The sequence below is a fragment of the Callospermophilus lateralis genome, chromosome 15 (genome assembly GCF_048772815.1).
Source record: "Callospermophilus lateralis isolate mCalLat2 chromosome 15, mCalLat2.hap1, whole genome shotgun sequence".
Taxonomy (NCBI): domain Eukaryota; kingdom Metazoa; phylum Chordata; class Mammalia; order Rodentia; family Sciuridae; genus Callospermophilus; species Callospermophilus lateralis.
The window spans coordinates 62495740-62567828 of NC_135319.1; the positions used below are offsets into that span (position 1 = coordinate 62495740).

The window sequence follows — 72089 nt, forward strand, 5'->3', positions numbered from 1 at the left end:
ACACACACACACATACACACACATACACACACAAATGAATATTTATTTATGATCATGAAACAATGTCAAATGTAATCAAATGTGGAAATAAGAAAACAGAGAGATTGGGAAATTCACATCGGAAAGCCTGATATTTTATGAGATTTGAAATGATTGTAGATTTAAAATCAAGAGGCAAGAGGCTGAAAGACTGACCATTTCATTTAGGAGATTTAGAATTGAAAAAGCATTTTTGTCAGATTCTCAGCAATACAATAAAAATATGGAGTTGAGAGCCCATCAAATAGGAAAAACAAACTAAATACCTTGGTCTCAGTTGATGCCTAAAGGTCACCATGAAAGTCTATATCCAAAGATAAAGATAGGCATGAAGTTGAAGACAAGCCTTAAGGCCAGAGTCCTGGACTGAATAATTATATTCACTAATTGCCGCAGTCAGGCTGGGCACAAAATCATGAGCCACTCACAGCTTTGTAGATTCAAACAGCAATTCTTTATTCCCGAACTCACACTGGCACTCTAAAAACACGTTCTGGGGCAATCCATGTTCTCTTCTGAGGAAATCCACGTTCACTGCCAAGTTCCACGTTCTGGATCCCAAATACTCTCTGAATCCCGAGAGAACTCAATGGGAACTCCAGGAGCGGGCACGCCTGAGGCAGCAGGATACTCCCTATTCCCAGCAGGGTACACCTTAAACCTGGAACCTCCCTAAACCCAAGGAGAGCCCTAAACCCTGATCCGCACTAAACCCGGATCCGCCCTGGTCCTTGAGCAAGGTCACCTTACATGCAATGTCATTGCAAAATTTCCAAGGCAAGTCCATTTCCACGAGTCCTATCTCTAAGCAACATGGGGTACGCTGGCAAGGAAATTGTCATACCTACTTGGCTAATGGCTCTCAGCAACTAATTACATTTATCTACCCTTAAACATGTTTCCTGAACACGTACTTCTGGCTGGAGAAAGATAAAGTCATCCTGAACCTCGGATTATCATTACACCAATTTAAAGTACAATGTGTAGCAATAATTGAAGAACATCTGACAAACATGTAACCATTTCAATAAATGTCAAAAACACCCTTTAGGTAATATTCAAAACTTAGTTAAATTAAATACTTTCAATAAACTAAGAAAAAGAGGGATCTCCATATTCCAAAAGAGGATAATTTCAAAATCTTACAAAATATATTTTTATTCACAGTGAAATATTGAACTCTTTCCCCATAAAATTGGGATAAATAAGGTTATCCACTCTATTACTTCTATTTACTAGTATACTGGAGAATGTCAGTAAAAAAATTATAAAGACTCCTGAAAATTCCCTTCAACATGAAACAATGAGAGCACAATGAATTGAACTTTTTTTCAGACTTCTGGAAATTAGCCAAAGTTTTCAGAAATATTTCAAGTGTTTATTTAACAAAAGTGCATATATCTTAGTGAGAATAATGATATTGTCTTGTTCTCTTGTTGTCTTGTTCCCTCCCTACATCTGCACATGTAGTGGAGCACTGAAAAGAGATAGCCCACGGTGAAAGCAGAGGTCTGACACTGGAGGCAGCAGCATGGAGTTGGAGCTCCCTCAAGGTTCTGTTCCAGAATCTTGTCATAATTTGACTCATCTTGTGGATCTCTGGAAGATTCCACATGTAGAGCTATTTATATATTCCCAGAACTTTGAGCTTTCCTAGTACCAAAGCCATATGTGGAAGACAATTGGAGGCAATTTTTGAGCATTGTGGATGACTGAAATCATGAATAACAGTTGAAGAAATGAATAGGCTAACTAAGAAGCTTAAAAGAAAAAGATGATGAATGAACTTGTTTTAGTCAGCATTTTCACTTCTGTGACTCAAAGAACTGAAAAGAGTAAAGTTAGAAGTGGAAAATTTTATTTGAAGGCTCATTATTTCAGAGGTATCAGTCAATAGATAGCCAGTCCATTCCTTGAGTCTCAATGAAAAGTTGAACACCATGGCAGAAGAGTATGGTGGAGGGAAGCAGCTCACATGATTAGCAGGAAGCAAAGAGAAATATCTACTTGCCAGATGCAAATATATACCCCAAAGGCAAACTCCAATGCCCTACCTCCTCCAGCCATAGCTACCTGCCTTCAGTTACAACTAAGTTAATCCATCAGGTGATTAATTCACTAGTTACAACTATTATAACTTAAACATTTTAACCTTTAAACCTATTTGCATTGACCTACACATGAGCCATTGGGGGACACCTCACATACAAACCATAACAGAGCTGTTCATAAATGACATCAAGTATGTCTGACATACTCCTGGGGCATTAGAAAACCATGAATGTTCAGGATAGATCTAAGAAGGTCCTAAGTTTTTACCTTGTTCCAACTTCAGATCTCTGTATAACGTAGATCAAAAAATAAAAAATTAAGCAGAACTTACCATATGATCTAGAACTCCATTTAAGGGTATTTACCTAAAACAATTGAGAGCATGCACTGGAATAGATAGATATTTGTACATCCATGTTTACACAAAATAACTGAAGGTAAGAAAACTCCAAAATATGCATCAATGGAAGAATGGATACACAAAATGTGGCCAATACAGTCAATAGAATATTTCCCATCCTTAAGTAATAATGACACATTTTACCAAATGGTTGAAGCTTGAACACAATCAGACCAATAAGATCATATTTTTGTGAGATACCTGGGGTAGTCAAATTCATGGACTGAAAGTAAAATGGTAGTTTTCAGGGAAAAATGAAATAGGAGATGTTGTTTAATTGGTATAGACTTTTAGTTTAGGAGGATAAAAAAAATCTCTGGAGATGATTGTTGGTGCTAGTTGCACAATAATGCAAAAATACATGTCACTCAATTTACATGTTATGCATATTTACCACAGCAAATAATATATGGTTGTATGTATGTTTGTGTGTGTGTGTGTGTGTGTGTGTGTGTGTGAGAGAGAGAGAGAGAGAGAGAGAGAGAGAGAGAACTTATTTGACACATGCATGGGAGAAGAAAATGTCAATGAAGATAAAGGTAGAATTGGAGTGATGTAACCACAAGCCAAAGAGTTCTGTCAATCACCAGAAAAAAAGGAGAGGAAAAGAATAGATTATCCATAGGAGAGAGTACAACCCTTCCCACATCTGGATTTTGGCCAAGTAAAGTGTATTTCAGACTCCTGGACTCTAGAATAGTGTGAGAATAATTTGTTTTTCTATTTTAAAACTATAAATAAAAAATTAAAAAGGACAATATGTTCTAAGAAGGAAAAATCTTAGAGTTATCACCATCCTTTATAAATAAAGGAAAAAATTATGAGATTCTAGTTTGGATATGCAGGGTATAATGAAGACCGATAATAAAAATGTGGTTATTTCTAAATTAATCTTTATTAAAAATGTTAAGGCTTGTTAGGGCCTTCGATACATAGGAAAATTATTTATTTTCCTTGCATTTTAATTGAAATACATAAATATAAAAATCAGCCCAAATTCAAGATGGTGGATTAGAGGAAGGCTACATTTCCACTTGTTCTCAACACTCAAGCAGAGGAATGTAGCCTTCCTCTAATCCACCATCTTGATGCAAGGGGAGCTGCTGCAGAGTTTTAAGAGGAGGAATCCAGCAGTTGGGGCTTAAGTCTAATAAGGCCTCAGGGGTTTTGTTGGGTGGTATCTGCTCTGGAGAGATTCGACCAACACACCCTGAGGACCTAGCAAATGCTGAGTCCTACTGAGAGTCTGGATGTCAGGGGGCTCCCAAGAATTCTGCTCACACAGCAGAGGAGCCAGTCCACACACTCTGCTACCCACAAACGCGAACTTGTCAGGGTTAGTCCTTTAGGACTAGCTTTTAAAACATCCTCTGAGATTTTCCCTTTGACCATCTTCTTGGACCTTCTGTTTTTGTATCCATCTTGTCTTTTGTTTTCTTTTGCTCTCATTTGGAAGAATATCTCTCCCCCTCTCAAAAAGTGCATGAGAAATATAATGGTTAATTTTAGATATCCAATTTACTGATATATCTTTATTAATAAGTTGAAAATTGGCTGAACTTAGGTTTCTAGATTTTTAAATAGTTTCTCTTAAAATCCTCAAGGCAGCCAGGTATAGTGCTGCATGCCTGTAATCCCAACAACCTCCAGTACCTTAAAAAAAAATCACTAAGGCCTATCTCTAAAAAATTCTAGTATACTGTGATGTTTTTGAGAAATTGCAATATTTCCTGAATCTTGATCCTTGGTGTGAAATTGGGTTTTTTTTTTCCTTTGAAATCTGAAAATTTCTTTGCATTTTTTATTTATTTTTATTTTTTAAAGAGAGAGAGAGAGAGAGAGAATATTTTAATATTTATTTTTTTTAGTTTTCGGCAGATACAACATCGTTATTTTTTTATTTTTATTTTTTAATGTGGTGCTGAGGATTGAACCCAGTGCCTGCATTCGCACATGCCAGATGAGCGCATTACTGCTTGAGCCACATCCCCAGCCCCTGCACTTTTTATTTTTAAAGTACCTTTCCATTAAATATTAACAAATATTAACTGTATATCAATTACCTGCCAATAAAGACATAAAACTAAAAGATTGTAGGTGTGATGATGTCAAGGGTCATGACATGGATAGATTCTACTGTATTATGTAGGTGTGTCCAACGCAATCATCAAGGTTTTTGTTTGTTGCAGGGGGTTAGTTACCAGAGACTGTACTCAAATGTGCTTAACCACTGAACCACATCCCCAGCACTTTTTATGTTTTATTTGATACAGGATCTCTCTAAGATGCTTGGGTACTCTCTAAATTTCTGAGGCTGGCTGAACTTGCAATCATTCCCCATCAGACTCCCCAGCCAATAGGATCACAGGAGTGTACCACCACACCTAGGTTCAGCAAGGTTTGTATAAAAAAAATGAGAGGATATAAGGAGAGAGCAGATGTGATGACTGATATTCAATTGATGTGACAAAGAACTCAGAAGCCAATGGATGCTGGCAGAATGTACAGGAGGAAAACAAATAGGGTAATGGATCTCCCCTAGCACCTTCAAAAGGAACCATCTCAGCTGACAGAATCATCTTAGCCCAGAGGAGATGGCATTGGATTTTTGAATCTCAGAACTATAAGATAGTTAATGCATGTTTCTCACTCATTATATTTGTGGTAATTTATTAAGGCAGAAATGGTGCCTAACACAAATACTATTTATCTCATATGTTTATGAGAAAGAGTAATTTTAAAAAAGAGCAAATGGCAAAAGCAGGGTAGGGGAAATAGAAGTTGAATGATGGGGAAGGTGGTGGTGAAGGGAAAATTATAAATTTTGGTAAGATACTAAGAGTAGCATCATTGAGAATTATCAGATATAAGGCTATCTCTTGTTCTGTCAATACCTGATTAATATATTTTCTTTTGCCAATAAAGAGTGTTAAAAATGGATACAATGTAATTTTTGATTGCACTTTTTAGTTTTAATCTAGTTCGATATTTTTTTTGTTGTTGTTGACAAGTACTGATCACATGTTCTATTGAGGTGTATTGTGAAACTGTGATACATGCATACCTGGTAGCGTGATTAAATCAGGATTATTAACATGATCATCATCTCAACTACTTGTCCTTTATTAGTGGGCAGGATATTTAATATCTCCCCTTTAGGAATTTTGAAGTATGCAACGTTATTGTGAACATAGTCACCATGTTCTGCACCAGATCATTAGAACTCATTCCTCCTCTCTGCCTAAAACATTGCACCTTTAACTAACTTCTCCTCTTTACCCATCCGTTCACACTGTCGCCCCTTCCCAAGTTGTGGTAACCATTACTTATCACTACTCTAAGAGTTTGATTTCTTTATATTACACACAAAAGTGAAACCATGTGCCTTTATCTTCCTATGCCTGACTTATTTTGCTTTACATAATTTCCCAAAGGTTTCCCTTGGTTTAATAGTGATATATCACAGTAATAATACACAAGAGTATTGAAATACAGAGTGGCTCATTTAAGTCTTACAATAAGTAAGTGAATAGGAAGCATGCCCTTGTGACAACTGAGGAAACTCTCTCCAATGGGAGTTGGATAGTCACTGGATTTCAAAGAAATAGAATGGTGAGAAGCAGGTCAGAGAAGACATGCCTGACAGAGAAGGAGATGGAGCATGCCCCAAAGAGAAGATTCCAGATGAGAGCACAGCAGCAGCCAGATTGTTCTTCATCAGACAGGAATGAAGCAGATTTGGTATGCAGGTGGAACAGAGACAAATCCATTGAAAACTGGGGTGGTATCAATATCTTTTGGGTCAACCACAGATTTCAGGTGAAAGTTCTGTAAAATGGTGGTCAGGATTAAGAACAGTTCCATGCGGGCCAGACCTTCTCCTGCACAAATCCGTTTTCCTGAAAATAACCAAGATAGAAAGGGTTAATACTCCTTGAACAGTATATTTTTGACTGGCACAAGAAAAATTCAGAGTCATTATTGGATGGATGGATGGATGGATGGATGGGTGGAAGGATGGATGGATGGATGGATGGGAAAAGAGTAAATATGGGGCTGGGACTGTAGTGGAGTGGTCGAGCATTTGCCTAGCACATGTGAAGCACAGTTTGATCCTCAGCACCACATAAAAATATATTAATAAAATAAAGTTATTGTGTCTATTTACAAATAAAAAATTAAAAAGACTAAGTATAGAGAATGGCTGATTAGACAGAAGAATGAACACATCTGTTATCTACCAAATAATTTATCATCACTCTTCATTCAATCAATATTTATTGAGCATCAGCTCTATGGCAAGAACTGTATTAACCATGCGGATATTAAAAGTGCACTTTTGACAGTTCATGCTTCTATCAATCTTTTCCCAGAAACACAAGCTGATTATGTTCCCTGTTTCACTCTGATGTTCCATGGTCTTTCCTCCCTTTCATCTCATCTGAATATTCTTATCAGCCTTAAACATACAATGCAATTTCATGCTGTATCTCATGCTGTTCCTTTTTGACTAGGATGCACTTCATACATCTCTTAGATTCTAGATCAACTGCTCTTTTTCTTTTGCACTTTTTGTGATTCCTCCAGGTTGTAGATTCTCATCTTCTTTGGCTTTACTCAGCAATGAAGCCTAGATTATTTGAATCATTATTCTGTTTTTCTAGCATTCTGAAATAAGAGTTCCATTAAGGCAGGGCTCAATCTTTGTCATATTAGTATCTACACTGCCAGACCTAAAAGCAAGCTGAAGAGCCAAAGAATGAATTTAGGCAATGATATGCCAGGAACTCAGTAGTACACTCATAAGGTGTGAAAGGCACCATATCCAAAGGAGGAACTAGATGCAGGGAGATCAAGTGGCTCTGGTGTCCTTAAAGAATAATCAGCACATGATCAGGAATGAAACTCGCAGTGTTCACGCACTGGGTAAAATCAGGCTACAACATCATTACTGGGTTGGACTAGGGGCTTTGGGAAAATTGACATAGTTCATAGAATAATAATCCCAAGGTTTGCTGACCCTCCTTTACCAGTCACAAAATTCTGGCATCCTTCTTCAAGAGCAAATATCCTAGAACTATGATTCATTGTCTCCCTGAAAATGCTGTGTCTCTCTTCAGTCTATTTTCTTTGCCTCTTACAAGGCAGCTCTAATGTCCTTTCTTTTATTTGAATGTCACTCAATCTATTTTATGCCTCACTGTGTGCTATGAGTAAACAGGAAAGAGGCATTTTCTCCCTCTGCCATCATGAACAACCAATCCTTTTTTGCTCTCTCCCACAGGATTAGTCATATTGTATTACAATAATCTATTTATTCATATGCTTGGCTAACTGGAGTATGGGACCCTTTTGGTGGCCCATGGCATGCTGTGGATACTTATCATACCCAGAGCTCAGGGGGAAAATGAGAGGCACCACATGAAAGATACTCACCAAAGTTGTGGAGTTAGGTACTTTTTACAGGGCAAATGAGGATAGTGGAGATGAATTTAATCTTCTAAGAAGAGTTCTGGGAGTGCAGTGTTGTATTTTTGAGGCATGATTCAATCTACCCTCATTGTTGCTTTTTTACTTTGGAAGATCTAGTCAATTTTCTCAAAGTCCCAGTAGTCCAACCCAGTAACGATGTTGTAGCTTGATCTTGCACAGTGCATGGCAGTAGGAGTTTTATTCCTGATCAAAGAACATTTCTACCAGCCCTCAAAATAAGCATTGCATGAGTTTAACTGATCCCATGAAAATGTTTTTTCCCCTTGAAGCAACAATGCAAATACATTTCTATTACCTATTGAGAAAGGTATGAAGTAGTCACTCTTCTTGAATTTGCCTCTCTCATCCAGGAAATGGCCAGGGTCAAACTTCTCTGGGTTGGGGAATTCTTTGTTGTCATGCAGCACAGATGTCAGTGATGTTATTATGGTTGTGCCCTGCAATAAACAGACACAGATAAACCAAGTTTTAAAGAAGTCACGGAGCTAGAGGAAATGTTAGACTTTAATTAATCCAAATGTTATGATAAGAAACCCTTGTCCAAAGAAGACCACTGATATTTCTAGTTGGCATCAAGTAATAAAATGCATGAGTTTAAGGACAGTGCCTATGACTTTGCTAAATTGTCCCCAATGGCATTTGAAGTAGGGAGTACTTGAGCACCAAACCTTTTGTTCTCCTTATCATCAAACTTGGATGCTGGTGTCTGCTCCTACTCAATACTCTATTTTATCACTTTAGTTTTCACACATATTGTGTAAGATTCTGCTTTAAAATAGGTCACTTCTGGCTCTTGAAATATCCAGGATATTTTTTCTAAGATGATTCTGAGATAATAAAAAGTATGGCAAAAAACAACTAAATGTTTGACATGGTCACAATACTTGGTTCTCCTTAGAAATGTGGGGGTGTCCTTTTTTCACATAAATCCTAGGTTTCCACCCCCCAATGCAAAAGCAATGCTAAATTTAAAGTAAGCATCATTTTCAACAATTTGGTGAAGATCATCAATTAAGGCTCAAGTTTTTTAAGTATTCCATTTTTGTTTTAATGAGTATGTGAGGATGTTTATTTTCCCCCATTTTTGGTACATTACAATTACACATATAGTGGGATTTTTAATTTTACATTTAGACTTGCACATGATTTAACAGTATAATTTGGTCAGTATCCTTCCCTAGTACTTCTCCTTTTCCTCCCCTCTAAACTCCCCCTTGGTTCCTTTTGTCTTCTCCACTGATTTTTACCAATTGTAATGAGATCTCCTATAGATTTTTTTCCTATTCATTTTTTCTAACTTCTACAGATAGCAGGAGACCATGTCCCTTGACTTTCTGAGTTTCATATTTTGCTTAACATAATGCTCTCAGCTTCTGTGTGTTTTCCTGAAAATGATATAATTACATTTTTATGTATAAATAAAACTCTACTGTGCATATGGATCACATATTTTTTATTCATTCATCTGTTGATGGATATTCAAGCTGGATCTTATGTTGACTATTGTGGATTATGCTGCTACATAAATGGTGCATGTATCACTTTAGTATGCTAACTTTAAGTCTTTAGAAAAAACTGCCGAGGAGGGGTGTACCAGGTCATGTGGTGGTTCCTGAAGATACAAATGTTTCCTGAGGATATAAAGACAGATATGTCTTCAAAAAATTGTATTAGAAGAACTGGGAACTTTTCATAGAGAAACAGATAGGTTGGGCATGGTGGCATATGCTCATAGCCCCCGCTGTAATGAAGGCTACGGAATTAAGATTGCTTGAACCCAGGAATTTGGAGCCAGCCTGGGAAACATAGAGAAATCTTGTCTCAAGAAAATGAGAAGAAAACAAAGGAACATGTTTCATAAACATTATTTGATATCACCAATAATTAACCTGAAATAAATCAACAACTTAATTGCAGGAGCTAGGATTATTAAAATTAAAAAAGAAGCATAAATTGTGTAATTCTGTGCCAGGAAATACCCTTTTAATGTATGAAATAAAGCACAAGTTATAAAATAAAAAAATGATTCTATCAGTTTAGCATAAAGTTAAAAATTATGCAATAATCTCAGTCTTAGGATTTATTCAATAGAAAAGGAAATATGTTCCACCTCAACATTTTTACACAAATGTTCATATTGATTATATTTAAAAAACAAAACTAGAAACAACCAAAATTTTCCATCTCCTTATGAGTGAAAAAAACATTCATGGTATTCATTGTAATGGAACAGAGTTCAGTAATAAAATAGAATGAACTATTAATACATGACAATGAAAATGAATCTAAAACAGGTTCTGTTACATTAAAAAAACACAGAGATACATGAAAATATTTGAGACCAGCAGTGTATAAGGAAGGGATCAGGGGAGGAGGAGGGGAGGGCACAGGAAGGTACTGGGGAGTGAAATTGATGTATTGTTATGTGCATGCATGAATCAGCCACAGTGAAATACTCTATTCTGTAAAATTATCATATGTCAATAAAAAATTTTAAAAAGAAGCTTGGTTCTATATAAGAAGAGTATTGGAGAAAGAATAAATGAAGGTAAAACTGCCAGAGATAAAAAATTTGATTCTGTATTGTTCTGTCATATTCTATTATATGACTTTTGTGATAAATCCAACCATAGCTACGAAAAGCAGATCTGTGCTTATAAGGGCTTGGAAGTGAGGAAGTATGATTGATTGTAGTAGAAGGATGAAGAAACTTTATGTGGTAATGGACATATTACATAGACACAGTGTCTCACTATGCTGTCTAGGCTGGTTTCAAACTTGTGGGTACAAGCAATCTTCTTGCCTCAGCCTCCTGAGCAGCAGACATTATAGTTATAGTTATACACCATCATGCCCAGCAATATTTTATAACTTAATTGTTGTGGGGTTACAACACCGCATGTATTTGTCATAACTCAGTGGACTGTACCCATAAGAGAGTCAGTTATAGACTGGGGATATAGCTCAATAGCAGAATGCTTGCTTAGCATGCACAAGGTTCTGGGTTTGATCACCAGCACCAACAAAACTAAAAGAGAGAGGGAATTTTATATTACATCACATTACTTAGAACTCCATTAAAAATAAAATAGGCTGAGTAATATTCCATTGTGTGTGTGTGTGTATGTATGTGTATGTATGTATGTATGTATGTATGTATATATATATATATATCACATTTTCTTTATCCACTCTTCTGTTGTAGGGCACCCAAAAGACAACCTACTGCCATGTATAACTAAAAAGCACAAATAAAGAAATAAAAATAGAAGAAGGCATTGTATCAAAATGAATATATGGTGAAAAATAAGTCTCCCTCTCACTTTACCACAGAACATAATTTGGACTTTTCAGAAACAACTGTTGCCACCAATTAGTAATATATTTCTTCATAATTAATCTATGCATGTAAAGCAAGTAGATCTCTATGTAACTGGATTATGCAACTTCTCACTTTGCTATTTTTTCATCCAACTAGCAGATATTCCACTGTATTTTCATTTTGTATTTAATAAAAAATTTTAGATATGTTGATATATACATCCACAGTATATATCCTGAATAACACAAATGTACTATTACACTGCTGATAAGCATTAGGCAATTTGCAAGATTTCTTTGTGACAAGCAACTATGTAATGAGAACATATTGGATATTCCTATTTGCACATGGGGTATATACCAAAATTTAGACTTTCCACATCATAGTATATACATTTTATATTTTCTTTGCATTTTTTAATAGATACCCGAGATGTAAATTAGGGGCGCTTGACAACTGAGCCACATTCCCAGCCCCAGGTTTTTTTTTATTTTTTATTATCTGAGATAGAGTTTTGCTTTGAAATTGCAATCCTCCTGTCTCAACTTCCTGAATTGCTATGATTATAGGTAAATACCACTGTGCCTGACTTACACATTTTTTATTTTAATAGATACTGCCAAATTATTCTTCAAAATGGGTGTACCTGTTAGAATCCTGTCAACAGCAGATGAAAGTGGTAATTTATACATAACTTCATCAACACATGTTTTTTCAGCCTTTGGCTACATCAGTGACACCGGCAAAACCAAATTCTCCTATTATTAGCTTTTATTTTGCATTTATTACCTGGCTGAATTCTTACAGCATTATAGTGAAGCAAATAATGTATTATCAACAGTGTGCCAATGAGAAAGCCAAGATTCAAAGGGATCGGACATCTACCCAAGAGTAACAGTAAGAGTTGCAGAGCTAGAGTTCATACTGAAGTCTTCCCTATTCTTAGGTAAAATGAATTCTTAGATTAAGGTAACTTGCATTTCTAAGTAGCAGCCTCACTTTTTATTTTATTTATTTATTTATTTTTGGATACAGTTGACAGAGGGCGGTACCCAATTCATTTAGAAGAGACTAAAAGGAAATATTATATGCATGTGATGTGTGGGGGGAGACAGGGCAGTTTTATTATCTTCAACCTTTCTGATTCAGTTATTAAGTATGAACATCTGTCTTAGAGGTGAAATTGCTCCATTGTTAGACTATTTAACATTTTAGAAAGGTATTATGATGTATGCACTATAGATATTTATGATATTCCCAATGGCGCATTGTAGGATAATATTATATAAGAGAATAAAATACTTGAATATTTTTAGCAAAATAAATTATTATTTCAAAGAAAGTGGAATAAAGAAGAATATAATTGATTCACCCAAACTCTGTTCCACATTGGCAACTCTGTGAGACAGCAATAAAATGCATTTTTTTGGAGACCTTTTAGTGGTGGACAATTTTTTTAAATGTTCTTATTATGGTGTGATGTATACATGCATAATGATCAAATCAGGGCAAGTAGCATTTTCATCACCTTTTGTTTCTTTGGTAACATTTGAACTCCTCTCTTCTGGCCATTTATAAGATACATAATAGATAATTGTAAACTAAAATTATCCTAATGTGCTGTAGAACACCAAGATTTATTGCCACTATCTATTTGTTGCCCCTCATCCACATATGATGAAAGATACTGAACTCTACTTGGAAAAAGCCTAAGATATGTGCTGTCCAACACAATAACCTTTAAATTTAAATTTAAATTAGATAAAAATTAATTTAAATTTAAATTAGATAAAAATTAAACTAAAATATACATAAATTTAAAATGAGTTCACATAAGTTAAAATGAATTAATTTCATTTCATTACTTGCACTAATCATATCACAAGCACTGAAAAGGTGTATATGGCTAGTAACTACTGTGTTGGGTAACAGAGATATAGAACATTTCTATCATTCAGAAAGTTCTATGAGCAGAGCTCAGACCAGTAATTTGTAAATCACAACCAATCCAAATCCAGTCTGTCATCTGCCTTTTATCTTGTACTTTTTTAAATTGAAAAATACATATCTTTTCTGACATGGAAATTACAATAATCACTGTTCATAACTATTGGAACACATGTTTTTCACTCATTTGCATATCATCTATGATTGTTTTTGTGTAGCTATGGCAGAGACAAAAAGTGACAAGAGAGACCCCATCATGTAAAAGACTAAAATATTTACTATCTGGACCATTAGAGAAGAAGTTTGCTAAATTATCTTAGATAATTATGTTTGCCTTGCAGAGTGTTCAATCCCATGACAGCAGAACTTTTTTTTTTTTTATAATTCATAAGGGGTCATTAGAATAAGGTATGCAGTGAATAAACTCCCTTCACTGAATTGTACCATATAGAAAGGAAAAGCTCATTTCCTTGGTTTCTGGACCCTCTTTACTCAAAAAAAGGCTAGGCATAAAAGATATTCTGCTTGTATTATTGCTGAAAAAAAAAAGAATAAATTGAAAAAGAAATCTAACTCTTGTATGAAATCTGTCATCACCAGCTCAAGGCCCATCACTTCTCAGGAAAGTCTTCCCCAGAAACACATGAAAAGAGTGTTTCTAACTTTACTAAAATTGTAATTTTTTCTCCACCATGAAAACACAAATTTTAGTTCTATCAGTTGTAACTTGCATTAGTAATAAGTTCTGGCTTTAGGTGAAATAGAATAGCTTGGAACATATTGACCAGAAAGTCTAAATAAAAATAGAAACTGTATGTTAGATTAGTTGGAAAGCTGTTATCAGGTAATGTTCATCTTTTTTCCAGACGGATTTCTCTCCTTCCCTACCTGGTAATCAGAATGCTACAACACCTCCTGACCTGACTCAGAGATGTTGACTAACACAGCTGAAAATTGACCACAGCTATAAGCCAACCTCTGAGGTTCCCCCAATTTGCAATTGTGCAATGTGCTTAGGCAAACATTACTAGGCAATCCAAAGATACAACTAAGAGGCCACAAAAAGAAAGTAGGAGTATAGAAAGGCAACAAAAATAGTCTCAAAGTAGGAAATATGATCTCCCTCATTTTATGAGGTCAGCATTACTTTGACAGAGATATGACAATGTCATTTCAATAAGAAAAATTGGAGACTAATCTGTCAAAAATATGAATACAAAAGACTGGGGAGTGATATTGGCCAAAATACATTGCTGTATTGTGTGCTTGCACAAATATGTAACAATAAATTCCATCAATATGTACAACAATAATGCACCGATAAAAAATATGGGAAAAGAAAAAGTCTTTATCAAATTGTGGATCAAATTCTGCTGTGTGCCTGTACTTATAATATGCATATTTAGAGGAGAAAGGACCAAAATATATGATCATAAACACATGATCAATGGATGCAGGGAGTCCATTTGATAAAATGATACATTAGTGTTAAACAAATGATACAGTATAAGAAAAGGAAGCCTTCCCTCATCTGATCAAGAATATCTGCCAAAATGTACATATAACATCACACTCAACAGTATATTGCTAAACCTTAACCTTCTGCTAGAATCAAAAAATAATGATTAAAAGCATGCTGAACATACCATTTCTGTTCAACACTGTGTTGGAAATGCAAGCGAGAACAATAATGTAAGAAACAGAAATTAAGGTCACTAGAAATGGAAAATAACAGATACAACTAACAAGATGGAAGTATAATATACATAAGAAGTTCCAAAAGATTAATGATTTAAAAAGTTAACAAGAATTCTAGATATAAAGTCATTAAATAAAACTGTAACAATATGTCCATGTGCCAAGAACAACAAATTGGAAAAGGCATTATTTAAATTGGACAATTTATAGTAGCTTTCAAAATATTAATTACCTAATTAAAAATTTCTCAAAAAGTATAGAAACCACTCTATTAAAAACAAAACATTATTGGAAACAAATTTTAAAAACAGAAAGAAAATGAGAAACATACACAATGTTCTTTAACTGAAATATCCAACATGTCAAGATGCCAATTCTTTCCAAACTGATTTACAGATTTAATAGTATGCTGAAAAATATCCTAGGAGAGTGTTTTAGAAAATTGACAAATTGATTCTAAAATTTGTTTGGAAATACACACAGTTGAGAGTAGACAAAACAAACTTGAAGGAGCAGAAGAAATTAGGAGAGTTCACCCTGCTGGATGTCAGGAACAGTTATGGAGCCTCATGGCCTAGTCTGGTCTAGAACTGAGTCCATCAATGTGCTGCATGGGTGAGTTTTGTACTTCTCTTATCCTGTGTTGGCAAGGATTGGGACCACACTGTAAAGATGGAGACTTCCATGTGAGAAAAAGAATCTTACCTTGGGAATGAAGTAGTTTCTGAAATTAATGTCACAGGTCACTGCATGGGGTGTATTGATTGGAACGAGGTCAATGTATCTCTGGATCTCATGCAGGACAGCTTCTGTGTAGGGCATACTGCTCCTGTCCTGCATGCAGGGGCTGCGGTGTCTGCCAATCACATGGTCAATCTCTTCCTTGACTTTAGCTGATAAGAAACAAATAAGAACAAATGGGAAAGAGAAAAATAATATATTTCTTAAAATAATTCAGGGTTATGTGAGGCATTGTGTGTGTATCCAAAAGTTATTATAGACATGACTTATATGCAACAAGCACTTCTGTACATGTAAAAAGATCACCATAATACTTTCTCTATTTATCAATACTTATCAACAAGTATTGATACACATATAAAAATACATATATACATACACATAAGTCTACAGGAGTCATATACATTCATGACTCTCCTATAAGCTAGGTATTAAAATATATCTATAAACTTATATAAGCCTAACATTCTAGCGTATATGATAGAAATAGAAACTATAAAAAGTTTCAAAAATCAAGTCATCACATAAGTAATTAAATAATTAATATCATCGTGGAACGAAAAACAGGAAGAAACATAATTTTACACCAAAATAATATATGACATTATAAAATTAAATTCTAACTAATGGATCTATATGTATGCATGTCTCTGTGCATGTCTATATTTGTGTATGAGTGTGTTTGTGTTTTTCTGTGGAACCCTTTTCAGTCACTCATTCCTTAATTGTAGACTTCTTGAATCATTTAAAAAATGTCTTCTGAAATGTTCTTATTTTTGAATAATAATATATTTTGGTTCCTTGATTTATCCAAGTTTAGACAATTTTTAATGAGTTCCTCATAAGAAACATTAAGATCCAAATCTACTCCATGCAAAATACATACCACAAATAAATATATACACTCACATACTGACATATTTTCAATCTCTACTCCTATATATATTGATCACAATTTTTTATTATATAAATATATTTTGTTACAACATTAAAGTAACTGTAATGTAACTGTATATGTTTCATTCATTGTATATGTTCAACCTATATTTGAACAACATATACTAATTCCTAATTTTGAAGTTGCTTATATTGTATCCATACCCTTAGGTTGATGTTTCAAACTCCTAGAAATAATTTACTAAATGTTTCAAATTTTCTCTTTTATTTTACTTTCCTTTGATTACACCTGCTTTATGTATTTAATATGGACAATTGGTTGTTTCCTAGGCCTAGTTCCCAGGACCTTCCCTTAAACTCCCCTCCCTATGCATATGGTCTCTTGATTCCAGGAACCTGTGACTACCTCTGCCTTGATTTTGAATATTTGGATGGAGCATATACTCTAGTATCTTTCTGTGAAAGGGAGAAAAGGGGATACATTTTGTAACAAAGATGGATGTAAAAACATTTTTCCTTTCTTTTTGTTGATGTTTTGGTTTTGCTGTTGCTTTGGGATTGTTTTTTTGGTTGCTTGGTTGGTTTTGGTAGTGGTTTTTGTTTTTGTGTTTTGTGTTGTTTCATTTGTCCTGGGGATTGACCCAGAGGTCCTCTTTCTTTGAGCCACACCCACAGACCTTTTGTTTTATTTTGAAAGATGCTGGCCTAGTCTAGCCTTGAATTTGCCTCAACTTCCTGCTTCAACCTCCTAATAGGTGGGATTCTAAGCTTGTGCCACCACACATGGCTCTTACATTTTCTATTAACACACAAAATAACAGTTGCTCTTTAGAACTCTGATACCCTTCTAATTCATAATATCATGAAAATAATATATGGCTTACTTCTGATGTTTATGTGATTTTTAACATGACTTTGATGTTCTAAAATTGATTACAGGACCTGCTAGCATCAGTTTCTCTAGAGTGTAAACCTCTCTTCTTATGAGAGAAAACATTTAACTGATAAAAGAGGTTGTAGAGGAGGGCATCGGAGCATAGAGGGACTCCTATTTTTTGCCTCAATTTCCCCTAATTTGTTTGACATGTGGTGTTTCTAAATGCTGAACTTTATGGATATTTTTAGGTACACAGATTGGCTTTCCTACACTAATACAACTTTTCATTCTGACATACAAGATATAGCTTCATACTCTCTGCTGTTATGTCCCTTCCTTCTGTTCTCTGTGTTTCAGAAATTTGTTGAAGTTTTGTTGGCTGTTTTCTCTTTTCCCATGTTAAAAGGAGTAACTCTCATTTGTGATTACTTTATAATGGGGTCCTGAAACAGGAAAAGATGGTGTTTGCTTGTAATCTGCTATGCATTACTAGAACTCTTTAAAGGTACATTTCTAAATAGAGCTGCTCAAAAAAGATAAAATTAATGGAAACACACTTCTGGAATAATGAAATCCTTTGGGCACACCTTCTAAGTAACAACAATTAAAAAAATAAAGTTTAGTTTTCTAACCTTTTAGAAAACTTCTCAGACTATAGTAATATCCCTGCCAGCTCATTAACTTTCTAAAGCTTCTATTTATACTCCAATAAAGAATTATGATTTTCCTGATCTAGAACTAGAGCATGAAATTTTCAGAATAAGAAAAGAATTCCACAGAAATCTTGCAAGAACCCTCAGAATAATCCAAGTATCTTCTCCTTAGGAAGTCCAACATGCAGTCTTAGGCCAACTCACGCTGGCCGTTGCATGCTGCACATCACTTCCCAGTGGGATGCAGACATGACCAGCGCTCCACTGCCTTGCTACTGCCCATGCTGTCCTTCACTTCTCTCAGTCACTGTCCCGTATTGTGCAATGTTCTCTTATTTTTTATCCCTTCATTAACTTTGGATTAATCATAACAAGTGGCACAGAAATTTCACTCAAGAAAGTTTTCAAGAGAAATAAGACAGAGGACATTAGCAGTGTTTTTTTCAAATTTCTGCAGTGAAATTCACCCTGCTCACCATCTGCAGTCATACCTGTGACCTCTGTGTGCTTCAACAGGAGCAGGAGTCCATATCTCAGAGTAGTGCTTGTTGTCTCTGTTCCAGCTCCAAACAGATCATTCACAAGGCTTACTAAGGCTTCAGTGGTAAATTCAGTCTGTGGCTTGTTCTTTTCCTGGAAATAATTAAACGCACTTATTTCACAAATAAGTTAGTACATAATTATAATAACTTCAGAAGAAATCAGGTGGTTATAAAGTTAAGTCAACATAGACACAAAATAATACAATGTTATTAAAGTGTTATAAAATACTATAAAAAACTACTGTGTGATATGGTAAATTACAGATTAAATTGACCAAATCTCCATTTCTTACCCTCTTGAACCTTGTAAAAACCTAAATATTCTGTTCACCATCCATTTTGTAACTAGGAAGGATATGCAATGTATTTCTTATCAATAAAATACAAGCAAGTGTCTGTTGGTGCCACTTCTCTTTTCTTGTTTCTACTCAAAATAAAGACACAGTATAGGTAAGACAAAAATTATTTTGAGAATTCAAGATTTAATCATGAACATAAAAGTTAGTATAAGTACAATATTTTACTTCTTTTGTTGTTGTTATTGCTATATCAGACTACAAGAAACTGGGTGATTTATATAAAATAGAGGTTTATTTTTTTCCAGCGCCTCTCAACACTGCTACATTCAACATATGTTTCGGAGGGAACAAATCACATGAAATCCATAACACGTAGTGAAGGAAAATGGAAGACAAGCGAGTCTCTGATGAAAGCATTGTATTTGCAGACATGAAGAGCAATGATTGAGAATAAAAGACACAGTGACAAATTCACATAGACACAGTCATCTGGTACTTGAAAAAGCTGCCAAAAACATGTTGCAGAAAAGATATTATTTTAATAAGTAATGATGAGAAACTGGATATCCACATGTAGATGAATGAAACCTGATTACTATAATTCACCTTCCACAAAAGTAAACTCAAAGTGGATAATTGATATAGGAATTAGATCAGAAACTCTGAAATGGCTCGTAGAAAACCTAATGTTAGGTTAAGATTCTAGCACATTGGCACAAAAAACCAACTTCCTGAATAATATATCTAAAGCTCAAGGAGAAAAACCAAGAATCAACAAACAGGATGGCATTAAATTAAAAAACTTCTTCACAGCAAAGAAAACAGGAGCATGAAGAGCCAACAGAAGTGGAGAAAATTTTTTTCAGATACTCTTCTGAAAAAGGATTAATATTTAGAATATATAAATAACTAAAATTTCTTAATATCAAGCAACCAGATGACCCAATTAGTCCATGGACAAACAAACTAAACAGACATTTCTCAAAAGAAGAAATGCAAATGGCCAATGTGTGTGTGTGTGTGTTTGTGTGTGTGTGTGTGTGTGTGTGTGTGTGTGTGTGTGTGTTTAAATATCTCTTATGATCAGGGAACTGACAAAGTTAACCTGAAATTTAATTATACTTCACTTAGAATGTTAACGATTAAGAACACAAATAAAATTAATTGCTTTGGAGGGTATCAGGGGAAAGATACACTCATATGTTTTTAGTGAGACTGAAAATTGGTATTACCACTTTGCAAAGCAGTGTACAGATCTGCATAAAACAGGAATGGAAACTTCATATGATTCAGATCTTCTACTCTTTGGTATTTACACAAAAGAACTAAAGTAAGTATTCTGTAGTGATACATGCATACTTGTGTTGATAGTGGTGAAATTCACAATGACCAAGTTATGGAAATATCCTAGATACCCCTCAATTGACAGTCTAATAAAGAGTTATGATTTTTATTTTTAATTAAGATAAAGAAAATGTGATAAATATACACAATATTCATTCTGCCATAAAGAAAAATGAAATTGTACCACTTTCTGATCAATGGATGAAACTAGAGAATATCATACTAAAAAATAGCCAGACTCATAAAGTCAAAAGTTCAAAATTTTGGGTTATTATTAGAGGGTAGAGAGAAATAGAAGGTTAACCAATAAAGTAGAGCAAAGGTATCAGAGGTAGAAAAGAGCAGAGGACTTGGGGGAATTACTGGAGCACAGAATATAACAAATTATAATATTACATATTACAATGAATAATATTACAATGAGTATATATATATATATATACATAATATATATATATATATATATATATATATATATATATATATATATAATATACATATTATAGATAGATAGATAGATTGATTGATTTAGAATGGGAGAATTCCCTGGCATCCCCCAGTGGACAGAGTTAAAGTAGGAAAACCATGAAAGCTTAAAAAAATAATGTTTGAACTTCCTAAGTGTTAAACTACAAATCCCTGCAAGTTACCTTTATCTTTCATGTTACACTATTTTTTTACATTTTCCCCCTTTCTTCACTTTAGATTTTTTACTGGCTCTTGATACACTTGCTTATAGATTACCTAAGACCAATTAGGCAATTAGGTTATACTATTTAGTCAGTTGGTGAGTTCCCATTTTGTGACTCAGTCTGGCCATAAAGGGGACACTAAACCATAATGGGGGAAAACATTCTTCCTCCTAGGAGATTCTGCAACTGAAACTCTGGAGGTGAATGCCTCTATTTCAAAAAACTGAGCAAGGAAAATAAATTTTCAAAAAGACAGATGTTGCATCAACTTTTTGATACTCTGTCCTAGTGTCTGCCCAAATTTTGTGTTTTGTCAGAATTATATTATGTATTTTGTCAATTAATTGGATTCTCTCTTAATGTATCATTTCTTCTCTCTGATATCCTTTACTTTCTCATGTCCTTCATCCTTTATATTCACCTCATTTTAACTTGTGTCTCCATTTCCTCCAACACCCTCTTTCTTTTTTTCCTTTTTATTCTAATTTCTTTATTTTTAATTTATCAATTTTTCCAATGAAATTTAATATAGTACTATTAACAGTTGATCTTCTCAGCCTATTATAAACCAATACTCTTTAGTCAATAGAGTTGTAGTGATCAGTAATAATAACTTCTGTAAACATTAGGTTGCTCTTAAATTACCATTGTAGGAGTGATGATTCTCTCCTTTCAAAGGGGTCCAATGATACCAATGATTGAATTAATATTTTTAAATTATAATTAGATGTGGGGAAACTAAGTCATGGGCTTATTATTGAGACAGCACTACTTACAAAGACTCTCACATAAAACAGCAAGAGGAAATCCTCTTATCATATTAACAAAATAGGACCCCAGATAATGTGAGCAAAAAGGACAACAGGACATCTAAAAAAATATGTAACTTACCAATAACTGAATTCACAAATTTAGATGATTAAAATGATAAATGAATTCAAAGCATGCCTAAGGAATTAAAGAGGAGAGAAAATGTAAGAAGTGAAAGAGCATCTCAAGAACAAGAGAATCTAAATAAAGAATGTACAGAAATCCTGAAAATAAAAAATTAAGCAAGTCAAATCAATATTCAGTTAAAAATCTCACCAATAAATTATACCACATGAAAGGAAGAATTTTAGATATTTAAGACAAGGTTATGAACTTTAAAACTCAATCAGCAATAATGCAATAAAGAAAAGAAGAGGAAAAAAAAACCCAATTCACAATATAAAAAAATCTGGGAAAACTTAAGACTCTTTGGAATTAAAGAAGGAACTGGAATAAAAGTTAAGGACATGTGTAACATTTTCAGTGAAATTTTCACGTCGTTGGAGTGAGAGAGGTTCCAAATAGAGGACATTAATAAGGCCAAATGAAAAAGATAAAATAAGAACCTCTGCCAGACTCATCAAACTTAAACACCTAAGAAACATAAAAAACAATTTTTAAAAGCCTCAAGAGATAATATCATGTCACATTAGAGGTAATCAAGGCAGAATTACTTCTGATTTCTTAGCTGAGAAAGTAAAAGATAGGAGGAAATGAAATGATGAATTCCCAGCCTTTAAAAAAAATGATTACCAATCAAAATTACTATATCAGGCAAAACTATCTTTCAGAATTAAAAATCAATAAAAAACTTTCCAGATGAGCAGAAATTATAGATAGTTGGAAGAAGGTTCATTAGGGTGTGCCTTTGGGTTTATATTTGGTCCTTGGTGCATAGAGCTCTCTGCTTCCTGATTATCAGGTCCTGAAATGCTTTCATGTTCATGTTATGTTCCAGAAAAGAAATTGTCTACATTTTGCCCAGGTCCTTAGCCTTTCTGTGAGGATAAATGTAATAGTGCTAAACTAATTAATCAGGCAGAAGAATTTTTAAGGCTGTACAGCATTCAGACTGGGTCATGGATATTGCTAGTGACTTTTAGTCAAGTGTACTGTGATAATCAGAAGAAGAAATAAAAGCAGAAAGATTTGAAAAATTGTAGGTTAGCAGAAAAGTCCACATAAAACTGGGGCTACAGAATTTGTGGTTGTTAAAAAGATTATAGCTAGTAAATGGATGCTAAGTAGTTTAAAAAGGGACAATAGAAAAGATGGCTTGAGAGCCTCTCAGGAATTGGGAAGACCACACCCATCTCAGTCTTAAGGTGTCAAAGTAAAAATTCCTTTGAGAAGAAACCTTGGGAATACCCTACTTGTACAAGGAGCTAGGAAGATATTTCAATGTGCAGGATGATGCAGATAGAGAGACCTTCATAGCTATGGTCCCTGGAGGCTTGGCTGATGCTCTAGATGATGAGAAATCTTGGTGTCAAACATGTGGTGCTAGTATTGCATTAATGCAAGATGCTGGAATTAGGGGGTCATGAAGGATTCCACCAAGATTTCAAAGGATGATCTGGGAGACCAAGCAAATTGGAGCAGGGTCAGATTTCTGTGCAGAGAGCCCCTGATAGGGCAATGCATGATGTGAGCAGGAAGCTGAGTGGAAAGCCCTGAGTTTAAGAAGTTTTAATAACATTAAATATCTGCCAAAGAAATCCATAGGAGTTGAGCAGAGACAAACCAAGAGAAAGTCCATGTGGACTGCAATCTGCAAGGCCAGAGGGGTGAAGTTATGGTACTAATGATCTAATGTATTAGTACCATAAACGTGGCCACTTGGACGAGCAGCCTCTTCTTTTCCTGACTCTGCATCTTGTCTCTATGTTTCCTTTTTATTTTTCTTAAACACAAGAAAGGAAATAAATAAGAATGTGAAGACAACTTACAGAATGGGAGAAAAAATTGCCAGCTACTCTTCCTGCAGAGGATTAATATGCATAATATAGGGGCTCGGGATGTGGCTCAAGCAGTAATGTGTTCACCTAGCATGTGCGGGGTGCTGGGTTAGATCCTCAGGACAACATAAAAAATAAATAAAATAAAGATAACTGTGTCCACCAAACACTGAAAAATAAATATTAAAAAAATTCTCTCTCTCTTTAAAAAAAATCCATAATACATAAATAACTCAAAAAACTTAACACCAAAATACACAAGTAACCCTAACTACTAAGTGCGCAAATTAACTAAAGACACACTTCTCAAAAGAAGAAATACAAATGGTCAAGTATAAGAAAAAACAGCATTTTAGCAATTAAGGAAATTCAAATTTCAGACACTGATATTTAACCTCACCCCAATTAGAATGACAATCCTCAAAAACACAAACAATAATAAATGCCACAGATGACACAGATGGGAAAAAAATACTTTTACACTGTTGCTGGGATAAATTAGCACAGCCACTATGGAAATCGTTATGAAGGTTCCTCAAGAGGGATCCAACATGGTGGCAGCCGCGGAGAGATCAAGTCTCTGACCTCTTCAGCTATGCGGGCATAGGGAGTCGTAAACTGTCTAAATGCTGTTTGCTCAAGATCACTAGGCAATGCTGAGCTGATGTGGATCTGGGGCGAACAGTCTGGGCCTCTCAGAGCGCACACCGAGCCCGGATCGGCTGCATTCAAGCTCCGGTTCGCCTGCTTCTCGCAGCCATACTGCTGTGACTCAGCACTAACGATCCCGCTGAGACAACCGCTCTGCCCTTCTGAACTGCGGAGGTAAAAGCCAACCGAGCCTTCATAGGCAGTGGCCACAGGATTGAAACGGGGCTTGGGAGAGACAGTCAGGACACACCCATTGCATTGGTCACCCGGCAAAGAGAACGAACTGTCACCATTTGCATGGGATACCACCATGGCAGAGAACTGATGCCACCAAAACACGGCGGAGGAGATAACTTCATTGAAACCAGCGGCAACAGGTGTGTAATCCCCTAGCCTTCCCTCACCACACAGCAGGGAAACCTTGGGGGCCCCTCCCAGCTCTCCCGTAAGGGCCCGTCCCAGCTCTCCCATGAGCGCGATAGCGAGACCGAAGGAATCAGGAGTGGCGCAGGACTCGCGGCACAGAACTCCTGGCTGCCGCTCCCACCAGTGCTGACAACTGAGGTCTCCTGCACCAGCAACCGGGGGGCGTGGCTGCTGGAGGGCAAGCAAATTCGCTGGGGTTCTCAGCCCCAAGCTCTACAGACTTGGGGTCTGAGGGAGTGGCAAACAGGTAGAGTGTGCCCAGGTATTCATGAAAACGGGGCTCCCAGGAGCAGCGGACCTGGCATGTGGCCAGTGTTGTGGTGAGCGTCACCGTCACCGGTGAGCGGGGCCTGGCTTGAGGAAAAGTGGGGAAGAGACTAGACACAGGAGAAGGCCCTAGGCACTCAGGATTGGAGACCCTCCCAGTCTGGGAGGAAGAGCTGCTGCACAGGGATTGGTTCCTGCCTATTGAGAGGAGAGGCTTGGCCCAGTGGGCACAGCTCCACCTACTGGAAGAGAAGTTGATCAAACTCTAAGACTGCATTTATTAATTTTTTTTTAATTTTGTTTTTTTTTTCATTTTCATTTTTTTTGGTGTTGTTTTTTTAACTTTTTTAAAATTTTTTAAATTTTTTAAAAATTTTTAAATTTTATTATTTTTTTATTTTCATTTTCATTTTATTATTATTATTTTTCAAAAAAATTTTTCTTTTTTTATTTTGTTTTTTTCTTTTGTCTTTTCATTTATTTTCAATTTTCTTATTCCCCCTTCCTTGAATTCTATCTGCTTACTCTCATTCTCTTTAGTGACTTCATCCCTTCCCTTCTAATATCTTTCCTCCCAAGCATCAAATAAATTTATAAGAATAAACAGTAACTCAGCAGTCAAATAGAACAAGAAGTAACATGAGCAGCATGAAAAAGCAAGAAAGAAAAGGAGTACAAACAATGCAGGACAGCCTAAATAGTCAGGAGGACCTAGAGGCATCAGAAAAATGGTCATATAATAAAGAACTCAAGGAATGCCTTAGACAGATGGAATGGAACCTTAAAGAGGATACAAGACAGCAAATTCAAACAGTGAAAGAACTCATTGAAAATGGATTACATAAACAGATAAAAGAAGAAGTTAAGCATCTTTATCAGGAGATAGAGATTATAAAAAAAATCAAACAATAATTCTAGAAATGAAGGAAACTATAAACCAAATTAAAAACTCAAATGAGTATCACTAACAGAGTGGAGCAAGTAGAAGCCAGAACGTCAGATAATGAAGACAAAATATATCATCTTGAAAAGAGTCTAGCCAACTCAGAAAGGCTGGTAAAAAATCACGAGAAAAGCAACCAAGAGGTATGGGATAACATAAAAAAAACCAAACTTACGAGTCATCAGGATAGAGGAAGGTATAGAGATTCAAACCAAGGGAATGAGTAACCTGCTGAATGAAATAATTACAGAAAACTTTCCAGAAATAAAAAAGGAAACAGATATACAAATGGTAGATGCATACAGGACACCGAGCACACAAAATCACAGTAGACCAACGCCAAGTCATATTGTTATGAAGATATCCAATATACAGAACAAAGAGAAAATATTTAAAGCTACAAGAGAAAGGAGGCAGATTACATTCAGGGGTAAACCAATAAGGTTAACAACGGATTTTTCATCACAGACGCTGAAAGCGAGAAGATCCTGTAACAACGTATTTCAAACACTGAAAGACAATGGATGCCAACCAAGAATTCTGTATCTAGCAAAATTAAGCTTCAGGTATGACAACAAAATAAAAATCTTTCATGATAAACAAAAGCTAAAAGAATTTGCAGCCAGAAAACCAGCATTGCAAAGCGTCTTGAGCAAAACACTACACGAGGAAGAAATGAAAAACAATAACCAAAACCATCAGTGGGAAGTGCCTCGGTAAAGACAGAGGATGGGGGAAAAGCTAATCATGGAGAAACAAACTATATTAAAAAAAAAAAGATAAATAATCAAACATGGCTGGAAGTACAAAACATATATCAATAGTAACTCTAAACGTTAATGGTTTAAACTCTCCAATAAAGCGACATAGGCTGGTAACATGGATTAAAAAAACAAATCCAACATTATGCTGCCTCCAGGAGACACATCTGATTGGAAAAGACATACAGAGGCTGAAGGTGAAAGGTTGGGAAAAAATATACCACGCACATGGTCCTTGTAAGCAAGCAGGGGTGGCCATCCTCATATCGAATAAAATCGACTTCAAGACTAAGTTAATCAAAAGGGATAAGGAAGGACATTATATACTGTTAAAAGGAACCATTCACCAACAAGATATAACAATTATCAATATTTATGCACCAAATAATGGTGCTGCGACGTTCATAAAACAAATTCTCCTCAAGTTCAAGAATCAAATAGACCACAACATAATAATTAATAATTATGGGTGACTCAACACACCTCTCTCACCATTGGACAGATCCTCCAAACAAAAGTTGAATAAAGAAACTATAGAACTCAATATCACAATCAATAACCTAGACTTAACTGACATATATAGAATATATCAACCATCATCAAGTGGATATATTTTTTTCTCAGCAGCACATGGATCCTTCTCAAAAATAGACCATATATTATGCCATAGGGCAAACCTCAGTAAATACAAAGGGGTGGAGATAATACCATGCATTTTATCTGATCGTAATGGAATGAAACTGGAAATCAATGATAGAAGAAGGAAGGAAAAATCCTACATCACATGGAAAATGAACAATATGTTACTGAATGATCAATGGGTTACAGAAGACATAAAGGAGGAAATCAAAAAATTCTTAGAGATAAATGAAAATACAGACACAACATATCGGAATCTATGGGACACAATGAAAGCAGTTTTAACAGGGAAATTTATCGCCTGGAGGTCATTCCTCAAAAAAAGGAAAAACCAACAAATACATGAGCTCACACTTCATCTCAAAGCCCTAGAAAAAGAAGAGCAAAACAATAGCAAATGTAGCAGAAGGCAAGAAATAAGTAAAATCAGAGTGGAAATCAACAAAATTGAAACAAAAGAAACTATTGAAAAAATTAACAAAACTAAAAGTTGGTTCTTCGAAAAAATAAACAAGATTGACAGACCCTTAGCCATGCTAACGAAGAGAAGAAGAGAGAGAACTCAAATTACTAACATATGGGATGAAAAAGGCAATATCACAACAGATGCTACAGAAATACAGAATACAATTAGAAATTATTTTGAAAATCCATATTCCAATAAAATAGAAGATAGTGAAGACATTGATAAATTTCTTAAGTCATATCATCTGCCCAGACTGAGTGAGGAGGATACACACAATTTGAACAGACCAATATCAATGGATGAAATAGAAGAAGCAATCAAAAGACTACCAACCAAGAAAAGCCCAGGACTGGATGGGTATACAGCAGAGTTTTACAAAACCTTTAAAGAAGAATTAATACCAATACTTTTCAAGTTATTTCAGGAAATAGAAAAAGAGGGAGCTCTTCCAAATTCATTCTATGAGGCCAACATCACCCTGATTCTGAAACCAGACAAAGACACCTCAAAGAAAGAAAACTACAGACCAATATCTCTGATGAACCTAGATGCAAAAATCCTCAATAAAATTCTGGCGAATCGGATACAAGGGCACATCAAAAAAAATGTGCACCATGATCAAGTAGGATTCATCCCTGGGATGCAAGGCTGGTTCAATATACAGAAATCAATAAATGTTATTCACCACATCAATAGACTTAAAGATAAGAACCATATGATCATCTCGATAGATGCAGAAAAAGCATTCGACAAAGTACAGCATCCCTTTATGTTTAAAACATTAGAAAAACTAGGGATAACAGGAACTTACTTCAACATTGTAAAAGCTATCTATGCTAAGCCTCAGGCTAGCATCATTCTAAATGGAGAAAAATTGAAGGCATTCCCTCTAAAATCTGGAACAAGACAGGGATGCCCTCTATCACCACTTCTATTCAATATAGTTCTCGAAACACTGGCCAGAGCAATTAGACAGACGAAAGAAATTAAAGGCATAAAAATAGGAAAAGAAGAACTTAAATTATCACTATTTGCAGATGACATGATTCTATACCTAGCAGACCCAAAAGGGTCTACAAAAAAAACTACTAGAACTAATAAATGAATTCAGCAAAGTGGCAGGATATAAAATCAACATGCATAAAGCAAAGGCATTTCTGTACATCAGCGACAAAACTTCAGAAACGGAAATGAGGAAAAACACTCCATTCACATATCCTCAAAAAAAAATAAAATATTTGGGAATCAACCTAACAAAAGAGGTGAAAGATTTATACAATGAAAACTACAGAACCCTAAAAAGAGAAGTAGAAGAAAATCTTAGAAGATGGAAAAATATACCCTGTTCATGGATAGGCAGAACTAATATCATCAAAATGGCGATATTACCAAAAGTTCTCTATAGGTTTAATGAAATGCCAATCAAAATCAAAATGTTTTGAATAACCAATAAAAAAAGGTTCCTCAAATACTAGGACTGGAACCACAATATGACCCAGCTATACAACTCCTCAGTAATTATCCTAAGGAATTAAATAAGGAAAACAGTTGGGGAAAACCTCATGAAAATCAATGGAAAATCAGTAGAGTAGAAGAAAGGGCTCAGGGGAAGTGAGGAGGTAACAGAAAGGGGAAATACTGAAAAATGATTTTGGCTGAATGACATAGTTATATTGGGTGCCTGTATAAATATGTAACAACAAATCCTACCACAATTTACAACTGTAATCCAGCAATAAAAATAAATGGAAAAAAAAGAAACAAAAAGAAATGTTTAAAAACGCACCTATGTATCCACCAACATGGATGGATTCCATGGATGAATAAAGATCATGTGGTATGTATACACAACGAAGTTCCACTCAATCTTAGAGAATAAAATTTCATTTTCAAAGAAACAGATGGAACTAGAGAACACAATGCTAAGTGTGAAAAACCAGACTCAAAAAGTCAAGGTCACATGTTTTCTCTCATATGTGGTAGCTAGAGAGAAAGGGAAACATAAAAGGACATTGTCAAAATGGAAAAAAGACAAAGACAGTAGGTAAAGGGAATGGGGGAGGGAGAAAAGAAAGCAAATGGGAAGTATATGGGAAAGAAACTGATAAATGTGTGCTATGTACATGTGTGACTATATCACAATACATCCCATCCTTACAGATAATTCTAATGTGTAAATAAAAACCTTTAGAAAACATGACCATACAGAAGTAATGACTGAAAGATGGTAGAATAGGACGGTCCAGGTATAAGTCCTTCCAGAGAAGCAAATATCGACTTAGTATGAACTGTCTGAAGCAACTGTTTTGAAACTCTGGAACCGAGCTGAAAACTATGTTATCAAGGGAAATATTTGATTAAGAAAATTTCTTATAAATCTCAGTGTCTCACGAACCAGCTACTCTTCCCCATAGAGCAGCACCCACTGCAGGCAGCTGTGAGGATACTGGATTACATTCCCTGTTGCATCTAGTTGACCTTAGAATGGGCAACAGGGATCGTGTCCTACAAAAACCACCTTTGTATGTTTTGGTCACCTTATCTGGATCACTAAGGAGCCATTACACAGGCTTTTCCACTCTCCCCAAAACTGAGTAAGGAACAATTATTTCAATTCACATTTTGTGGTGCCAATTTTATATTTTCTAGCTTGTCTATAATTATTTTCTTTTCACCTGAGGTGTGGATTTTGTCTTTCATCAGGTAGATTATTAGTATCTATAGATACTAATTAGTATCTATAGATAGGATTCATGTATTCTAGCTATTTAACAATTTATTTTTAATTCTTCTGTGATGCATATCTATAAAAACAAGATATGCTTAAAGTGCTTGTCAACAATGTCTTGCCTGACCACTGAACGAGCCCCAGTAACCATACATTAATCAATTAAACACAAAATGTAGAAGCAATCAGATATATGAGCTGTTGTTCACATTCTACCTCTTCCATTTTAATCAAGAAATAGTCAATGAAGTCCTGAGGATTGTTCATATCTAGAGATTCTTGGTGTTCTTTTATTTTCTCCAAAAAATACTGTTTTATGTCAGCAGCATTCTTAAGTAACGTTTTATGGCTCCCTGGGAAATAATCAATGAGAGCAGGAAAAGTGTTGCAGACCTACAAAATAAAAATATTTTTTTATTAGAAACAGATAAGAAAAAGATGAATATTATGACTAGTGCATCTCAGAAACTATAACTTTAACAATTAAAATAAATGGTTTCCACCTTAAGGCAGAAGTTTTCACTGTACATATATACTAATACCCAAGCTTGAAGAAAGACTTAAGGGGCACAACTATGACCAGGGGATCAGAAATGATAACCTTTTCTATATTCATCCATCATCTTTAGATATAAAAATAAGTTTATATAAATTCTCTCCACTTTCAATCTAATCTTTCTGTACAATCTGGAAATATAGCTTGATATGAATTACCATGATTGATGCTTTGTAGATGAGAATAGAATTTCAGAGAGTTTCGGTAATCAGGGAAAGAGTACAATGCTTGGTGATTATGAATTATGCTCAGTAGAGAGAAGCCAACAGGGGGAGGCTCAGGGGAAGTGGTGGGGACTGAATTAGAACAAATTTTTCTATCATTCTATAATTATGTCAAAAGGAATCTTTTTGTTATATATAACTAAAAAGAACTAATAAAAAATCCTAAAAAACGAAAAAGAGAGTACAATGCTGCTCTCTGCTTTTCCTTATATGATGCAACCTCAGAAATGGAGTAAATACTAGAGAATGCAGAAGGTTTTGAAAATACTGTGAAATGCAGCCGGGCATGCTATGGATGAAGTAACCACGCACAAGAGTAGTAAGTAGAATTCCGAAGATCTCACAATTAACTTTTATGAAGAATACAGAACCTGCCAGCTAAGCATAAGGTAAAAATGTTTGTTGAGGGCTATGCACGCGGAAATGCCATCATTTCATTAACTTAACCCTATTACCTTGTCAGGTCAGATGCCATCCGAAGTGTTGTTATGGTTTAGATGAGGGGTGTCCCCCATGATATCATGTGCGAGAAAATACAAGAGAGTTTAGAAATGAAATAATTGAGTAATGAGAGCCTTAACTTAGCCAGTGCACTAATCCACTTACCGGGATTAAGCTGGTGGTAACTTTAGGCAGGTTGTGGCTGGAGGGGGTGGACCACTGGCAGGTGTGTCTTCGCATATTTTGTTCATGGTGAGTGGGGTCCCTTTGCTTACTGGACCAATGCCCTTTGCTAATTTACCTACCACACCTTTCTGCTATTATGTGGTGCTCACCTCAGGCCCCAAAGAATGGAGCCAAACATCTATAGATTGAGACCTTTAAAATTGTGAGCTCCAAGAAATTTTCCGACCTCTCCATTGTTCTTTTCAGGTCTTTTAGTCACAGATATGATAAAGATGACTAAAACAAGCATCTAAAACTTCTACCCAGTTGTTTCCATGAAATATCTATGCTCCCATTTCCCCTCCTTAATATCCTACATGAAGGAATTTCTTTTGTGTGTATGTGTGTGTGCATATCTACAGTTCATTTTTTTATTGTTGTTTTTAGTTATACATGATAATAGAATTCATTTTGACAGAATTATAACAGCATGGAATATGATTTAATCTAATCCAGTTCTCAGTACTTCTCCTCTTCCTCCCTTCATCCCACCACTATTCCCTTCCCTCTACTATTCTGACCTTTCTGCTATTTACTTACAGTTTTTTTTTTAGATTATTGTCTTGCGTATTTATATAATGATGAGATTCACTGTGGTATATCTTTATGTGTACATAGGAATATTAGAAAAGATTCATTCCATTGTCTTTAACTATCCATTTACTCCTCCCTTTCCTTCATTACCCTTCATCTACTCCACTAATTGTTTTCCTGTTCTTTTTCTTTTATTTGATCCACTTTATTTTGGATTAGCTTTTACATATCAAAGAAAACATTTGACCTTTGGTTTTCTGGGACTGACTTATTTCACTTAGCATGATAGTGTCCAGATCCATCCATTTACTGGCAAATGCCATAAAGTCATTCTTTTGTGTGGCTAATGTCCACTGTGTATATATACCACATTTTTTTATCCATTCATCTGTTGAAGGGTAGCTAGGTTGGCTCTGTAGCTCAGTTTTTTTAATTGTGAATTGTGCTTCAATGACCATTTTTGTAGCTGTATTACTATAGTGTGCTGATATCAAATCATTTATATATATGGAGGAATAGGAAAACTGGGTAAAATGGCTGTTCCATTCCTAGTTTTCTGAGGAATCTCTATACTGCTTTTCTGAGTGGTGGCAACAATTTGCAGTCCCTCCAACAAAGTATCAGTGTACCCTTTTCTCCACATATTTACCAACATTTATTGGTATGTATATTCTTGATAATTGCCATTCTGACTAGAGTAAGATGAAATCTCAGTGTAGTTTTACTCTGTATTTCTCTAATTGCTAGAGATGTTGAACATGTTTTCATATATTTGTTGAGCATTCATCCTTCTTCCTTGGAATAGTGTCTGTTTAGTTCCTTTGCCCACTTATTTACTGGGTTATTTGATAATTTGGTGTTAAGTTTTTTGAGTTCTTTGTATATCCTGGCATTAATGCTCTGATGTGCAGGTAGCAAAGATTTTCTCCCATTCTGTAAGGACTCTCTCACATTCTTGATTGTTTCCTTTGCTGTGAAGGAGTTTTTAGTTTGATACCATCCCATTTATTGATTCTAGGTTTTATATATTATGCTTTAGGAGCTTTGTTGAAGACATTAGTTCATAAGCCAACATGATAGAGCTGGGCCTACTTTTTTTCTAGTAGGTACAGGGGTCTGGTTTAATATCTAGGTCCTTGATCCACTTTGAGTTGAGATTTTTGCTGGGTGAGAGATAGGGGTTCAATTTAATTCTGTCACATATGGATTTCCAGTTTCCCCAGCACCATTTGTTAAAAAGGCTATCTTTTCTCCAACATGTTTTGGATCCTTTGTCAAGAATCAAATAACTGTACTTGTGCCAAGGAACGTGATGACATTTCTAAGTGGTGATTGGAGTGCCACCCTTGTGAATGATGAGTTCTCCACAGAGGTCTGGGTGTCCACTGAGTGCCATGACCTTCCTCAATTGCAGTCACAAAGTACTTTATAAATATTAGGCTTTATGGGGTATTAGGAAAAGCACTGGCCAGAAAGCCAATAGGTTTGCATGTCATCTCTACATGTGGACATTCATTTTCCTGTGCATAAAGTGAAGGATTCAGTCATATTTTCCTTATGCTCACTACATGACACCAAACTCTGGGTTAAGACTGTGGTATCTAGACTCACTTCTGCTTGAACCACTAGAATTTTTGACTTGTCAAAGTAAAGAACATATATGTTTTCTCAGGAAGAAGGGGTAGGATATTGTCTCACCTGGATCCATGGGGAGCTCAGAATAGCCACATTTTCATTTAATTTCCGCATTAGGTTTAGAAAATGCTGATCTTTATAATGAAAACGATTATGGAAGATAATGGAGAAGATCACATTGCAGGGAGCACAGCTCAGGAGAAAAGTGGGATCACAGGGTGAGGCTAAAGAAGTGGAAACATTAAAAATTAACATTAAAAATACAAAAAAGTATTTCTCTTTGAGATAACAGGGAAAGGTAATTGTAGAAACCCTAAGCAATATCTATCTAGAAATTCCCTTGATATGAAAATATTCAGCATGCTAAAACTCATTATCAATTTTGCTATAATCTTCAATTGAATTTTACCTTCTATCCAATTTGATAATGGTTTTCCTAATGCTCCGTTCAAATCCACTGTGTTTTTAAGCTATTCCAATCCAAAGAAACACGTATTTTGGAAAACATTTTAAAAGATCGCTTTAAAAACCTCTATTAATTCAATTTCAGTGTAGAATCATATTTGCCATTAAACCTGTAGATAATTAGGAATTATGTAGAAAGGAAAAGAATTAGGAACATTCACATATGTGGGGTGTGTGTGTGTGTGTGTGTGTGTATGTGTGTATACACCATTGAAAGATTTATGTGTAAAACCAGCAGAGGTAAAGACTAAACAGAGAGTAACTATGTACAATTTTGTATATTTGTGGAACAAATGAATACAAACAGAAAATATACAAATTTTCCTAGGAAAAAAGGCAAATATACATAAACAATGAAAATAAAATGAGAAATTTTTATATTAAAGTAAATTCAAGGTAACACAGAAGTTAAGTTCATAAAGTGAAATGTGTTTCTTTCTTCATTTGAAAGACAGGGAAAAAAAAAAGAGGGAATTTTCCCCACCTTATGAAATAGAGTGATCATTTTCAATTACCTCAAAATCTAATCTCTTTGGCAATCCTGCCTCTTATGATCTTTGGATAATTTCTCTGAATCACAATCACCAATAGAACCAAATAGTTTAGTTAATTTTAATACTGGCCCATCATATTACTCAATTCTGTCATTTTATGAGCAAAGAAATTAAAAGTAGTAAAAATTAAAGTAGAAAAATGTTCATTTCATGGAACTCTCTAAAAAGGAAATTAAAATTAGTTGATCAATAAATTTCATTTTTTTAAAAAACTATCTGAATCCAAAACTATGGATTTGTTTACTTTATTAAAAAAACAGTTAACCAAGGAAGTGAAAAACCTCTACAATGGACTTTTACAAAAAAAAAAAAAAAAAACTGATGAAAGAAATTAACGAACACACAAATGAATAAATGCCCAATGTTCAGAAACTGGAGAATTAATATTATTAAAAAAAATCATATTATCCAAATCAGTTTTCTGGCTCAATTCAATTTCCGTGATAATACCAAAGACATTTTTCACAGAACTAGAAAAAAAAATCCTAAAATCCATGTGGAAGCACAAAAGAACCCAAACAGTCAAGACAATTTTGAGCAAAGGAGCAACACTAGAGACAGGACAATGCCTGGCTTCAAGTCATGCTAAAGAACCACCATAAGAAAAAAACAGGCAAATAGACAGTGAAAGAGAATGGAGATCCATAGCGGGAAAAACAGGTATCTTCAATCAACTGATTTTCCACAAAGTTACTGGACAAAGGAGAGCCTTTCCAATAAATGTAGCATGCACAAGATTGCCACTTGATCCTTCTCACTCACCTGTACAAAATTCAACTTAAAATGGCTCAGAGACTCTACTGAAAGACCTGAAACCCTAAACAAACTGGAAGAAAATATAACATAGTGGAAACACCTCAACATGGATACAAGTTATGATTATTTTGTATATGATCCTAAAAGCAAAAATAGGCAAGTAGAATACATCAAACTGAAAAGTTCCTACATAACAGTCAATAGACTGAGGAGACATCCTACAGAATGGGAGATAATATTTGTCAATTATTCATCTCACAAAGGATTAAAATTGATAATACATAAGAAAACAAACAAAGAAACCCCAAGTAATACAATTAAAAATGGGCAAATAGGGCTGGGGCTGGGGCTGGGGCTCAGCAGTACCACCCTTGCCTGGCATGCATGAGGCCCTGGGCTCAACCATTAGCACCACATATAAATAAATGAAATAAAGGTCTATCAACAACTAAAAAGAATGTTTAAAGAAAAATGGATAAATAATCTTAGTAGGCACTTTCAATAGAAGAAATACAACTGAATAATAAATACATTTTAAAAATGCTCAATAATATTAAGCTACCAGGCAAATGCAAATCAAAACTACCAAGAGATATCATTTTACCCTGGTTAGAATGGCAATCATCAAAACATGAAAATGAAAATCAGAAACACAAATTACCACCACTACCACCACAACAACCAATAACAAACGTTGGAGAGGTGTGCAGAAAAAGAACACATATACCTGTTGGTGGGAATGTATATTAGGATAGCCATTATAAAAACACAGTATGGAGTTTCCTTATACTTTTTTCCTATTTGTGGCACATAGATGAAAGAAATGAAATCAAGACACAACATACATTGCTGCATGTTCAGGATAACTATAACACTATTCATAATAATTTAGATATCATATTAAATTAAGTGCTTATCAACAGAATAGTGACTAAAGATGCTCTGTTACATACACAATGTATTTGTATTCAGTCATAAAGAAGAAATAAATCTTGTCATTTGCAGCAAAGAAGAGAGAACTTGGGGACTTTATGTTAAGTAAGAGGTCAGAAACAGAAAGTCAAGTATTTCATGGTCTCTCTCATATGTGAAAGCTAAAATAAATATGACCCTGAAAGTAGAAGAGTGATTACTGGAGATGGGAAAGAGTGTGTGCTTGTGGTGAGTAGGGCAGAATGATTGAGAGGATGGAATTTAAACAGTATATGTTCATACATATGTGGGAATACCATAGTGACTTTCATTAACATGGACTGATTTTATGTTCATAATAAATACAATAGAATAATTTTAAATAAAAAAATAAAAAATAATAATGCAAAGAAAGCATAGAGCATTGGGTAAGAGCAAAGCTTTCAGGTTATCTACTCCTCCATCAGGCTCTGTAAATGTTCCAGGGTTCAAAAGTTTTCAGAACAAAGGTTTCTTTCAGTTATAGAGTTGGAGGGTAATTAGGGAAAACTGGGAATTTCTTTTGTATGTTATTCACTGGTACAGTCTGATTTTTGGTCTTTCTTTCTTTCTTTCTTTCTTTCTTTCTTTCTTTCTTTCTTTTTCTTTCTTTCTTTCTTTCTTTTTTTTTTTTGTTAATTTGAAAGACAAATTTAAAAACAGAACAATCTGAATCCAAACTGAAAATCAGAGACACTGTGAAAAACACTTGGGTCAGTAAAAAAGACAGGAGAGGTAAGTATTTAGTGTAATCATAAGTATTGAGAATTTCTGTAGGGATTCTGGCTGTGGAAATGTACAGAGAAGCATTTCCCTGGTGAGCAAACACCCAGAGGGTAACAGGTACTCTGTTTCCCACCCTTAGAATGCCCTGCAGTTTCTCCTAGGAACTAGTAAAATAACTGTATCCATATGCAATGTCTAGCTGCTATAGCAATGCCCTACTTGAAAGGGCTCTGTGCTAGAGTCTTATCAGCCTCAACCTTGATCCTTGGCACATAGCTTCTGGGAATAAAGGAATCTGCTTGCTAGAAAACGACAATGTTTCCTCAAGCTAAGGTGCTCCTGGATTGGCCTGCCTAACAGTAACTTCAGAAAATGGATTTTCTTGAGAGTTTCACAAATCTTCTGACATTGTATATTATGACTGTAGAATGTAACTGCAGTATAAGCAAGCTTACTGATACACTAAACGATAATGTAGTTGTGGTACTAATGACCTAATGTAACCTATTGGTATAAATAAACGTGGTCGCTTGGACAAACAGCCATTTTTTTTCCTGCCTCTATATCTTGTCTCTGTGTCTTATTATTATTTTCCTTACAACTCTCCAGGAGATGTGACAATAAATGTAAAACCAGAGATTAGTATAATTACTAGGTACTGGCCTTGGAAGAAACCATGAGTGAAGTCAGAAACCAAAAGAGACTGATATAACAAATCACTCACACTCGGTTTTCCTCAACTCCTCCACAAGGCAACGGGCTTCCTCTTGAATTCGGTCTTCAATGCTCCTCTTCCCCATCCCAAAATTCTTCAGAGTCATGACTGAGAAGCGCCTCATCACTTTCCATCTGTTTCCAGTAGTTAAAAGGATTCCTAAATGAAAGGGAGCAGAATCTAGGAGGATATCCCAGGCAAGGTAGAGGAAGTTGATAGGTGGCACCCACAGAAATGGTCAAGCTCAACCTGGCTTTCTCTTTTATATTTTCCTCCTCCCCATGACCATTGCTCACCCACCTCACATGCATGCACACTTACCAAGTCCTTTAGTAACTCTCTCAATCATAGGGAAACTGCCTCTTCCAGAAAATACTTCCCCATGATCAATCAGGGCTTCCTTCACAGCTTCATATCCATGCAACACCACAGTGGGCCTCGTACCAAAATATACAGTGAACACAGGGCCATAGGCTTTTGACAACTGGAAAAGAGAAAGAAAGTGCAGATATTAGCTGAAGAAGATAAGCATTTGATCTTCATGTTCAGAATGATTCATACTGTTATTTGGTTTATTCTCATTATATCTGTTATATTTTATTGTGTCAGATGAATCTTCAAATATTTTTGAATTGTGTTCCCAAATGTAATGGAAATCATAGCTGTCACTTATTGATGGTCTACAATGTACCACCATAGTGAATCCTCACATCAATGCATCTAGAGGACTTATTTGTTCTGTTTTACATGCAAAGGAAATGCAGTAGAGAGTTATAAATTTATTTGTGGTGTGCCATGTCTAATAAACAGAAGAACCAAATCTGAACATTTATTTTTCAACTTCTGGAGTATAACAATTTATCAGTCCCCAGTGCTTATTCATCTTTGCACTAACACCCAGGTGATTAGCAGGGCTTGTGGCATTGAGATTTTGATTGAGTAAACTCATGATGAGAACTGGAAGTCTATAGTTTTAAAAGTGACTCCAGATGATCTTAAGACTCATAGGTTGAAACCACAGCTATCACTAACACAGCAAGAGAGTGAATACCAGGGAGGCAGCACCAGGCCATGCAGCATCTCATGGAAGAACAATTTCTCTCACCTGGCAGCTATTCATGGGGTACAGACTTAAGCTTTGTGAAAAACCCACAAGGATTCTGTTAACACCCAGTGGACCCTGAATGGTTAATTCTTTCTTTCCTTCACTATCTTATGCTAGTTCTCAGCCCACAGGTTTTTTTTTTTCCATTAATGGCTTTATTGAGGTTCCATTAAAAATTAAAAAGTGTATACATTTAGACTATAAAATTATATTTAGATTTATGTAGACATTGCAAATTGATCATATATATATATATATATATATATATATAAATAATCACCTCAGTGTTAGCATTTTCATGTGTGTGGGGTGAAAACCTGTCAGTTAATTTCAGGTGTAACATGCATTATTATTTACTGCAGTTAGTATGCTGTGTCTTAGGTCTCTAATGCTTATTCACCTTGTAACTGAATGTTGCACCCTTGGACCAACATCTCATCTTTTCTCTCACCTCCCAGCCCCCAATTAACCACCCTCCTAGTCTCTATCACTATGAGTTTGAGGCTTTTTGCTTTGTTTTGTAAGATTCCACATATAAGTGAGATCATATAGTGAAGGACTTTCTGTGTGGCTCCTTCCCTCATCATAAAAGCCTCTAGGCTCATTTCATGTTGGGATAATTAACAGGCGATCCTTTTATAAGACTTAATAAGATTCTATTTTATATAAAAATACATTTGATTCATGCATTCAGCCACTAGTGGATGCTTAGGTTGGTGTCATTTCTTAACTATTGCAGATAATGCTGTAATAAATATGGAGTGTGAACGCCTTTTGAACATACTGATTTCATCTCTTTGCATATATATTAAGAAGTGGGCTATTGGATCAAATGGTAGCTCTATATATCAATATTTTAAGGAAACTGAAAACACAATCATTTCCGTAATGGCTGTATCAATTCATATTCCCACCACTGCTGCACAAGATTTTCCTCTTCTCTACATCTTGGCTAACCCTTGCTATGTATTGACTTGATCGATATTTGAAGATTCATTTGACACAATAAATATAATGAGAATAAACTGAATAATAGTCTGAATCATTCTGAACATGTAGATCAAATGCTGAGGTGTGAGGTGATATCTCCTAATATATTTTATTCACCTTGTTCACTGATAGGACTAAAAGGACCCAACCAGAAAAACTATAGAGGAGATATTTTATTTGAGAGCTCACAATTCAGAGGTCTTAGTTCATAAAAGGCCCACACATTCCTTAGGGCCTAAGGTGAAGCAGAGCATCATGGTGGAAGTGTGTCACTGAGGGAAAAACAGCTCACATGGTAATCAGGACGGGGGGAGAAAGAGAGAGAGAGAGAGAGAGAGAGAGAGAGAGAGAGAGAGAGAGAATCTCCTCTTGCCAAATACAAATATATACCCTACATTCATGCCCCCAATGTACCACTTCCTCCAGCCACACCCCACCAGCCTTCAGCTACCACTCAGTTATTCCCATCAGGGAGTAATTAACTGATTAGTTTAAGGCTATAACCCAATTATTTCTTTTCCAAACCTTCTTACATTGTCTCACACATAAGCTTGTGAGGGATGTTTTACATCCAAACCATAACATTGTGGTTTTGAATTGCATTTTCCTGATGATAAGTGATGTGGGCATATTTTCAAATCCTCTTGAAAATTTGCATGATTTTTGGAAAAATATCTAGTCATATTGTTTTTAGTCCTTGAAACTTTAGCTAGAGCAATTAGACAAAAGAAATTAAAGGGATTCAAATAAGAAAAGAAGAACTCAAGTTATCACTATTTGCCAATGACATGATTCTATACTTAGAGGATCAAAAAAAATCCACCAGAAAAATTCTAGATTTAATAAATGAATTTGGCAAAGTAGCAGGATATAAAATCAATACCCATAAGTATAATGCATTTCTATATATCACTGGTAAAGCCTCTGAAAGAGAAATTAGAAAAACCATCCCATTCACACTAGCCTCAAAAAATAAGAAAACACTGGGAATCAATTTAAGAAAAGAGGTGAAAGATCTCTACAAGGAAAACTACAGAACACTAAAGAAAGAAATCAAAGAAGACCTTAGAAAACAGAAAGATCTCCCATGTTCTTGAATAGGCAGAATTAATGTTACCAAATTGCTGTACTACCAAAAGTGCTATACAGATTAATGCAGTACCAATTAAAATCCCAGTGTACCACATAGAAGTAAAAAAATCAATCATGAAATTCATTTGGAAAAATAAGAGACTCAGAATAGCCAAAGCAATCTTTAGCAAGAAGGGTGAAGCAGAACACATCACAATACCAGACATTAAACTATACTACAGAGCCATAGTAATAAAAACAGCATGTTATTAGAGCCAAAACAGACATGTAGACCAAGGGTGCACAATAGAAGACACAGAGACAAACCCACATAAATACAGTTATCTCATACTAGACAAAGGGACCCAAAACACACATTGGAGAAAAGATAGCCTCTTCAACAAATGGTGCTGGGAAAAACTGGAAATCCTTATGTAGCAAAATAAAATTAAACCAAACCTTGCAAGTGAGCTTGTAGGGAATGCTTCTCTTCTAAACCATAACATTGTGGTTTTGAATTGCATTTTCCTGATGACAAGTGATGTGAACATCTTTTCATATCCTATTGGCAATTTGAATGCTTTTTTGGAAAAATATATATTTATATTCTTTGTCCATTTTATATTAGTAGATTTTAGTTAAAAACATTACTGTGGCCCCTTTTTAAAATTTAAGTACTAGTGCTCATTTTGATATAATTCTGCAAGCATGGAATATAATATTGTTTCTCTTTTTCCTCCCTTGTCCCTAACCCTTAAACCTTTCCTCTACTCTACTAATATTTCTTCTATCATTTTTAGCGCTTTTTTCAAATTAGAGCCTTGTGAATACACACAAAAGTAGATTCATTATAATATATTTATATGTGTAGTATATTCATATGTGAATTTTGTCAAATTCATTGCACAGTTCTTCATTTTTGCCATCCCTTCTCTCTCCCTTCAATTCCTTTTTCTATTTCACTAATTTCTATTTTTGTGGAATCTACCCTTTTAATTTTTGCCCATTATTTTTGTTTAGCTTTTGCATATCAGAGAAAACATTTGATCCTTCACTCTCTGGATCTGGCCTATTTCATTTAGCATGTGGCCTCCAGTTTAACTTGTTTTCCATCTTGCCCATTTTTAATAAGGTTATTTGTGAAGCTTTTTTTTTAGTTTAATTTTGTTTTGATTTTTATTTTTTAGTTTCTTATACATTTGGATACTATATTCTCCCTTCTATAGGGTCTTTTCTTTTTGTAGATTGCTTCATTTGGTATGCAGAAATGTTTTCAGAATGATTGAGTTTCACTTTTGTATTTATATTTTTGCATGTGCTTTTGGTGTAAAATAAAAAAAGTAAAATAAAACCATATTAAAATAACACTTTAAAAAAAGAAAAAAAAAACAAGAATGCCAGATACTGTGGGGTTTAGGCCCAAGAGGGAGGGATGGGGCAAATTTGATGCATGGGTACTCAGATTTAGATTGCAAAAATAAGTCCTGGGATTTTGTTGTGCGGTAGGGTGATGATAGATAATGTACTGCTCATTTTGAAACAGCTAGAAGAAAGAACTTCAAGTATTTTTTTCACTAATAAATGATAAATATTTCAGGCAATAGGTACTTTTATGTTAATTTGAACATTACACAAGATACACAGATATCAAAACATGAAATGGTGGCTCATAAATATGCATGATTCTTATGTGAAAATTAAAAAGGGATTGTAAACAAAGCATTGCTAGATCAAGATTATAGAACATCTTCTCCATGTTTTCTTCTAGTGATTTTATAGTTTCAGGTCTTCCATTTGTCTTAAATCTATTTTGAATTGATTTTTGTGGGTATGTTAGAAATGAGTCTAGTTTGTTTTTTGCATGTGTATGTAGTTTTCCAAATGTCATTCAGCAAAGAGACTATCCTTCCCCCTGGCCCTTTTGTGTATAATTAATAGGTGTATTTCCTAGATTCTTCATGGAATCCATGGGTGTATGTATCTTCTTTATGCCTACACTGCCATGTTTTGTTTACTGTAACTATGTACATATATTGAAGCCCAGATTTCTTACCTAAGATACCATTTGTTATTCAGAATCTTTTGAGGTTCTATGCAAATTTTAAGACTTGGTAAATTTTTGTGAAATATACTATTGGATTTTTCATAGGGATTGCATTGAATCTGTATATCACCTCAAGTAATTACAGTAATAATTCATCCAATATGTGAACAAGGATTATTTTTTTATGTATTTCTGTCTTCTACAAATTCTTTCATTGATATTTTATATATTTTTATTTTTCACCTTGTTTAAATTTATTACTAAATATTTTATTCTTTCTCATGGTGTTGTAAATGAAATACTTCTTTGAATCTTTACCATTTTGTTGTTAAAAATGTTGCTGAATTTTGTATGTTATTTGTGTATCCTGCTTATTTAGAATTCATTTATTGTTCTAATTGTTTTCAGATAAAGTTTGGAGTTTTCCACAACAGAGACTAATTTGCTTCTTTCTTTGTGATTTCTTGCTTATTTTTTTCTCTTTCTTGCTTATTTTTTCAGTTCTCTGCTGAGTACATGTGGGCATTCCTGTCTTTTCCCTAATTTTGGAGGAATACCTTTCAACTTTCTCTATGGAGCATGATTTTAGATATTGGCCAGTCACACATGGCCATTAGTGTTCTGTAAAAAATTCCTTCTGTACCATGTGTTTTTTAAAGCATCATCATCAAAGAGTATGGAATATGTAAAAGGCTTTTTTGCACCTATTGATATAGGCCTGTGGTGTTTGCCCTTCATTCTGTTAAATTATGTATCACATTTATTAATTTATGTGTGTTGAATCATCCTTGGATGTCAGGGATGAATCCTCCTTGATCACAGTGGATAGATCCCTTTTAACATGCTGGAACACAGAAAACTCTTGATAAAATGGCAGTGTTCTTCCTAGTATTGGAGAAGTTATTTTTGAACTTTTACACCATGGTATTGCTGTGATGGACTCCTAAGTCTCCTGGAACTTTTTTCATTTCTAGTTATTTCTCTTATTGCTTTTCTTGAGCAAAAGGAAATGAAGAATATTGTACTTCACCATCTTACTGACAATCTATCTCATAGTTAGTTTTCTTCAGAGAAACTTAACTTTGATAACTAAAAAATACCTACAAGTCATGCATCAGGTCACTTTTTAAAGAACTAGAGGTGGCAATAAGTGTTACAAGTGTCAAAATAGATACTGAACATTTGCCCTAAGGCTGTGCATCTGTCAATCTCAATAGTGCTATTTCTTGCTCAGTGCTTCCTCTAAGGAGATTTGCAAAGTGAGTGGGTCACTTCAGGTTCACCTAGTAGACATCTTGCTCCCAAACAATAATCGCAACTCAGCCCAGTAACAATGAATTTCACCCCACACATGTTCGAATCAAACCTTAGCCTCAACATTACTTCAATAAATAGAAATGAGGAGGAAAAAAAAAACCCAAATCAACAACTAGACCTCAAAGAGGATCAACCCAGAGGGAGACCTCAGGTCACACCCCTGAACCTACTCAGGTATCAAAAACATGACTATACACCAAAGGACATAAATATAAAATAGAAAGAGGAATCCATCTCAATTGAAAAAAAAGTCCAATACCTCTGAAAACTTAATGAAATAGGCAAAAAAAAAATCTTCCCCTTTAAAACACAATCCCTCAGCAAGGAATCCCACTGATATAAAAGTGGGTGAAATTCCAGAGAAAAATAATAGATAAATGATGATTAAGATGTTCAATAAATTAAAGGAAGCCCTGAGGAATGAATTAGAGAAAACTCAGGGTTAAAAGAGAATTTAAATAAAGAAATAGAGATATTAAAAGGAAACTAGTCAGAACTGTAAAGAAAAGGAAATAAAAATTCACTCAAAATCATCATGAACAAATTAGATTGTACAGAAAATAGAAAATCATAGCAATTGACTATCAAACAATGAAGGGAAGGGGTACTACAATTTTCCCATTTTAATATTTCCATCAAAATATTAAATGTGATTTTTTTAAATCCCAGGGGCATTCTTTACATTACCTCTAACAATGAAAAACTATAAAAAGCAATGGAAACATCAAAATCCACAGAGAGTATTTGTGGTGCAATAAGCTCTTTTAATAATTTGCCAGTGCATATATTTAATTGAAAATGGAGGATTAATTTATTTACAATTCACAACCCACTGGATAAACATCAACATACTTACATTGGTTAAGGATTTGCTGATGTTTTTAACATCTATCTGCAGGATATTCCCAAGAATGGGGAGAGGCATGGGTCCTGGTGGGAGTCTCAGTCTCCCAGATCTCTGTCTCCATAGTGAGAGGAGAAGAATACAGGAGAGACTGATCACCAAGGCCACAACTGGATCCATTGAAACCTTCTTCTTTTACTGAGACAACAGTGAACTTGCAATAAATGTAAAACTTTTATAGTGGTCCCTGTTAATCAGAATGTGTCCTACTGATAGGCTGCTGAGCCAATCAACTAGAAAAGTTGCAATCATTCTGAGTGTACATAGGTCACTTGATAAGGATTAAAACAAACTATTATTTACTCGTGCTCTTTCCAAACCTCTAACCATGAAAATCTAATTCAGCCACTCTGAGTTTCCAGGAATAGGCATTTTAAAACAAACACACAAGCACGCAACCTCTGGTGGTAACGACGTGCAGCTAGGATTTTATCCAAAACATGCTGGATTCTCAGACTAATGACTTGTTGGAAATTCTTGACTTGGGGGAAATCAGTGTATCTCTAAATTTTATATAAAATTATTGAACTTGTGATATTTCATCAAACAACAAGATAGTTTGTCTTTGAAAATCAAGCCTCTTAAATATTTTAAAATGTTGACCTAACATCGCAAGTGACTAAGTATAAACCGGGTAGTACAATTTAAACATTTTGAAATACCAAACATACATCATGACATAACTAAATAAAAGTCTATAACGTTTGCTATTTAGCATCTCAATCCCCTCCCAATCTTGAGGAGCAGAGGACAGAGATTTCTTATTTTTTATTTGGCAAATGGGGAAACAGCGATTCTGTGAGCATGGGGGACCTTCATTCACGCAGCTCACAGGGTCCGAACTGGAATTTGAATGAGCTCCAATGCCCATAATGGGTGCTATGGCTTACATCAGAGCTGCCTCCAAAGCCACCTTAGAAGAGTAAAGCAAACACCACACTGACTCTGTTCCTAGACCAACAAGCTTCCCATCAAATCAATACCCATTATTTCACTCCAAGGATAACTGGGTCATAGATTCCACAAAAGAAAGAGGCACAGAAGAGCTTCTCCCGTTCCATCAGTACAGAGGTAAAACTTACTCGGCAAAACTGAGGAAGAGACAATCTCAACACTATGAAGAAAGACGCTTGAGAAACCATGGCTCTGCCAATCTCTCACCTCTTCCAGATGGGACTGCTTCTCTCGCTGGTTAGTATGTGTTTAGATGTAATGGAATGAAAAATATCAGACCATAAACAATAATACTGGAAACAGAAAAAGAGGCAGATGTTTTAAAGGTAGATAAGAGGCAGATAGTGTTCCAAACAGACTCTCAGCACACAAGAAACAATATGCAAGCTGGTATATGAGACTGTATTTGGAAGTTGTGAATTGCATGTCATTGGATTGATGTAAACTACTAGATCACTAATGGTAATGCTGTACAAATAAATATATTGCATTTGTTTTAAATTGGAGAGCATTGTTATTCACAATATATTTAGTAAGGAAAATTGCTGTGAAGACCCTAGTTACATAATATTTAGTACTCATATATACAAGTATTGTCAAAATTAACATGTAATTTCTCACATATATAACTTTTGATTTTTAAATTACTTTTTCCTTTTATTTATTTATTCATTCTAATTTGTTATCTATGATAACAGGATTCATTCCAATTCATAGTACACATATGGAGCAGGATGCATTTCAATTCATAATACACATATAGAGCACATTTTTCATGTCTGTGTTTGTACACATCGTAGAGTCACACCATTCCTGTCTTCTTACATGTACTTGGGGTAATGATATCCATTTCATTCCACCATCTTTTCTACACCCTTTCGCCCTCTCTTTCCCTCCCTCCCCTTTGCCCTATCTAAAGTTCTTCCATTCCTCCCATGCTTCTCCCCATCCCCATATGGATCAGCATCCTTATATCAGAGAAAACAGTTAGCATTTGTTTGGTTTCTTTTTTTTTTGGCTTACTTCACTTAGCATAACATTCTCCAGCACCATCCATTTACCTGCAAATGCCATGATTGTTTTCTCTTTTAATGCTGAGTAATATTCCATTGTGTATATATACCACAGTTTCTTTATCCAGTATTCTACTGAAGGGTATCTAGGTTGGCTCCACCCTTTGGCTAATGTGAATTGTGCTGCTATATAAACATTGATATGGCTGCATTAATATAGTATGCTGTTTTTAAGTCCTTGGTTTATACCCAAGAAGTGCGATAGCTGGGCCACATGGTGGTTCCATTCCATGTTTTCCAAGGAATCTCCATACTGCTTTCCATATTGGTTGCACCAATTTGCAGTCCCACCAGCAATGTATGAGTGTATCTTTTTCCCCACATACTCACCAATACTTATTGTTGTTTGTATTCTTAATAGCTGCCATTCTGACTGGAGTGAGATGAAATCTTAGAGTAGTTTTGATTTGCATTTCTCTACTTGCTAGAGATGTTGAACAATTTTTAATATTTTTGTTGATTGATTGTATATCCTTTTCTGAGAAGGGTCTATTCAGTTCCTTGGCTCATATATTAATTGGGTTATTTGTTTTTTTGTTGTTAAAGATATGTGAGTTTTTTATATATCCTAGACATCAGGCTTCTATCTAATGTGTGTGTGGTTACAATTTGCTTCCATTCTGTAGGCTCTCTCATCTCCTCACTGATGGTTCCTTTTGCTGAGAAGAAGCTTTGCAGTTTCACTTCATCCCATTTATCGATTCTTGATTTTATTTATAGTGCTATAGGAGTCTTATTAAGCAAGTCAGGGCCTAATCTGACATTATGAAAATTTGGGCCTACTTTTCCTTCTCTTAGGCTGCAGGGTCTCTGTTTAATTCCTAGGTCCTTGATCCAGTTTGAGTTTAGCTTTATGCATGGGGAGAGATAGAAGCTTAATTTTATTTTGTTGCATGTGGATTTCCATTTTTTTTCCAGCACCATTTGTTGAAGAGGATATCTTTTTTTCTAATATATGTTTTTGGTACCTTTGTCTAGTATCAGATAACTGTATTAGTGTGGGTTTGTCTCTGTGTCTTCTATTGTGTACCTTTGATCAACAAGTCTTTTTTGGTGATTATACCATATTGCTTTTGTTACAATTGCTCTGTAGTATAGTTTAAGGTCTGGTATAGTAATGCCACCTGCTTCACTCTTCTTGCTAAGTATTGCTTTGGCTATTATGGGTCTCTTATTTTTCAAGATGTATTAAACAACTGCCTTTTCTTTTTCTTTAAGGAATATCATTGGAATTTTTATTGGAATTGCATTCAAACTCTACATTGCTTTTGGTAGTATGGTAATTTTGACAATATTAATTCTGCCTAACCAAGAACAAGGGATATTTTTCCATCTTATAAGGTCTTCTTTAATTTCTTTCTTTAGCATTCTCTAGTTTTGATTGTAAAGGTCTTTCACCTCTTTCATTGATTCCCAATTTGTTTTTAAGGCTATTGTAAGTGGGGTAGTTTTCCTAGTTTCTCTTTCAGTGGATTTGTCACTATTGTACAGAAATGCCTTTGATTTATGGGTATTTTTAAAATCCAATCTGCAAGTCTTTGTCTTTTGATTGGTGAGTTAGGCCACTGACACTCAGGGTTATTATTGAGACATGTTTTGTATCCCCAGCCATTTTTGTTTATTTTTGGTATATAACTTGACTTGGTTTCTACTTTGATTAGTACTTCCATTAGTGTAATACCTCCCTTTGCTGATTTTCATTGTTGTTTTTTGTTTCCTCCTCATGGAATATTTTTCCCAAAATATTCTATAGTGCAGGCTTTCTAATTGTAAATTCTTTTAATTTTTGTTTACCTTGGAAGGTTATTATTTTGTCATCAAATCTGAAGCTTAATTTTGCTGGATATAAGATTCTTGGTTGGCATCCATTTTCTTTCAGAGCTTGTTATATTTTGTTCCAGAAGCTTCTAGATTTCAGAGTCTGGGTTAAAAAATATGCAGATATCCTAATTGGCTTCCCCTTATACATAATATGATTTCTTTCTCTTGTGTCTTTTAAAATTCTCTATTTATTCTGTATGCCAGGCATTTTCATTATAATGTGTCTTAGTGTGGACCCATTGTGATTTTGTACATTTGGCATCCCGTAAGCCCCTTGTATTTAATTTTCATTCTTCATGTTTGAAAATTTTTCTGATCTTGTTTCATTGAATAGATTGTTCATTACTTTTGTTTGTAACTCTATGCCTCCTCTATCTCAATAATTCTTAAATTTGTTCTTTTTATGTTGTCCCATAACTTTTGAGTGTTCTGCTCATGGTTTCTTACCATCTTCACTATGTGGTGAATATTCTTTTCAAGATTATACATTTTGTCTTCATTTTCTGAGGTCCTGTCTTCCAAGTGATCTAATATGTTGGTGGTGCTTTCTATTGAGTTTTTGATTTGGTTTATTGTTTATTTCATTTCAAGGATTTCTGTGTGAGTTTTTTTTTTCAGAACCTCTATCTCCTTATTGAAGTAATATTTTGCTTCCTGAATCTGCTTATGTAGCTCTTTAAAGAAATGATCTTTTATGGACTTTATTTCCTCTCTTATATCATTATTTAATTCACAGAACATTTCAATTATGTACATCCTAAACTCTTACTCTGTAATTTCTTCTGTTGTGCTGGCCATGGATTCTATTAATGTAATATCTTGGTTTGTTGGGGGCACTTTCTTTTCTTATTTTTTCATGTTGTTCATGTGTCTTCCCTTCTAGCACTGTGGATCCAAGGCATCACAGATTTTACCCTATCAGCATGTAGTGTTTCTGCAGGTTTCCTATGCCTCTCCTTTAAGGGAGGGAACAATGTGAATGAATTCCAAAACCAATACATAACCTACACCAAACAATATACACCTTAAACCAAATAGCTGCTATTAAAACGTTTAAGGTTTTGTCTTTTTTTTTTTTAGAGAGAGAGAGAGAGAGAGGTAGAGAGAGAGAGAGAGAGAGAGAGAGAATTTTAATATTTATTTTTTAGTTATCGGCAGGCACAGCATCTTTGTTTGTATGTGGTGCTGAGGATCGAACCCGGGCCGCACGCATTCCAGGCGAGTGTGCTACCACTTGAGCCACATCCCCAGCCCAAGGTTTTGTCTTAATATGCAGAAATGGTAAGTTCAATTAGTATCTATAATATAAACAGTAGATTTGCAAAATTGTCTACAGTTTCTGTTGGTGGACAAAGAACCAGGGGAGAGGTATAGGATGAGATGTTGAGGGGGTAGGAGGTGAGGTATAGAGTTATAAGATCTTAAACATGAAAGAGGAATATAAAGAAGTTGGGTAGCAGCAGGAGAAGAAAGAGAAAGTGATTTGGGGGAGACAGGTAAGTGGGAAGATAGTAGAGCACAAAAATAAACATAAATATTAAGAAAAGTAAAATATGTAAAAATAGGAGATAAAAGAATATACAAGGGCTGGGGATGTGGCTCAAGCGGTAGCGCACTCGCCTGGCATGCGTGAGGCCCGGGTTCGATCCTCAGCACCACATACAAACAAAGATGTTGTGGCATTATCTTTGTTGAAAGTCTTTTTATCCCTGCTTAATTTCATTGCTTGTCATTAATTTGTTTTGGTTTCTAGATACTCCTGGATCAATTTTGGTAGGTCATCTGTGCCTACAATGTCCATTTCTTCTAGATGTTTCAATTTATCAGAATATAAGATTTCATAGTAGTCCCTATGATCCTCCAGATTTCAGTAATATCTGTGAGGACATCACCATTTTCATCTCTAATTTTATTAATTTGGGTCTCTCTGTGTCTCTAGGATCACTTAGGTTTTCTTTATCTTGTTTCTCTATTCAAAAGACTGTAAGGGTAAAAGAAATTGAAGTTAAAGTGTAAAAGTTAAAGTGTAAAAGACCGGGCATTGTAAAGTTTCTAAGCTGCAAGGCCTGAGTTAAAAAGTAAAGGACCAGGTATTGTTAAGTTCCTCTGCTACCCCCAAAACCTGAAATTCCTATAGCTGTTAGGACAATACCCGAACTGCCCAGTAAACATTCCCACTGACTCTCTGGTTGTTTAATAACCTGGGACCCTGTGTAGCTTGTCACGTAGGCATTCAGGCCCCAAAACCAATCAGTTTAAATGTGTACCCCACTTAGAAGTGACCAATCACCCCCGCCCAATCTGTTCCCGCCAATGAATGTACTAATCAAGTCTAAGAATTGTTGTTTGATTTTCCCGTGCCTCATGATGATTTGTTCTGATGTATGCAAAGCCCCCGCCCTCCTCAAAAAGTGTACTTAAGCACTGCTTAACCTCAGCTCTGGGCTCTTGGTTGCTCTCCCTTCTTGAGTGAGCCGGGACCCCCAGCGCACTAGAATGGAATGGATCCCCAATAAATCCCCTTCTGCAATTGCATGAGCTGTCTCTTGGTGGTCTCTTCCTCCGACGTTTCGCTGGATCCTTACAAAGACCACTCTTAATTACCTTGATTTTTTGCATTTTTATTGTCTATTACATTAATTTTAGCTCTGACCTAAATGATTTCTGTTCTTCTGATTGTTTTGGAAATGAATTCCTTCTATTTTTCTAAGTCCTTGTAATTCATTTGAAATTTTCTAATTTTTTTATGTAGACAATGATATAGACTTTCCTCTAAAAAGTCTAAAAAGTCAAAGTGTCTCAGAGATGATGTTATATGTCAATTATTGTTTAAATAGAGGAATTTATATTTTTATCCTGACTTCTTCTATCTCCCACTCATCATTCAAAAGTGTATTGTTTAATCAACAAATATTTCTATTTGTAAAGTTTTTCTTACTATTGATTGCTAACTTCATTCCATTATGATCTGGCTGTTGATTTCCAATTTATTCCTTCTGGGATTCAAGAAATTTATAGGTTTCTTGGGTTGGTAGTCCTTCCTTTGTATCCAAAAATATGGTCTCTTTTGGAGAAGGTTACATGAGCAGCTGGAGAAAAAGTTAATTTAGCTGGATTATGTATATGATAGATGTCTGCTTAGCCCATTTGATTTATAATATTTATGGGTCTGAAGTCTCCTTAATGAGTTTATGTCTGGATGCCTTATCTATTGGTGGGAGAGATGTGCTAAACTCACCACTATTATTGTATGGGGGTCTATCTGAGTCTTTTAAGTCAAATACTTTTGGGTGCATAACTAGGAGGACTGACATTTGAGGAATAAACTTTTGCTACTGTTTTATCTTCTTTTGGGGTTGTTCCCTACAGTATAAATTGACATTCTTTGTCTCTTTTGATTAATTAAATCGATTTTTGTTTTATCAATATGAAAATACATACTCGTTGTGGGACTCCATTTGCATGAAATATCATTTTCCCATCCTTTCAATTTTAGCTTATGGCTCTGGTTGACTATGAGTGTCTTGCAAGCAACATATAGCTATTTTTTAGTTCATTCTTTTTTAAATTTGGAAAATTAAAACCATTTATATTCAGTGTTATTATGCATAAATGTTTATTAATTCCTGTCATTTTGATATGTTTCTAATGTTTAATTTTCTCATATTTCCCATTTGATTAGCTATTTTCTTAAATGAGATTCAATCATTCACTCGTTCTAAAATTTGTATATAATGACTTCTATTTGCTTTAAGTCTTTTCTGATGTGCTGGCCTAGAACTCATCAATTGTTTTGCTTTCTGCTCACTTTGAAAGTTGTTTTTTTTTTTTTAAATATCTCCTTCAATTCTGAAGAATAGTTCTGCCTGATGTATCAATCTTAGTTGGCAATTCTTTTCCTTTTTAGGCCTTTTTAGGGCCATCTTTTGATGAAGTGCTCTGGAATATCGGGATATATTTGGTATATATATATATATATATATATATATATATATATATATATATATTGTTAGAACATGAGGATGCCACTTTCTTTATCTCACAAGATCTGGGTCTTTCTAGTAGGTCAGGCAAATGTGTTGTGTACAGCTTACAGCTTAGTATCTGGGATACACCATCTGTTATTGATCTTGTAGACTTGAAAACTCTGTATTCTCTAAAAGCCAAAAGGGCATGGGAGTAATCTAACTAGAGGCCCTCTGTGGATTTGATATCCATGGTCTTTTTATTATTTTTCTTTTCTGTTGCTGTGGGAGCAGGGGACCATTAGTAGGACCTGAGGCTTGTCCTAACCATTTCTACTCGGGACCTGGACCTGGTCATCAGTTTGGGATTTTTTTCCCTATTCTTTTTGTTACAATTTTGCTGAAATTCGAGTGGGGTTAGGTTGTGTGTGCAACAAAGTGCATTCTCTTAGTTGCTTGGGGGCTTATCTCAGCAGCACAGTACCTACTATGGAAATTTGTGGTCTCATACTAGATTTTCAGCACCACATAGAAAAATGGAAGAATACCCAAAGGACTTAAAGACAGAATATTGCAGATATACAGCCATATCAATGTTTATAGCAACTTCAATTCACAAAAGCTAAATTGTGGAACCAACCCAGATGCCCTTCAGTAGATGAATGGATAGGGAAACTTTGGTGTATATACACAATGGAACATTACTCAGCATTACAAGAGAATAAAATCATGGCATTTGCCGGTAAATGGAGGGAGTTGGAGAATATAATGCTAAGTGAAGAAAGCCAATCCCCAAAAAACAAGGGCTGAATGTTTTCTTTGATATGAGGATGCTGACTAATAACGGCAATGGGGGAGGGAGCATGGAAGGAATGGAGGAACTTTAGATAGGGCAAAGGGGAGGAAGGAGAAGGGAGGGGGAAAAGGGGTAGCAATGATGCTGGAATGAGTTAGACATCATTACCCTAAATACATGTATGAAGACACAAATGATGTGAAAATGCTTTGTGTACAGTGACTTGAAAAATCGTGCTCTATATGTGTATTATGAAATGAATCGCATTCTGCCATTGTACATAACAAATTAGAATAAATAATTTAATTTTAAAAAAAGAAAATGAAAGAATAACAAGAGCAACAAACAATATTAAGCATTTTAAAAAACAGTCCCTAGTATAACATCTATGGCACTAATAACCACACAAACAGGCATATTGAAGTCAGCTATTAATAACAGCAACAACAAATAACTGTGAACTAGAGATAGCATTAAAATAAACTCCAGGTATCAATTATGGAATACACAGTATTCATAACTATGACAGCATATATAGTGGGGAGAGAAATTATATAAACTAAGTAATGTAAAGGATGTTAAAAACATTGTTGGCAGTGGCAAATGAATTATTGCTTTGAACTTTTTCACCTTGGACAACTAAACTGCCCTTTTGGGTTTCTCTCATATAACAGTGCTAAAAGACATGCTCATTTGCAGGTGGCCACTCTTAATGACAAAGATTCTGTGTCTTGTGTGGGATTTATAAGTTCTATTACTTCAGATGCCTGTTGCCATAGTATGAAAGAAATATAGGCATGCTGAACAGCCATGAGGTGCCAGGTATCTGAAGCAAGATGAAAATATCACACAAGTAGATACGCCCCAATTAGTCTGCTCCTGCTGACTATGTCTCCCTTGAAAAACCCTTTCTGACAATAAATCTCTTTGATGTGCTTCCCTTTAAATAAAGGATTGGTGGGCTTTTTCCTTTGTTAGAGTTATTACCCATCAGGTCTGATACACCCACCAGGCCCCCTGTTTTGAAATTATTTTTCATTTCTTTGTGTCTTATTTCTCAATATTTCTTCAGTCCTTTAATTTCACCAGCCAACCGATCTCTCTGTTTTGTTTATTGATCCATTGTTGTATAGGCCATACTAGAAAACATAATTCATTAAAAATAAAAAGACAATAGGTTAAGGCAAAAGAAAGTTTTTGAATACTGAAGAGGCCAAAAGGAGAAAGCAAACAGAAGTAGCAAGTGAAGTCCATAAACAGTGAGAAAAAAATAAATTAATGAAAAAATAGATATACGAATAGCTAGATACTTTGGTTATTACAGGGAAAAGAAAGATGAAAAAGTGTAGCAACAGAAAGAAAAACAAAACAAAACCCACTAATCCTCCCAAAACAAAGCAAATCAAGATAACAGAATTAAAATTTAAAGAAAAACGATAAGAAAGAAAAAAAAAGAACAAATATGTATAGATATATGTATATACATATACCAACTAGCAAGTATAACAAGAACAACCTAAAATTTTTAATGAAAAATGAAACAGTTCTCACCACTGGAGATGGTTGAAACTTTGGATAAGTATGGACATTCATTTCCTATTGTCAGACTGTACTTTTTTTCATTTCTTTTTGTCGTGTAGTCCTTAAAGAAAACAAGGTCTGGGAGTTCTTAAACTGTTTCTCCTTTTTTAAAATTTTATTTTATTTATTTATTTATTTATTTTTGCTTACCAAACTACTTACTGAAGAAGCCTGGAACCAAAACTGGTTGAAATGATCCTCAATTTTTCTGCACACCAGTTCAAGGTAGGGTGGAATGGGATGTACTATATATATTGGACTTTTGTTCAGAGAGACAAGATTGATGCTCTCCTAGGGCAGGGATAAAGCAGAGTTATAAATGGGATGTTTTCTGTGGCTGGAGTCTAGTTCTTATCTAAACACAGAAACTTATTCAGGTGGTATATACTTTGGAGATTTTAGATCAACACATTCCTAGGGTCAAGCATATACTAATCATTGTTGGGCATTTGACTTACAGGGATCTTTTGAGAGATCTATCACAGAGCAGGATAACCAACAGCATTGAGTGGATGGGGCATGGCAGATCTCACACACTCCACAACCCACAGATATGGATTTCCAAGGTATAGTCCCCAAATGCGGGCATGCCTTTCTGTTCAGCTTAACCATTTTTTCACCTAGTCACAAATGCCAGGAGACAAAGGGATGGTAAATTGCACTCACCTCCATGTCTCTTACTTAATCCCTTGGGTACAATTTTCTCTGTGCCTGTTGTAACTGTGTTCTCTCAGGAGTACCCAGGCCACATGGCAGATGTTAACCAGGATATTGTGTCAATATTTGCTATGATCTCCCAGGTTCGTATGAAAGACCCTCCGATTCCCTGTCCAAGAAAGACGCACGAGACACTGGCTGCAAAAAAACATGAGGCAATTTATTGTTACACAGGTGCCTGCGGGTGCTCAGCGAAACCTCAGCTGGAGCTTTGGTTAACTGGCACACCAGGCTTTGGGGTACAGATCTTTTATAGGATAAGGGGGCAGGTTTCGTGCGCGGTAAGCAACAGGTTTCTTATTGGCTATTTTGAACCCAGCATATAGATTACCTAAAGGGTAAAGTTGTTTTTCACTTTATGTTCCTGGATAAACCTCATGACAGTTACATATTAACACTCTTGTTTTTCTGTTCCTGCTTATCATTATCAGTTCCTGTTTGTTCAGGCATGCCTTGGGATCTGTTTTTCTGTTCTTCCTCAACCATCCTGTCCTCTCACAATAGACTACCCTTAACTGATTAACAGAGAGACCTCTCCGGTGTTTACGTGGGTTAGCAACACGCCCTGATGGTTTCACAATGGGGCCTGGGGTTTCTGGGCTGGGGTCTTTCACCTACAACATCAAGCTCCAGTGTGACCTGTGTATGACAGCTCTCCACCACAGCTGTCTGCTTAAATTTTAAGTTGTTAAGTTTATTTTATTAAAAATTATTTAAAAAGTGTGGATTTCTCAGTGTTTAGTGTTGGATGCAGAGCAGGCTGAACTGTGTTGTCTGCAGGGCAGGCTGAGCAGATGTTGGCTGCAAGATAGTCCACGCACTCAAACCCCCTCTATCTGGTCCTTTATCACCTGTTGGCCTCAAGTCTGAACATTCAACCCTGCTCAAGGCTGAACACTTAACCCCCCCTTGGGCCAACAAGGCAGCTTGCAGACCCAGAGGCCCCATTAGATTTGGGCTATAAAAACTCCCTCCTGCCAGGCCCCTTTCTCTCTTGCTCCCTCTCTCTCTTGCTATCTCTCTTGCTTTCTCTGTCTCTCTCCTTCGTGCGCTTCCTCTCTCTCACTCTCTCTCTTGCTCTTTATTTTTCTTGCGCGCGCTCTCTGTCTCTCTCTTGCTCTTGCTCTCTCCCTCTTCATCTCTCCTCTTCTCTCTCTCTCTCTCTTTCTTTTCTCTTTGTTGCACTGCTGCAATAAAGATCTTTGGTTGCTCCGAGTGTTGTGGTTACTTTCCTTTCATTTAGGACCTGAGATTGTGAGTTTACAGGTCACAGTTCTGAGTCACATAGCAAATTACTGCTTCAGCTTCACAGTGATAAAAAGTTCATGAAGGCCTGAGTTAAGGCAAATTCTAAAGGTTAAAAAAAATCAAACAATTCTGACCCCTTTTTAAGCAATGTATGTTGCAATTATTGCCAATAACTATTATGAAAGTTGTTGATCAGTGTAATTAGGCAGTACTGCAAATAAGGTAACTTTGGTAAACACTGAACTTGTTTGAACTGTATTTCAATTTTGGGAATCTATATGACTCGAGGGCATATGGTGCCCAGTCTTACCTCTACCTTGTGCTGTTGAGAGCCACAGCCCAGTCGGAATGGCCCCTGGCATTTTGCCAGAAGTAATGGTTGAGAGGAGAGCCATTAATATGATGCTGGGTTGATTCAATTGTATATTAGACCTTTACTGTCCGGTAATAGGATGGCTCTTGCTCCATCCGGCGCCCCTACTTTGGAGTTCCCATTGAGTTCTTGCGGGTTCCGAGAGTGAGTACACGCAGGGGGGGGGGGGTGTTTTAGTTGGTGTGGGGTGTTCCTGGAGGAGCTGCGTGGGGGGCGTTCGGGAGAGTTCCCGGGGAGTGTGCTGGTGGAGTTTGGAAATAAAGTTTGTTCCTGCTTGAGTGGCTTGTGATTTGTGCCAGACTGTGGCAATGTGCAGTCTGTGTGCCCTTGGCCAAGTCATTGCATCTCTGAGGCCCAGCTTCATCCTTTCTTAAATGGAAATAATTTCACTTTAGTTAAAGGCAATTAAGAAAATCAAAAGTGATATGTATGAAATTACATGCTTATTTTGAGAATACCTGTACACATGAGCATTAAATATTATATATCTGGGATCTTGACAGCAATTTTCCTTACTAAATACATTGTGAATAACAATGTTCTCCAATTTAAAACAAACACCACAATATCTTTATAGGACACATATTTATTTGTACAGCATTACCATTAGTGATCTGGTAATTTCCATCTATCCAATGACATGCAATTCAATTCACAACTTCCAAATACAGTAGTCTCATATACCAGCTTGCATATTGTTTCTTGGGTGCTGGGAGTCTGTTCAGTATACTGTCTGCCTCCTATCTACCTCTAAAACACCTGCCTCTTTTTCTGTCTCCAGTATTATTGTTTATGGTCTGATATTTTTCATTCCATAACATCTAAACACATACTAATCAGCAAGAGAAGCAGTCACATCTGGAAGAGGTGAGAGATTGGCAGAGCCATAGTTTCTCAAGCCTCTCCCTTCATATCTCTTAGATTGTCTCTTCCTCAGTTTTGCTGAGTAAGTTTTACCTATGTACTGGTGGAGTGGGAGAAGCTCTTCTGTGCCTCTTTCTTTTGTGGAATCTATGACCCAGTTATCCTTGGAGTGAAATAATGGGTATTGATTTGATGGGAAGCTTGTTGGTCTAGGAACAGAGTCAGTGTGGTGTTTGCTTTACTCTTCTAAGGTGGCTTTGGAGGCAGCTCTGATGTAAGCCATAGCACCCATTATGGGCATTGGAGCTCATTCAAATTCCAGTTCAGACCCCTGTGAGCTGTGTGAATGAAGGTCTCCCATGCTCACAGAATCTCTGTTTCCCTATTTGACAAATAAAAAATAAGAAACTCTGCCCTCTGTTCCCCAGAATTTGGGGGGTGGGGGTGGGAGTGAAGTGCTAAATAGCAAATGTTATGTACTTTCATTTAGTTATGTCATGATGTGTGTTTGGTATTTCGAAATGTTTATATTGTACTCCCTAGTTTATGCTTAGTCACTTGTGACATTAGGTCAACATTTAAAAATATTTAAGAGGCTAGACTTTCAAAGACAAACTATCTTATTGTTTGATGAAATATCAGAAGTTTAATAATTTTATATGAAATTCAGAGATACACTTTTTTGCCTAAGTCATGAATTTCCATCCAGTCTGAGAATCCAGCATGTTGAGCTATGTTTTGGATAAATTCTTCATTTTTTTCTTAATCCTAGCTGTACGTGGGGACTACCAGATGTTGTGTTTTTGTATGGGATTCTTTGCTGGGGGGTTATGAGTTTGGGGGGCAGATTTGTTTGTTTTCTTGTTTTCAGAGGCTTTCAACTTGCACAATTGAAATGATTTCCCTTTCTCTTTTATAACTATGTTCTTTTGTATGGAGTTATTTCTCTCATTTTGGGATTTCTCTGTATTTTTCATATATGAGTAGATTCAGGGGTGTGACCTAGGGCCCCCTCTGGTTGATACTCTTTGGGGCCTGGTGGTTGGCTTGAGGTTTTTTCCTCCTTATTTCTATGTGTTGAAGTAATTTTGAGGCTGAGGTGCAGCTACTACATGTATGAGGTGAGATTTGTTATTACTGGGCTGAGTTGTGAGAATTGCTTGGGAGCAGGATGTCTGTGAACCTGAAATGACCCACTCACTTTTCAACCCCAATTCCAGGAAGTGGTGAGCCAGGAACAGCACTATTGTTATCAACAGTCATACAGTCTTAAGGTAAATGTTCAAATCACTATTAGACAGCAGGGGTCTACTACATTGCCAGCTGTATTAATAATCATAACAACATGAATGAGGTACAAATTCCATAAACTGTATAATTTTGTATTTAATGAAATTACAGTTTCTTTTCTGAAAAGAAAACAGAGTAGAAAGGTTAGAAAAAATTTGAAATGTTTTAAAAAGTGAAGACAGGAGAGGCAGAAGATAGAACACAAATGTTGAATATAAAGAAAGAAATAAAAAATTAACTGAGAGTAATTTACCATTAAAAAGATGAAAAGAGAATAGGAAAATTTTATTGTTATTTGGAGAAGAGTAATGAAGGGGAATAAGAGGAACAAAATCCAAGGTACAGCAAACAAGCAAATATAAGAGCGAATTCAAAACCATGTATGAATATTTCAGTCCTACTAAAACCAATGCTAAATAATAAACAGGTACCAAAGAAAACTGTTAAAGTTAAAACAAAACTATGTGAATATATACATATATCAAACCTATTTGGGCTGTGAGAATACTCACATGCATACAAACACATATACACCCTCACAGACACACACACAAATCTGGCACAATGGAAAGAACTTAAAAATAATAAAAAACAATAAAATTATATTTGAAAAAATTAAAGTTTTTTAATTTGTTTTCAAATGCACATGACAGTAGAGTGTATTTTGATTTATTATACATATATGGAGTACATCCCATTCCAAATAAGAATCCCATTCTTGTGGTTGTACATAATGTGGAGTTATACTGGTTTTATGTTCATTTATAAGAAAAGAAAAGTTATGTCTGATTAATTCTACTGTCTTTTTTATACACATCCCCATCCTTTCCCTTTATTCCTCTTTGTCTAATCCAATGAACTTCTATTCTTCTTCTCTCTACCCTTCCTTGTTATGGATTAGTTTGCATATATCAGAGAGAATATTTGGTCTTTGGTTTTTTGGTACTGACTTATTTCACTTAGAATGATATTTTCCAATTCCATCTATTTACTGGCAAATTTTATTCTGTTTTAGGGCTGAGGAATGTTCGAATCATTGTGCATACATCCCACATTTTCTTTATTCAGTTATCTGTTGAAGGACACCTAGGTTGGTTCCATAGCTTGGTTATTGTAAATAGAGCTCCTACCTATACACATTGACATGGCTGGGTCACTATAGTATGCAGATTTCAAGTGCTTTGGGTATAATGTGAGGAGTGGGGTAACTGAACTAAATGGTGGTTCTATTTCAAGTTTTTTAAGGAAAACTGCTTTCCAGAGTGGTTGTACCAACACCAATGTATTCCCCCATATCCTCACCAGTGTTCTTACTAATTGCCATTCTGACTGGAGTGAGATGGAATCTCAGTGTAGTTTGTAGTCTGCTCTTCAAAATTAAGCAATAAAATTATATGGAAGATTTTTCATATTTTTTGAGCATTCCGTTTTCTTCTATGAAGTACCTATTCAGTTTCTTTTCCCATTTATTGATTGGATTATTATTATTATTATTATTATTATTATTATTATTATTATATTATGTTTTTTGAGTTCTTTAATTTTAAATATATTTTTAAATGGAGTGAACATGGAGTAAAAATGTAAAAATATTCATGAGAAATAAAGGGCTTCTTTCCACTGAGGAAACTGTTGGCAGAGATGGATTTTCATTCTTCATATTTATTTTTTGCTTCAGAAACCAAGGATTAAGGTTTGAGTATCATTAAGCCAATCTTCTTTGCATTTTTCACTTAGCTTGCTGTCAGACATTGTGAATAGGAGCCCAATCTGGTTGTAGTAGCTCTCAATTTCCACTCTCTCAGCGTAGGGTGAGATACACTGAGGAGTGCTGACAAATTGTAAATTCTATAGTGAGAATGGTGCAGACTTCTAAATTGAAAGTTTTGGTACTTGTGATTTAGTTTTGGTCATTTGCTGTTATTTTTTTTTTTTTTTTTTTGCCTGGAGTTTAACTATACTGAAAGTGCAATTAGTTCATTAAAGACATGATCTGATGCATGAATTTTAAGTATTTTTATAGCAATCAAAATTAAGTTTCTCTGAAGAAAAGGCTGTCAGTAAGATGGTGAAGTACAATATTCTTCATTTCCTTTTTCTCAAGAACAACAATAAGAGAAATAACTAGAAATGAAAAAAGTTCCAGGAGACTTAAGAGTCCATCATAGCAACACCATGGTGTAAAAACTCAAAAATATCTTCTCCAAAGCTAGGAAGAACACAGCCATTTTACCTACAGCTTTCTGTTTTCCATCTCATTATAATAATCATAATAATCAAGAATGATTCAACATGCATGGATCAATAAATGTGATACATCATGTTAACAGAATGAAGAACAAGAATCACGGAAGCATTTTAATAGGTGTAGAAAAAACATGGGAAAGATGTTCCATAGCTTTGTTCTAGCAATGCTTTGTTTACAATCCCTTTTTAATTTACACTTAAGAATCAAACATATTTATGGGGCACCATTTCATGTTTTGATACCTGTGTATTTTGTGTAAAGTTCAAATAAAGGTAAAAATACCTATCTCCTCAAATGTTTCTCATTTATTAGTGATGAAATAGTCAAAGTCCCTTCTTTTAGCTGTTTTGAAAATGAGAAGTACATTGTCTATCACTACCCTACTGCACAACATAATTCCAGGACTTATTTTTTCCAATCTATATGTTAACAGTCTCTGGCATGCTTCTCTCCCTTATATTCTCTCTCTCTCTCTCTCTCTCTCTCTCTCTCTCTCTCTCTCTCTCTCTCTCTCTCTTTGCTTATTTCATTCTTTCTCCTTTGATTGGACATCAAAGAGCAAAAAAAAGTTAAAAAATGAATAAACTGGTAAGATTTTATCATTCTAAAAATATTTCTTCACTCCACATGAAATGATCTAGAAAATAAAAACACACTTATTGAAGGGAAAAATGTTTATAAACCAACTTCTCAATAAGGGATTAGTATCCAAAATATATAGGAACTCAAAAACAAATAAATATCAACACAAAAACCAAATTAAACTAACCAAAACTTCAAAATCCTATTAAAATGGCCAAGGTAGAAAATAAATGAAATTGAAGACCATCATGCTAAATGAAAATAGGCCAGATCCAGAAACTTGAGGATGGAATGTATTCTCTGATATGTAGATGCTAGACCAAAATAAGGGGAAAAAAATAAAGGGGAGATTCCACAAAAATAGAAGAAATTAGTGGAGGAAAGAGTCTGAGTGGAGAGTGAATACATGGGAAAAGTGAAGAACTCTGAAATAATTCTGACCAAACTTTCTTATGTACATATATGAATATAGTACTCTGAACCTACCTTTGGGTATATCCATAAGAATCTAATTTGAAGGGAAAAACCCCTATAAATAATAGAAGAAATATCAGTAGAGTAGAAGAAAGGGAAAGGGGGAAGAAGAAAGGAGGGAAAGGGGAAGCACAGGGGACTGAATTAGAGCACATTAAATCAAAATGAATCCAAATATTATGTATAACTGAATTCAACTAATAAAAAATTGACAAAGAATATGAGTAGATATTTTTCCCCAAAAAATGCAAATGGCCAACAGACATATAAAGACAATTCAAAATCACAATGAGATATCACCTCACATCTGTTAGGATTGCTGTTATCAAATTCAAAACATAGCAGACGTTGGCAAACATGTAGAGAAGAGGAAATCTCATTCAGTGGTGGGAATGTAAATTGATACAGCCATTACAGAAATGACTGTATTTTCAGCTTCCTCAAAATATTAAAATGTAGACCTACCATATGATCCAGTAGCCCTACTTCTTGGTATATAGCCAAAGAGATGAAATCAGTATGTCCAAAAGGTGTTCACACTCCATATTCACTATAGCATTATCTGCAATAGTCGAGAAATGACACCGACCTAAGCAGCCACTGGTGGCTGAGTGCATAATTCAAATGTGATTTACACATAAAATAGAATATCGTTCAGCCTTAAAAAAAAAAAAATAGGACCTCCTACTACTTACCACAACATGGAATGAGGCCGGAGGACTTTATGATGAGGGAAATAGCCACACACACACAGAAAGTTCTTCACTATGTAATCTCACTTACATGTGGAATCTTACAAAACAAACCAAAAAGCCTCAAACTCATAGTAATAGAGACTAGAATGGTGATTGTTTGGGGCTGGGATGCATTGTCTACATAAATCACAATGTCATGTTTTACACTATAAATATGTATAGCTTTTATTTCTCCATCATTCCTCAATAAAGCAATTAATAATAAGAAACCTATGGACTGAGAATAAGCATAAGAGAGTAAAGGAAACAATTAACCACTCAGGGTCCACTGGGTAGTAACAGAATCTTTGGGGGTTTTACACAAATGTTCAGACAATACCTTATGAATTGTTGCTGGGCAAGAGAAATTGTTCTTCGATGATATGCTGCATGGCCTGGTGGTGCCTCCCTGGTACTCACTCTCTTGCTGTGTTAGTAACAGCTGTGGTCTCAACCTACGAATCTTAAAATCATCCGGAGTCACTTTTAAAAATATAGATTTCCAGTATTCATTGTGAGTTTATTCAATGAAAGTCTCTATGCCCTGCTAATAACCCAGAAGAAATCAGCTGGGTGTTGGTGCAAAGGTGAATAAGCACTGGGTACTGATAAGTTGTTAAACTTCAGAAGTTGAAGAATAAATGTTCAAATTTTATTCTTCTGTTTATTAGACATGGTACACTACAAATGAGCTTGTAACTCTCTGACTTCATTTCTTTTGCATGTAAAACAGGACAAATAAGTAAATGCATCAATGTGAGGATTAATTATAGTGTAGCTATCAACCACCTGACCCAGGCATGGCACATACATGACAGCTATGATTGCCATCAGTTTGTGAACACAAGTCAGAGATATTTGAAGATTCTTATGGCACTGTAATATATAATAAATATAATGAGAATAAACTGAATAACAGTCTGAATCATTCCGAACATGTAGATCAAATGCTGATCTTCTTCAGCTAATATTTGCACTTTCTTTCTCTTTTCCAGTTGTCAAAAGTTTATGGCCCTGCGTTCACTGTGAATTTGGGTACAAGGCCCACTGTGGTGTTGTATATATATGAAGCTGTGAAGGAAGCCCTGATTGATAGGGAAGTATTTTCTGGAAGAGGAAGTTTCCCTGTGGTTGACAGAGTTACTGAAGGACTTGGTAAGTGTGCATGCATGTGAGGTGGCTGAGCAATGGTCATGGGGAGGAGAAGAATGAAAAAGAGAAAGCCAGATTGAGCTTGACCAAATCTGTGGCTACCACGAGTCAACGTCTTCTACCCCGACTGGGATATCCCTCCTAGATTGTGCTCCCCCTCATTTAAGAAAAAGGATAAGCACTTCTCATTCATGACTCTGCAGAATTTTGGGATAGTGAAGACAAACACTGAGTTCAAGAGGAAGCCTGCTGCCTTGTAGAGGAGTTGAAGAAGACCAAAAGTGAGTGATTCATCATATCGCCACCCTTAATAGAGTGTTCTTTTCTGTTTCTAATGGATACATTTCAGCCAGAGCCAGACCTTTAATTATGAGTCCTTTCAGTCCTTATGGAGAAGGGATGGTTTGAAGCAGAGAGCCCGAGTTGGTTTATCTTTGTTGGCTGTGCACAGGCATGAGTGCGCATGCATGGTGGATGTAAAAGGTCATATAATCCTACTCTGACCAGCTTTATCAATGTTTTCAAATCATTGCATAATGAAAACACAGAGTTTAGAGATGTATTATCTTAAAATCTTAAAGATCAGAGTTTCCCCATGGTATATTTTTTAGTTTCCCACTCCACAGCTTCACCATTGTCCATTGGACACAGTGGAAGTAACTGCTTTAGACCCTGTGGAGCTGAAGCAAGTGCTGTGGGCTTTCACTGTATTGGACTGTGGTTGTCCAGTCACTTTTGCTGTCTCACTTCTCACAAAGTTTCTTCCAAGGCCAGTGCCTACAATTTCGACTAGTAATTATACTAATCTATGGTTTTCCACTCCTTGATAGTCTCATTAATCATGATTATGGTAATCACCTCTCCCTGTCTTTTCTACTAACCCATGAAGTGCTTTTCACAGTGTCTCTGATTCTCAGCTTGAATCTTGATTGCTCCATTTTTAAATTTCTCTTTCAAATTAACTAAAAAGAAAGACTAAAAATCAGACTTTACAAGTGAATGACACATAGCAATTCCCAGGCTTCCCAAATTACCCTTTAACTCCATAGCTGAAATAAATCTTTGTTCTCGAAGCTTAGAATGCTGGAACGTTTAAAGAGCCTGTCAAAGGAGTACATGACTTGAAAACTTTAGTCTTACCCAATGCTCTATGCTTTCTTTGCATCATTTTTTGTTTATTTGTTTTTAGATTATTCTATTGTGTTTTTTATTAACATGTAATCAGTCCATATTAATGAAAGTCACTATGGTATTCACACACATGTGTGCAGCATATACTGTTAAAATTCATCCTCTCCATCTCTCTACCCTCCTCACCACCAGCACACACACATCCCCATCTCCACAAATCACTCTTCAACTTTCAGGTTCACATTTATTTTACCTTCCACACATAAGAGAGACCATGCAATAATTGACTCTTTTTCTCACCTCCTACTTACAAAGGTCTTCAGTTCTCTCTTCTTTGCTGCAAATGACAAGTTTTTTTATTCTTTATGAGTGAATACAAATATATTGTGTATATGTAACAGATTTTCTTTTTTCTCATCTGTTGATAAGCACATAATTTAATGATATCATAGTTATTATAAATAGTGTCATATTATTTTGAACATGCAAGAATGTATGTTGCATGTTGATTTCATTTCTTCCATCTGTGTACCAGAAGCAGGACACCTGGATCATATGGAAGATCTGTTTAAATTTGAGGAAACTCCATGCTCTTTTCCAAAATGGCTATCCTGATGTATGTTTCCACCAACAGGTATAAGATGTACTTTTTCTGCATACCTCTCCAAAATTTGTTGTTTGTTGTGGTGGCAACAGTGATAATTTTGATTTCTTATTTTTGTTTTTGTGTTTTGTTGTTAGCCATTTTAATCAGAGCATAATGATATCTCTTGGTATTTTTGATTTGCATTCTCCTGATGGCTCATGATAATGAGCATTTTAAAATATATTTATTGGTTAGTCATATTTCTTCTTTTGAGAAGTGCCTATTAAGATTATTTTCCCATTTTCATTGTATTACCTGGTGTTTTTTGTTAAGTTTTATTTGTTCCTTATATTTGTCAATTTTAATCCTTGTGATATTAATAATTGGCAAATATTATCGCCTGTTCTGTAGGATATCTACTCAGTCTGTTGACTGTTGTGAGAGAGCTTTTCAGTTTCAACTAATCTACTTGCCTATTTTTTCTTTTAGACTCATATACCAAAAAAAAAAATATATTGCTTGTATCCATGTTGTAATATTTCCCCCATGTTTTCTTCTAGTTCATTTAGGGTTTCAGGTCTGACTGTAAGGTTTCTGAGCCATTTTGAGTTAAATTTTGTACAGGTGAGAGATAAGGGTCAAGTTACACTGCGTGCTACATTTATTGAAAAGGCTGTCCTTTCTCAACCATAAGTTTGGGTAACTTTGTTGAGAATCAGTCAATCGTAGTTGTATGGTTTTTTGTTCCTCCCTCCCCCCAGGGATCTCCATTCTCTTCCATAGTTCTGTTTGATTTTTTAAAAAGAAAAGACATTAATTATTTTTTATAAATTTTATGCTAAGCACATACATTTGGTTATTATTAGTGCCATAATATTCATACATCATAATATTAGTATTATAAAACTATAATATTATTTTTAAATTTATGTGTTTATTCTAATTAGGTATATATGACAGCAGAATGCTTTTTGATTCATTGAACACACATGGCACAGAGTTTTTCATTTCTTTGGTTGTACATAATGCATTATCATGCCATATGTGCAGTCACACATGTACCTAAGGGTAATGATGTCCATCTCTTCCCTGCTCCCATGTCCCCTCCTCTCCCCTTTCTCCTCTTTACCCAATCAAAGTTCCTCCATTTCTCCCATGCTCCCTGCCCCCCATTATGGATCAGCATCCTCTTATCAGAGAGAAAATTCAGCCTTTGGTTGTTTTGAGGTTGGCTTGCTTCGCTTTAAATGATATTCTCCAACTCATCCATTTACCTGCAAATGCCATAATTTTATTCTCTTTTATTGCTGAGCATTATTCCATTGTGTATATATACCACAGTTCATCTATTGAAGGGCATCTAGGTTGGTTCCACTGTTTAGCTATTGTGAATTGAGCTGCTATAAACATTGATGTGGCTATGTCACTATACTATGTTGATTTTAAGTCCTTTGGGTATAGACTGAGGAGTGGGATAGCTGGGTCAAATGGTGGTTCCATTCCAAGTTTCCTAAAGAATCTTCATACTGCTTTCCAGAGTGGTTGTATCAGTTTGCCACCAGCAATGTATAAGTCTACCTTTTTCCTCACATCCTCACCAATACTTATCATTGCTTGTAATCTTCATAATTGCCATCCTGACTGGAGTGAGATGAAATCTTAGAGTAATTATGATTTGCATTTCTGTGTACCATTGGGTTCTCTTGATTGTTTTTATGCTAGTGCCATGCTGTGTAAGGGCTTGAATTTAGGATTGGAGTCTCTGATGGCTTCACGGCTGTGGCATGCTTGGTGGCTGGGATAGTTTCTGTACAAAAATACATGATGCCTAGCTGTTGAGGCAGTTTCTGTGCAAAGACACAGGAGGCCTACCTTCTGTACCAATGCCCTCCATGAGGAAGCTCTGTACTAGAGTCATCAGCCTTGACTTTGATCTGAGGCACATAGCTTCTGGGAATTAAAAAAAAAACTTATTGTTAAATAACTACAATGTTTTGCCAAGTTCCTCTGTTCCTGGACCTTCCTGCATAACACTATCTTCAAACAATGGATTTTCTTGAGAGTTACACAAAGCTCCTAACATTTCATATTATAAATGTAGAATGTAACTGTGGAATATGTAACCCTAGTGATACAATGAACAATAATGTAGTTATAGCACTAATGATCTATTGTAACCTATTGATCTAAATAAATGCATCTGCTTAGAGAAGCAGCCATTTCTGCCTTTACATCTTGTGTCTGTCTCCCTTTGTGATTCTTTAGAATGTTCTTTGCTTACTGTGGCTGAATAATATGGCTGGAAATCAGGAATTGTTCTGCCTCCAGCTTTGCTCTATAGCTCAAGATTATCTTCACTATTCAGATTCCTTCACGCTTCCACATAAATTTTAGGATGTTTTTTTCCTAGTTCTGTGTTCTTATGACTTTGGTATTATCATGGAAATTGAATTGAATCTGCAAATTGATGTGAATTATATGATACATTTAAAAATTTTAACATGGGACATTTTTTCCGTTTTTTGGTGTCTTCTTCAATTTCACTCACCAGTGTTTTATAAATTTTCATTGTAATCTACCACTTCCTTGGTTAACTTTTTTTTTACCAAGTAAATTTTAGTTAGTTGTGAATTTGGATACTTTTTTCTACAAATGAAATTCATTGATCACCTAATGAGAATTTCATTTTTATAGATTCCCACAAAAAAAAAGAAAACTTGTCCTACTTTAATTTCTTTACCTATAAAATAACAAGATTGATTAAAATCATAGCCAGCATTCAAATTTACTAAAATATTTGGTTATACTGGTGACTAATCAGAGAAATATTCCAGAAGTTCACAAGGGGGTAACATTGCCAAATAGAATAAATTTTGAGGCATTTGAAAATGATTGGTTGTATTTCTTAAGGTGGGAATAATTTCCCTCCATGTCCTTCTCTTTCTTTCTCTCTGTCTTTAATAAAGAAATAAAGATTAGATTTATGAATTTAACCTCTGACTTACCTCAATTTATTTTAAAATAAAAATTTCTCACTTTTATTTTGATAAAAACGTCATTGTTATGTATGTTTGGCTTTATTTCTCATAAACATGAATATAAACATAAAACGTACAGCTTCTATTCATTTGTTCCACAAATACACAAATTTCTACATAGTTACTTTCTATTTAGTGTGTGTGTGTGTTTGTGAGTGTGTGTGTGTGTGTGTGTGTGTATATATATATATATATATATATATATATATATATATATATAATTGGTGGCTGGGATACTTTCTGTACAAAAGTACATGATGCCTAGCCGTTGGTAAAGTTTCTGTGCAAAGACACAGGACGCCTACCTTCTGTACCAATGGCCTCCATGAGGAAGCATATTTATACATATTTTTTAATGAATATTTATTTTAATGAATATTTCTAACTTGTATTCTTTCCTACATCCTTCCTAATTACCTACATGTTTAATGATAAATATGAGGTGTTTTTAAAGTGATATTTAAAAATGTTTTCTAAAATAAGTGATACTTTGGGTTAGAATTCTTTAAAAGGCAGTGGATTTGAACACAGCATTAGAACAACCACTATTAAAATGGCTAAAGGTTAAAATCAATTCAGTTTAAGGTAAAGGTGATAATGAGTCTTAGCATGCTGAATATTTTTTAACTCAAGGGAATTTCTAGATAGATATTGTTTAGATTTTCTTAAAGTTTCCCTGTTATTTTGAACAGAAATAAATTTTTGTGTATATTTTCATGTTATTTTTTAATGTATCCACTTCTTTACCTGCGTCCTGTGATCCCACCTTTTTTCCTGGGCTGTGCTCCCTGCATTTGATCTGCTCCATTTTCTTCTATAATTGTTTTGATTATAAAGATCAGGATTTTACTAAACTTAATGTGGAAATCACTGAAAGTGTGGAGATTCTGAGCTCCGCATGGATCCGGGTAAGAGAAAATTATACCCTTTCTTCCTGAGAAAACACATATGGTTTTCATTTTGACAAGTGAAACTTTCTACTGCTCCAAGCAGTGAAGTGAGTCCAGATATCATAGTCTGGCCCAGAGTTGGGTGTCATGGAGTGAGCATCAAGAAATATGTCTGAGTCCTTTACTTTATACACAGGAAAATGAATGCCACATGAATGCCCACTGGCTCTCTGGCCAGTGCTTTTCACAGCAACCCCCAAAGCCTAATCTTTATAAATACTTTAGTAAATGCATTGAGCAAGGTCTTGGGACTCAGTGGACATTTGGACCCCTCTGAAGGCCTCATTATTCTCAAGGGCAGCACTCCAATCACCACTTAGAAATTTTATCACTTTACTTGGCAGAAATACAGTTATCTGTTTCTTGACAAAGGTTCCAAAAGCATATGTTAAAGAAAAGTTAGCCTTTTAAACAAATGGTGCTGAGAAAAATGGAAATCTATATGTGGTAGAATGAAATTGAACCCCAATATCTCACACTGCACAAAATGCAACTCAAAGAGGATCAAGACTTATGAATTAGACAAAATTAAAAAAATCTGCCCCTGCTAGGAGAAAATGTAGGCCCACACTCCAACATGTCAGCTCAGGAACTGACTTCCTTAACTTGATGTCTAAAGTGCAAAAAATAAAATCAAAACTCAAAAAGTGGAAT

General features: G+C 35.3%; 1 protein-coding gene across 7 annotated transcripts; it reads right to left on the bottom strand.

The window, feature by feature from the left end:
• Positions 1 to 6208: 6208 nt before the first annotated feature.
• On the bottom strand, positions 6209 to 45978 carry LOC143380953 (cytochrome P450 2C18-like). 7 transcript variants are annotated; one of them, XM_076834130.1, is made up of 10 exons: positions 45811 to 45978; positions 38749 to 38911; positions 38437 to 38586; positions 34324 to 34484; positions 30862 to 31038; positions 19549 to 19566; positions 18611 to 18734; positions 15657 to 15844; positions 8280 to 8421; positions 6209 to 6390 (listed from the first exon to the last, which is right to left on the bottom strand). In XM_076834130.1, the coding sequence occupies exons 1-10, from the start codon at positions 45976 to 45978 to the stop codon at positions 6209 to 6211; spliced, it is 1473 nt and encodes a 490-aa protein (XP_076690245.1). The 7 variants fall into 7 exon arrangements, with proteins under 7 accessions (XP_076690245.1, XP_076690244.1, XP_076690246.1 ...); XM_076834129.1 differs by lacking the exon at positions 19549 to 19566 and adding an exon at positions 29405 to 29416 and having other exon boundaries at positions 18611 to 18740; XM_076834131.1 differs by lacking the exon at positions 19549 to 19566 and having other exon boundaries at positions 18611 to 18752; positions 34324 to 34453; positions 38439 to 38586.
• Positions 45979 to 72089: the final 26111 nt, after the last annotated feature.

What these genes read in the sequence shown, in the direction of transcription:
- LOC143380953 (XM_076834127.1), bottom strand. Translation starts at nt 45,978, where the DNA reads ATGGATCCAGTTGTGGCCTTGGTGATCAGTCTCTCCTGTATTCTTCTC. An exon ending in TCAGCAAATCCTTAACCAAT is followed by an intron (nt 38,912 to 45,810) that starts GTAAGTATGTTG and finishes TCTCTTTTCCAG; the next exon opens with TTGTCAAAAGCCTATGGCCC. An exon ending in TCTTGATTAAAATGGAAGAG is followed by an intron (nt 18,753 to 30,861) that starts GTAGAATGTGAA and finishes AATTATTTCCAG; the next exon opens with GAAAAGAACAAGCCACAGAC.